At 37.5% G+C, this 72,089-nt stretch overlaps 2 protein-coding genes and 1 long non-coding RNA gene across 3 annotated transcripts; 1 reads left to right on the forward strand and 2 right to left on the reverse strand.

Moving 5' to 3' along the window:
- Nucleotides 1-3,202: 3,202 nt before the first annotated feature.
- On the forward strand, nucleotides 3,203-7,202 carry LOC109166048 (adagio protein 3). Its single transcript, XM_019314934.1, has 2 exons — nucleotides 3,203-3,542; nucleotides 5,374-7,202. Exons 1-2 carry the CDS (start codon nucleotides 3,262-3,264, stop codon nucleotides 6,968-6,970), a joined length of 1,878 nt encoding a protein of 625 aa, XP_019170479.1. The 5' UTR covers nucleotides 3,203-3,261; the 3' UTR covers nucleotides 6,971-7,202.
- Nucleotides 7,203-16,117: 8,915 nt separating this feature from the next.
- LOC109166043 lies at nucleotides 16,118-26,922 on the reverse strand. Its single transcript, XR_002051606.1, has 3 exons — nucleotides 26,826-26,922; nucleotides 24,510-24,513; nucleotides 16,118-16,128 (listed from the first exon to the last, which is right to left on the reverse strand). It is a non-coding gene; the product is annotated as an uncharacterized LOC109166043 (long non-coding RNA).
- Nucleotides 26,923-47,067: 20,145 nt separating this feature from the next.
- On the reverse strand, nucleotides 47,068-49,760 carry LOC109166054 (probable inactive receptor kinase RLK902). Its single transcript, XM_019314943.1, has 2 exons — nucleotides 48,448-49,760; nucleotides 47,068-47,836 (listed from the first exon to the last, which is right to left on the reverse strand). Exons 1-2 carry the CDS (start codon nucleotides 49,622-49,624, stop codon nucleotides 47,274-47,276), a joined length of 1,740 nt encoding a protein of 579 aa, XP_019170488.1. The 5' UTR covers nucleotides 49,625-49,760; the 3' UTR covers nucleotides 47,068-47,273.
- Between the last annotated feature and the right edge of the window lie 22,329 nt (nucleotides 49,761-72,089).

Here is a 72,089-nt window from a genome sequence, read left to right on the forward strand (position 1 = left end):
GCTGGCCGCTGAGCCTGGTCGCCCATCCAAGTCCTCATGGAGAACCCGGTCGAGGACACGCCGCCTTCTAAGCCTGGTCGCCCATCCAAAGCCCGAGAAGGGACCTGGTCGGGGACACGCTGGCTACTGAGACCGGTCGCCCATTCGAGCCCGCTGAGTGAACACGGTCGAGGACGCACCGGCTGTAGGGCCTGGCCACTTTACCTGAGCCAGCCAACTTCCGTCCGGGTACTCGCTCATCTGCTGGTCTGGTCTCCCGAGTGCTTCGCGTGGTAAGCGGGGACAGTGGATGTAGCCCTTTTCCTTGAGTTTTCCAAGTGTTATGTCGTGCTCGAACCTGACTGCCCTTTCATTCTTACTAGACCGGGTGCCCGATTTAGGGTATCTATCAGTGATGATAATTGTGGTGGTTTAGTTGTTGTGGGGGTGACAATAATAATAATCCGGAAACTAACTTATAAAAGAAATAGGGAAGAGATATGAAAAATAAAGAATTTAGAAAATATGTTCGGACTAAAAAACTAGGAAGACATTGTACTTCAAATTAATATTTTTTTTCAATCTATTTAAAATAAATATTTTTTTTACTTCATTTTTCTTGAGTACCCAAAACAACAGACGTTATGCCATGGAACCGTGTTCACCATTCATGGTGAACACGGTTCCAACGGTGTTAGTACACCGTTATCTTTTTTTTTTTTTCTTAATTAATTGTGTGACTTTTCTTCTTTATTTTCACATTTTGCGGTTTCACTTTAATTTGATGTGAACAAAGATTTCGAACATTTGTAAATTATGAATTCATGCCTGCACATTCACTTTGGAACCATGCCTACACATTCTTGTCCGAAATCACGGACATTCATAAATTATGAATCCATGCTTGCACATTCACTTTGGAACCATGCCTACACATTCACTTTGGAACCATGAGATTATGAATTTTCTGTTATAAGATTATGAATTTTCTGTTATGAGATTATGAATTTTCAGTTGTGAGATTATGAATTTTCTGTTATGCGATTATGAATTTTCTGTTATGAGATTATGAATTTTCATAAAATTCATAATCTCATAACAGAAAATTCATAATTTGATCAAACGCGCGCCGTTAACTCCACATCCGCGAATTTTTTTTTTTTTACCTAAAAACGACGTCGTTTTGCCTTGTGTTCACCATTCTCGGTGAACAGGATTCCATGGCATAATTTGCGCCCAAAACAACCCTTAGTAAATAAAAAACTCGGGACAAAATGTATTTTTGGTATTATAAGAGTTGAAAAAGTCCTTGTTATTTAAAGGACCACTGAAGCATATCCAAATTTGTGTGCGGGGAATGGTGGGGATAAAATCAATGGATCAAAGCTGGGGATTCCGGCCACATCCTTTCTCTTGGCAGCAAAAAAATAAAAATCTTCTTCAACGAGGTGATGACGTGGACGACCCCCGGTGGTAAGTTAGTTCTAGATATTTTCTCACAAAATATCCTTCCACCATGTGGCGTCCACCGCCTATCTGCCCGAGGCAAATACTTGCTATCCTTTTCTTTGCCCAAGAGCTTCCTCTATTTTACGATATTGCCACTCCACTTTATAATGTCTAAGGACAAAATATCTCAACAACTTTCTAATTTTTTTTTTTTTTAATTTCAAAATAATTAATACTCCGTATTTATAGTGATATTTTAGTCAAAGATTGTAAGTCATGTATTTTGTATACGAAAAATATTATGTCCTCTTATTTTTTACTCTTAATTTTTATTTATACATACAAAATTTTGATATAGACATTTGTATTGGGACCTACATGAAAAAATTAGCTTATTAATATCCTCCACATTAGGGAGTAATATTTGGGAGTCCATGTAGTAAAACTCATTGTATACATCAAGATAGTTTTCTAGTCCTAAAAATATTGGAGGTGTTTGGTACATAACTATTAATTGATAGTCGTTAGCTAATTGGGTTAGTAAATTTGAGTAGTTGATAGCATTAGCTGATTGTAAAAAGATGTTTGGTAAATTAGTTGTTAGCGGATAACTAATTACATGCAAAATGACCTTTGAGAGTATAATTTATTTTCTAAAAAATCTGATCAAAAAAACTAATTTGAATAGCTTTTTGAATTTTAACGTTTTGGAACAATAAGCTATTACAAAAAACTAATTAACCAAACACTCATATTAATTGTTTAACCAGGTCAAACAGCTAATAGTGATCAAACAAGTCAAAATTAGCCGATAAGTTAATTATTTTACCAAACAGGGCCATTAAAATTTATCAAATTATGGAAATTCAATAATTATAGGAAGCAAAGAAGATCAAAGTTTTCCTATTCACATTTTGAGAAGAAATCTTCAAATTTTATTATTCAATGAAATATTGTAAAAATCGCGCTAAACGTTGTACTTAAATAAAAGGAATAAGGTTCAAATTGGTCACTCAACGTAACCTGAAAATGCAATTAGGTCATTGAACGAAAAAAAAGTGCAATTAGGCCACTGAACACTCCAAATGTATGCAATTTCACCGGATAGCAGGTTACCATCAATTTTAACAGGTTACCTGCTTACGTGGCAGCTAAGTTGACATTTTAAATAATTTTTAAATAATCTTTAATAAATTTTAACAAAATAAATAAGAAAATAAAAAATAAAACGACGGGGTGGCCATGGTTTTTTTTTTTTTTGTTAATTTTTTTTTTTTAAAAATTATTATTAAAATTTATTAAAAATTATTTAAAAAAAATTATACGTATATACATACATACATACATACATATACACACACACACACATATATACTTGTCATAATAAAAAATGTTAAATAAGGGATTTACTTGCCCTCTGGACGTGTCTTGTGCGCTCAAACATACAACGAAGGGTAAAGCTCTTTCTCTTTTTTCTTTTCTCTTGGGTCTCACAACAAATCATTTCTCCTACAAATATAATTTCCTATCTCTCCTCTCTCATGTCTCATCCAAATCATCATCTTTTCACCTCTAATTCATCAAAAAAATTAAGAAAAATTTTCTAATGTAGATGGTCTTACGTGTGGGAATATATGTTGCTTGAGCACAGTGCAGCCGCGCACCCATAAAAATATCTACCCTGTAATTTAACATTTATGGCATATTCGTTATTTAGTCCTCTAGTTGGTCTCTTTTCGTGGCCTTTCCTTCAACATATCTTGTTACCAACACTTGAACACTTAACAGGAGAGAGAGAGAGAGAGAGAGAGAGAGAGAGAGAGAGAGAGAGAGATGGAAGAAAGCGAAGAAGAGGAGGAGCTTTGGAACCGAGGGAAGAGGCTGAAATTCGCTGGGAATGACAGGATGGTAGAAGACGAAGCGGAAGGGGAAAAAGAAGATAGGCAGAAACTGAGAGAGCATGGTGGTGGGTTTTTCTTATACCCGATGCTTGCCACGCCGTCTTCGATCGTCGTCTCCGACGCCTTGGATCCCGACCTACCCATCATCTACGTCAACACCGTCTTCGAAATCTCCACCGGCTATCGCGCTGACGAAATCCTCGGCCGCAATTGGTAATTCATCTCTCTCCATCATACTGAATGATTTCTCTTCTCTTTCTCCAATTCTACTCTTACTCATTTGATTCTTTCTCTGGTGTTTTTGGAGATCCGATCTTACTTTTATTACATGGTGTTCGTTTGATGCAACTTTTGATATGATGAGTAATACTATTGATGAAGGCTACTAAAATTTATACTTCTAATTCCTTGCTTTGCTAAGTGATAACTTTTACCTCGTAATACTGTTTGCATTTTTTCCCCTTTAAGATTTGTTTTTAATGCAGATTGTGTTGTATTTGGTGTAATTTGGTTTACTCTCTGAAATAACTTCAGTTCCATCATTACTTGATTTCGTCTGGTAAAGTTGTTATTTATTGTGTTATTTAAGGGCTTCATTTTATATTAACTAGTTTGAGTCTAATGGAAGAGGCATCAAATAATTTCATGAGAGAGCCATTGAGTTTCAAATTTTCCTTGAATGCTAACTGTCTAGGTTATTGATGGGTTGTAGCAAAGGATGCTGGTTGTACTTGTAGATCGACTTTTTGTCTGTTGGTAGAACTGTAGAAGATATTTGTTTGAAATGATATTTATAGGCCGAGGAAAAGCCGAAAAGGTACATACATTCTTATAGAAAGAAGGGATAGTTATGAAGAATCAGAATGCCATATTCTAGATGCCAGATGGATTGTGAATGCTAGTACTAAACACATTATACATGAAAATTTGGACAAACCTACCCTAACTCCCTGCATATCAATCTTAATGTGATGCTTTTGTAGACTCTGCCTCTGGTTTTTTTCTCCATGCTTCTATTTAGATCAAATACTTCTTCAAGTCCTTATTTTTCAACAAGTGAAGCATTTTCTTTAGGAAGTGGGAGTCTTTTACGTGCATGTAGCTGACATTGTTGATGCAATGTGGCCTACTTTTTATGCTATTTCCATTTCTATATCTGATTTGGTGAAAGATATCAAGTGACCATGAATTTTTAATTAAGTTGTATGTTCAGCACATAACACGTATGTGCTAAAGCAAGTACCCTTTGGTGCAGATTAGTCCCATATGGCACAAGTTAGAAGTACTATATTTTGAAGTCTTTCCTGGTTTATCAAGTTGTTTTCGCACCAAAGTGAGTAACTTGTGATTAGCTAGATGTAGTATTTGTGGTAATAATTATTTTAAGGTACTCCTGGCTTTAATATGGGCATATGGCTTTGAATTTGCCATTTAGTTCTTGAAACTTTGGAAAAAGAATCAAATGAGATGAAACAAAGTAAAATTCAGATAAATAACAAAAAGGGTGCAGTTGAGGAAAGAATCCTGACTATTTAGTAACTTTTTAGTCTAGGTAAATTGACTTTAAAAAAAAGATTAATTTATTTAAATATGGGGGCAAAATATACTTTCAGAGAACAAGGCATTTTCTGTAAGTTGTATACTGTAGCTATTTCGTTATAACTAGATGGTCTAATGTCTATGACCTCCCAGTCACTAAAAACTTACCAGATAAATTGAGCTTTTGGATATAATTGATCAATCCAGTGATGCTACCTTGGTAATTTTCGGAATACTATGAATTTGCCTGGTTAAGCTTTGTTTTATTGTTAAAAATGCCTTATCATTGTTCTCTGTAATACTTTAGAATCTGACCAGTGACAACTTAACTTCAGAGAAAACTTGTCAACGTGATGGATGGAGCACAGATAAGCTTTGTCTATACTGTCATTTATTCCCAAACAAATGCCGTTTTTTTTTTTTTTTGCCTTGATGCTCTGTTGCACACATCCTTTTTTGCTGACTTGATGTCCATTTTTACGCTCTTTTGAATCCTTTGCATCAGTCGGTTTTTACAATATAGAGATCCCCGGGCTCAAAGACGGCATCCTCTGGTAGATCCTGTTGTTGTTTCTGAGATCAGAAGATGTATTGAACAAGGTGTGGAGTTCCAAGGTGAGCTTCTCAACTTTAGGAAGGACGGTACCCCATTAGTGAACAAGTTAAGACTTGCACCTATACACAGTGATGATGGCACAGTTACACATATCATTGGGATTCAGATGTTTTCTGAAGCAAAAATAGATCTAAATACTGTGTCATATCCTGTTTACAAAGAAACATGCTTGCTGCAATCTGATGAAGCTACCAAATACTCGATTGATAGTGGGCAGTTGCAGCATTGTCAGCACAAGGAAATGTGTGGGATTCTTCTGCTATCTGATGAAGTTCTAGCTCACAACATCCTATCACGCTTAACTCCAAGGGATGTAGCATCCATTGGATCTGTTTGCAGAAGGATTCGGCAATTAACCAAAAATGAGCATGTCAGGAAAATGGTATGCCAAAATGCATGGGGAAGAGATGTCACAGGAGCCCTTGAACTCATGACTAAAAAGTTAGGTTGGGGTCGTCTGGCTAGGGAGCTAACTACACTTGAAGCTGTTTGTTGGAAGAAACTTACAGTTAGAGGTGCAGTTGAGCCATCACGCTGCAATTTCAGTGCATGTGCTGCAGGTAATCGGCTTGTCTTGTTTGGAGGGGAAGGTGTCAATATGCAGCCAATGGATGACACATTTGTTCTCAATCTTGATGCTGCCAATCCAGAGTGGCGCAGGGTAAGTGTGAAATCTTCTCCACCTGGACGCTGGGGCCATACTCTTTCATGCCTTAATGGTTCTTGGTTGGTTGTCTTTGGTGGCTGTGGGAGGCAAGGGTTGCTCAACGATGTCTTTGTTCTTGATTTGGATGCCAAACAACCAACATGGAAAGAAGTCTCAGGAGGAACTCCCCCCCTTCCTAGGTCGTGGCACAGTTCTTGCACAATAGAAGGCTCAAAATTAGTTGTTTCAGGTGGATGCACAGATGCCGGAGTACTCCTTAGTGATACGTATCTGTTGGATCTCACTACAGACAAACCAAAGTGGAGAGAGATTCCAACGTCTTGGGCTCCTCCTTCAAGATTGGGGCATTCGCTCTCTGTCTATGGAAGGACAAAGATTCTAATGTTTGGTGGGCTTGCCAAAAGTGGGCACTTGCGCTTAAGGTCTGGTGAGGCATACAGCATTGATTTGGAGGATGAAGAGCCACGTTGGAGGCAGCTCGAGTGTGGTGCGTTCACTGGGCTAGGAAGCCAGAATGTGGTAGTGCCTCCGCCTAGACTTGATCATGTTGCTGTAACCATGCCTTGTGGGCGGATAATAATCTTTGGGGGTTCAATTGCCGGGCTTCATTCTCCATCACAGCTGTTTTTGCTGGATCCTTCCGAGGAGAAACCTTCATGGAGGACTCTGAATGTTCCTGGGCAACCTCCAAAATTTGCGTGGGGGCATAGCACGTGTGTAGTTGGTGGAACGAGGGTGTTGGTCCTTGGGGGTCATACCGGGGAAGAATGGATTCTTAACGAACTGCATGAACTCTGCTTAGCCAGCAGGCAAGACTGATCCATGATCTGTTTGGTTGTAGTTGTTGCTGCACATCTCAGAAGAATTTTTCTGTGCATATCTCAAGGAGTCATTACACGATGCAATGTCCTATTTATGGTATGAGGATTTGTATTATCACCGTATTATGTATTTTTGGGGTGGTTTCTTTTATGTATGAATGGTCTTTGCTTTGTACATAAGCTTTTTTGCTTTTCTTACTCTTTGCACCCTACTCTGCTATTCTTTTTTCATAATGTATCCTCTTGCTAGATGGATATACGGAGTAGTTAGTTTTACTTTTTAGGGACAAATGCGTTTTTGTCCTCACTTTAACGGTGGTTGGAAGGGATTTGTAACGGAAGATCACATTGGGTATAGTTTAAAAAGTAAGAGGACTAAATTGAGTATGTTTAATACTTTGGGACAAAATCGAGTATTAGCTAGCTAATAGTCGGAGGATCATTTTGGGTATTAACTCTAAAGAATAATTGAAGAACTAAAAATACATTTTTTTTTTCATTAGAATTAAACATTTGTTTTGCATGTTATAAACATTTCAGTTTATGACTATTATCCACTGTTTCATATATTTAAGTTTACATGTATGGTTGAACTCAGTTATATATATATATATATATATATATATATATATATATATATATAGGAATAATTATTAATGAAAAAGGGTTCTCTCCCAGTTCTCTCCACTCATTGTAAACTGTGAAAGATGGGCCTGCACATGCCAACGTTTTTTGAATAATACTGGGCAAACAAGCTTCTGGAATTACAAGACAAAGATCAATGTTGTTCTATCCTTGTAGTTTGTTGGGAAATTTGGCAACAGAGGAACAATATACTTGCCCTATTTGGTAAAATAGTTGGCCTATAGGCTAATTTTAGTTTATTTGATTATTATTAGATGTTTGACTTGATTAAAAAAATTAAGGAATAAGTGTTATATAGGTCATTCAACGCAAATTATGTTGTGGACTCGTGTTCATTATGTATTATGGATACGAGTCCAAAACATCATCGTTTTAAGGGAAAATGGCGGCATTCTAATTAAAAAAAATTGATTTTGTTTAGCCGTTAACGGCGTTATTCGTTTGTTTGACAGGCAGTTTCTATTCTTTCATTCATTCATTTTGGTAATTTCCGCTTGCAATTTCTTCTAAATCGCAATCGTATATTTTCGCAAGCTTCATCTATTTTTTCCTTTCATTTTTTTGTTTGTTGTTGTTCGTCTGATTTGGAATATTGAATTCGTTGATGGATGAGGCAACAAATCAAAGAGATTTCAATGTTGATGGATCTTCTACGATGCAGGTTCCAGGTATTTTGCGATTTCCGATCTATTTGATATTTTGTGTTTTTGAGATTTATGAGGTTAAAATTGGATTCGATTTTATATTTGTGTTTGTTATTGCGATCAATTTTGGTGTTAGCGTTATGATTTATTCATGTGTCTTTTTGAATTTGTGGTTTATGTTGATTACATACAATGTCTGCGATTTTGGTGAGGTTTTACTAGTGATTGCAAACAATGTCTGCGATTTTAGTGAGATTTTACTGGTGATTTCAGATTTTGGGGTGTTTACTCTGTTCAGAAATCTTGGTAGTTCGCATGTTCATAATCTTGCAACTATACATTCATAATGATTGAGTTGTACATTCATATTTTTGTGAACTATATATTCATAACATTTATTGGTACTCTGTATCTGTTTGTACAGTCAATGTTCGTAAATTGCATGTTATATGTTCAAAATTTTACACTTGTATGTTTCTATATTTGACTGCTCTGTGTCCACTGTTTCTGTATTTTCAGTGAATGAAGGTTTGGTGGGTGATTCATTAAGTACAAATCAAGGAGATTTAAACATTGATGGATCTTCTTCGATTCCAGATTTTTTACTAGTGTTTATGGTCAATTAAAATGTTTTTGATGGAATAATTACAGATCAAGTTTTAGTAGTTTTTTGTGTGTGTGTGTGTGTGTGTGTGTGTGTGTGTGTGTGTGTGTGTTTTATTGCAATCATTGAATGAATTGAAGATTTGGTGGGTGCATGATTCATTAAGTACAGATCAAGGAGATTTAAACATTGATGGATCTTCTTCGATTCCAAGTTTTTTTACTAATGTTTACTGTCAATTAGAATGTTTTTGATTCAATAAGTATAGATCAAGTTTTAGTAGTTTTTTTTTTTTTTTTTTTTTTTTTTTTTTTTTTTTTTTTTTTTTTTTTTTTTTTTTTTTTGTGCTATGTGATGGTTTTTACTGGTAGAATTGTGTTTTTGATCATATATGTATTGTGCTTCTGTGAATATAGATGTATGAAATTATGAATATACAGTATAAAAATATGAGTATGTATTTTTGAAATTATGAATGAACAACTATGTAGTTATGAATATAGTTATGAAATTATGGATTTATAGTTTTGAAATTATGAATTTACAGTTTTGAAATTATGAATATACAGTTATGGAATTATGAATTTACATTCATAATGTTCAGCCCTGTTATATTTTATATCATTGGATAGAAATTTTATTCTTATGTAGAGCATGACTGGATTTATTCGACATTCCCCTTTCCCCCTCTCCGTTGGAATTATATTTCCATCAAATGTTATTATTTGTTATACTTGAGGTTATATTTTCTAATTGTAGTTGATGAAGATTTGGTTGGTGTTGTAGTAAGAAATGGTGATGAAGCTTTTGAGTTGTATAATGAACATGCATACAGAGTTGGTTTTAGTGTGAGGAAGGGTAAACAACGTTACAAGGCATATACCAAGACAATTCAAATGAAGAGATTTTACTGTTCTAAGGCTGGTTATAAGTTTAAGGCAGATAGTGGTGTCAAGCTTTATTCAAAAATTGATACAAGGACGGGGTGTGGTGCATTTGCTCAGTTTGATGTGGGTGGGGATGGCTCATGGACAGTTACAAAACATATGAAGGTACACAATCATGAATTATGTGATTTAGACAAGAGTCATCTACTTCGTTCACATAGAAGAGTTGAAAGTAATCAGTTTTTATGTTTAAAAGATTTGAAGGAGAGTGGAGTTGGATTGGCGGATGGTATTAGGTTTTTGAAACATCAATCGGGTGGGTCTCCATTGGTTGGTTTCACCAATCGCGGGATGCTTATAATTCGCTGGTTTGTGACACAATTAAGAGTTTGGATGGAACTGATTCCAATTCTTTAATTGAAATATTTAGGAGGAGGCAGTCTAATGAGTCTGACTTTTTTATTTTGTTTTTTGTTTTTTTATTTTATTTTGAAGTTGATTCCGATGCAAGATTGTGTAATTTTTTTTTTTTTTTGAGGGATGGTCAAATGAGACGAGATTGTGAATTGTTTGGAGATTTGTTAGTGCATGATACAACATATTGCACTAACAAATATGACATGATATGTGGGTCTTTTGTAGGGATGAATCATCATTGCATGAATGTAATGTTTGGTTGTGGGTTTTTGAAGAACGAGAGGATATAATCCTTTGTGTGGTTGTTCATAGCTTTTTTAAGATCTATGGCTGGCAAGTGTCCACAATCTATCATGACGGATCAATGTACAGCTATGACTGCTGCTATTTCTATAGTTTTTCCAACATCACGCCATCGTCTTTGCATATGGCATATTGGTGAGAATTCGAAGAAGCATATCAAGACTTTAAGGAATAATAAGGATTTCATGGATATCTTTAACTATTTATTGAAATACACAGACACTGAAGCTGAGTTTGAATTTTATTGGACTAGATATGTTACTATTTACTGGTTTTTATTTATGAATCTACAGTTTAGAAGTTTTGAATTTACAGTATAGCAGTTATGGATCTACAGTGTACCAGTTATGAACATACAATATAAAAATTATGAATATACAATATAGCAATTATGAATCTACAGTATATCAACTATGAATCTACAATATTGCAATTATGAATCTGCAGTATATGAATTATGAATGTTACAGTCTAAAAATTATGGATATGGAGTATAGCAATTATGAATCTACAATATAGCAATTATGATTCTAAAGTATATCAGTTATTAATATATAGTGTTTTGGTTTGTGGGGCATCTCTTAGTGATTTGGTTATCTTATTGTTTTCTTTTCACGAATTTTTAGTGAATGTGTCTTGTAAATTTCAAGATGGTGACTGAATATAAGTGTCACAAGAATTTGTGGCTAGGGAAGCTTTATGATTGTAGGGAGAAATTGTGTCCAGCATTTAACAAGGATTATTTTTCTTGGGGAATTTTATCTTCACAAAGGAGTGAAACTACAAATCATTCCATTTCTAGAAGGCTATCTAAGACTGCTGGTCTTTGTGATTCTATTCCTCTTTTGTTAGCGTTATTTCTGAGTGGAGAAGTAAAGAAAATGGTGAAGATTTTTGTTGTGCTCAAGGGGTACCTGCTATGATGATTGACCATGTGAAACTTCTTTCACATGCTAGAGATGTATATACTATTGAGATCTATTTTTTGTTTGAGGAACAATTAATGAAAGCCAGTGCTTGTCATCAAGAAATTGTTTTGAATGATGGGTGTCAATACAAGTATCATGTGTGGCGACCAGATATAGACATTATAAGGCATGAAGTTAGTTTTAAGCCTATCAATCTTGACATTTCTTGCAGTTGCAAACTGTTTTCTGAAATGGGAATTCTTTGCTGTCATTGTTTACGCATTCTTAATGTAAATTGTGTTCCTAGTATTCCTGATAAATACATTAAGAAAAGATGGACTAAAAAGGTTGCGGTTGGTAGGAATGTGAACACTGATTCATTGTCTTATAATGTTGGTGTTCCTCCTTCAATTTGGGTTGTTGAGATTAGTAGGAATTTCAAAGATTGGTTTTTTCTAGTCAAGACAATAGTGTAGCTATACAGTTTTGTGATGAAGCTGTTGAGAATGCAAGAAAATGATTGAAGCTGAGATTGGGCAAGTGAATATTGAAGAGTGTGGTGTTTCATCTTTAAGTGGTATTGTTTAAGATCCTTCAAGCCGGAGATTGAAAGGTGTGCATAATAAAATGAGGAGTAGTGTTATTGAAAAGAAGTACACTATAGCAAGGGGAAGAAGGAGTGCTGCAAATAAGGTTTCTTCAAATACAAAGGGTGCCGTTCAATCATTGGTTTTGGAAAATATATTTGAGATTGATTGTGATGGATATCTTGTACATCCAACTTCTAGTAGCTCACAGTTTGTTCATTTTAATAAGAGTTTAGATGACAATGTAGTTGTAGATTGAGATTGTGCTATTACAATTGGTTAGCTTTGAACCTTATATTCACAACTTTTGATATATACATTTACAAGTTTTGCAGTCTATAGTCTTAATATTTGTTCCTTATTTTTTTAAGAGGTTTAAACATCTATGTTGACAATTATAGGTTTAAACATCTACGTTTAGGACACATCCCTTGCTGCTTTCATAATTTTGTGCTTTTCTTTGTTCTCATCCCACGTCATGATGGTAGCAGCATACTTAGCTCGCAACTCAGAAATGAAGTCAGCCTACAAATAAAGAACATTAAATAATCAGTTTCATGCAATGGAAAAAAAATGTAATTTGAAAGTAATATATTTTTCTCTTACATTTACACTGACATTTCTTTTGAATCCTGGGTTCCAATTCATTAGAGTTCCTTTATATGTTTCATATGTTTAATTACATATATTCCACAGTCAATGGAATTTTCAGTCTCTCTCCAGTTCATAGCAAGAACTCTATAGCAATGTCTTCTATTTTCCAGTACAAGGATGAACTTTGTGCTGTCAAGTATTCTTGGAATGCAGTTAGCTGCACAAAAAATATATCAGTGCTCATTATGCATCATACTCCATATATATCAAATCATAAGAAGCTCAAGTTTTTTATTAAGTTACCAATAATTGAGGGCAATCTCCATATTTATCTTCTTCCGAACATCAGGGGGCAGGGCTTTGTTGTCTATTACTTCAACCTTAGATGAAATTGTGTTGATGCAAACAACAAAATAGTGGCATTATGAATATATTGTGCATTCCGTGTCCAATAAGGAGGCCGTAGATGCAGTGGGACATTCTTGAATTTTCTTTTTGGCCTCTTTCGGACTGTGACATCCTCAATATCAGGCTCACTATCATTCAATGCACTGTATTTATACAAAATGCATGTAGGTAGTTATAATAATGCAATATAATATTTACAATTTAATAAGTATATGTTTATAATTTACATACTGTACATTCATAATTCATAAAATGTAGATTCATAATTATTATACTGTAGTTTCATAATTATTTTCTATGGGCAAGGACAAATCCCCGGGTCCGGATGACATGAATCCGGGCTTCTATCAGTCTTTCTTGGATGTCATTGGTAAGGATGTCACTGATTTTGTTCTTAATTGTCTATCTTAGTCGTCTTTTCCTACAAATTTGAATGATGCCAATATAGTTTAATCCCTAAGAAATGTGCTCCAGAGTATGTGTCTGATTTGAGACCAATTGCGTTATCTAATGTACTGTATAAGATTATGGCTAAAATGATTGCTAATCGCATGAAGCCGCTTCTTGAGAGTGTTATTTCAGATTCCCAGAATGCCTTCCTACCTGGCAGGTTGATCTCAGATAATATCCTTATTGCGTCTGAGGTTGGCCACTATTTGAGAAGAAGTAGTTGGGGTAGGTTGGCTGGGCGGCTCTAAAACTTGATATGGCGAAGGCGTAGGATAGGATGGAATGACCGTTCGTAAGACAGATGTTGCTAAGGTTGGGTTTTGATGAGAGATGGCTCCAGCTTATTATGTTGTGTGTTCAGACGGTGCGCTATAGGGTGCGGGTCAATGGTAAGCCAAGCGAGGAGATTATACCAACCAGAGGGCTTAGGCAAGGAGACCCATTGTCTCCTTACCTTTTTATTATCTGTGCGGAGGGTTTGTCTCTGCTCTTACAGGATTCTCAAGCGAAGGGGCTTGTGCATGGTTTTAGAGTGGCCCGGGGGGCACCAGCTATCTCACATTTGTTTTTTGATGACAGTCTGCTTTTCTTTAAAGCTAATCTGCATGAGACATTGGAGGTGAAGAAGTGTCTGAGTATCTATGAAGCTTTCTCTGGCCAGGCGGTCAACTTTCATAAGTCTAGTATTACATTCAATCGTAATACTCTCGTGGAGGTTAGGGAGCTCGTGGCTGGAGCGTTGGGGGTTGGCCAAGCCGATGATTTTGGCAAGTACCTTGGCTTGCCGTCTGTTGTTGGTAGGAATAAGAAGGTGGTCTTTGCCTATGTTGAGCAGAAGTTGAAGTAGAGATTTGGTTCGTAGAATAAGAGGTTGTTATCCAGGGCTGGGAAGGAATTTCTTTTGAAGAGTGTGGCTCAAGCTATGCCAACCTACACGATGAGTATTTTCTTGCTTCCTAAAACTCTATGCGCTTCTTTGGAAAGATTAATGAACAGGTATTGGTGGGGGATGAATGGCTCTGGAGGTAGTATTTATTGGCTGGCCTGGGATAGAATGTGTATTCCTAAGAAGTTTGGTGGTTTGGGTTTCAAACGGCTGCACGAGTTTAATCTGGCCCTGTTGGGCAAACAGGGATGGCGTCTGCTTACTAGCCTGGGTTCTCTCATGGCGCGGGTTTTTAAGGCAAGATACTATCCTACATCTTTTTTTTTTTTTTGAAGCTACTATGGGTGGAAATCCAAGCTATGTCTGGAGGAGCATTATGGCAAGTCAGGAGTTAGTCAGGTCGGGATGCAGGCGCAGAATTGGAAACGGTAGGTTGACTAGCATTTGGTCTCACCCTTGGCTGCCTAATCCACAGGATCCTTATGTGGGGCTAAACTAGGTTGGTACTAACCAGGATCTTTTGATCTCTGATTTGATTGATTCCTCTACAAGCAAGTGGAAAGTTGATATTGTTCATCAGCTTTTTGCCTATCAGGAAGCATCTCTTATTTTGCAGTTGCCTATCAATGTTGATTTTGATGATATGTGGTATTGGGATGGAGACTTAAGGGGAAGTTACTCTGTCAAGGATGGGTATAGAAGATTGGGAGAAATTGTGGCAACATGCTCTCATGTTTGGAATAATATCTGGAAGCTGCAGGTTCCCCCAAAATGGAAGCATTTCTATGGAAAACACTTTCGAAAATTCTACCTAGTTTAGATAATTTGATAAAGAGAAGGGAAGAGCTCTTAAATGTTTGTCCGTCATGCGGGATGGATGAGGAAAATGTCATGCATATTTTATGTTCATGTCCATATGCTTCTCATGTTTTGTTTACTGCTCAGCTGCCTATTCCCTCAATTAATGGCGTGAGTTTTGTGCAATGGATAGAGTTATGGCTTGGTGGTGCGTCGGGCTTCAATGGTGATACACAAGGGAAGATCTACGGTTTGCTACATGACATTTGGGCTGCTAGAAATACGGCAGTGTGGGATTGCCGCCTGCCAGCTCCTCGCTCTCTGATAGGCAGTCTCATGGCGTGTTGGACGGCCTGGAAGAACACTAGCCAGCAGCCACGCTCAAATCCCATGTAGTACGCCACCCTCTCTGGTGCACCGGTCCCCCAGTCTGCAGCTGCTGTCTATTGTTGCATCGACGCCGGTTTTCATGGACCGCACCATGCTGCGGCTTTCGGCTTTATTGTGCGGGAGGCGGATGACACCTTTGTGGCCACGGGAAATGGCCCGTTGAATTGCCCATACAACCCTCTTCAGGCAGAAGCAATGGCAATGTGTGAAGCGCTCTCGTGGTTGAAGGATAACGGCTACTCTACGGTCAGAGGTTACACAGATAGCTCAGTTTTGGTTTCAAGTCTTGAACATGCTAGTTTTTTTCGTACTTATGTTGGTTTTGTTTTACTCTCTTGTAAACGTTTAATTTCTGCCATGTCGGTTCCGTTGGTTAGTCACGTTAGTAGAGACGCTAACCGAGCGGCACACTCCCTAGCTAAGCATGTAAGTGCCACTACGACACGTTCTTTTTGGAGGGATGTTCCCCCGTCCTTTATTGAGCCTGATATGGCGAATGCAATCTGATTCTTTTTGGCTTTAAAAAAAAACTGTAGATTCATAATCAATAAACTGTAGATTCATAATTACTTAATTGTAGATTCATAATTAATAAACTGTAGATTCATAAACAATAAACTGTAGATTCATAATTACTAAACTGTAGATTCATAACTACTAAACTGTAGGTTCATAATTTTAAGAACACTATATGCAATGTGTTTTAAAATTCAGAACACTACATTGCTTAACATTCAGAATTTAAAAATTCACAAGTTATATGCAATAGGTATCATTTTCTTGGTATTCAAAATATAATGTTTTCAGTTTAAGAGTATTATTGAACTGATTTCAAAAATATTGAACCTAAGCATACATTTACCTATCAATATCATCAAGCTCAACAGCAGGGGAAGCAACAGCAGTAGGGGTGGCAGGGGAATCTCTGGTGAATGGCACCTTAATCAAAGGAGTTATTCCCTTGTTGCCGGAGGTTTAAACAACATCAGTTGGTTTTTCTTTAGACTTGTTGGAGTTTGTCACACCAGTTCCACATCCAATGCTGTCAACAAGGGCATCCAATTGTCTTCTCTCTTATGTGCTCTGCCCTGATGGTTTCTTATGTAATGGTGTTGGGGTTAGGGAAATTCCTAGATCAAAGGATGGAGCTTCTATTTCCATTTGCTTTGTTGTTTTCTAAAAGGCCTCTACCAAAGCGTCCACTGCAGCTGTGAAACTTTCTTGACCAAAGAACATATCATCTAGTTGGGATGCTGTTGGGTTTGGAGCTGCTTCCATTGTGCTTGCCACAGTAAGCATATTTGAAATTCCAGAAAAAGTTGTCTTTATCAACTCCGCAGGTGCCCCTCCTTTCCAATTTTAGCCATTGCATCTCCAAATTCAATGACATCAGCAGCAAGCTTTTGCAGTACTCGTGGCACTCTATCAGCATTGGATGGCGGCACAGAAATCGTTGGAACCCCTTGTTCAGCAGCAGGGGCAGTGTTTTGGCCTGACGTAGCAGAAGCAGCAATAGCGTGAACAGTAGCAGGATTCTCGATTCGGGGGATAACTTTTCCCTTTCCAAATCCCCCAGCCTTCTTCTCCGCATCCACTCTTCTCCTCAAAAGTTTAGTTGTCCATGCAAGAATTGTAGGGTATGTTCTAATGACTTTCATTGCCTTGAATTGGACTCTATCAACATAGAATAGCTACAATTTTCCCAAAGAAAAAAAAAAAAACAAGGGGTAAAATAAATCAGAACTAGATATTCACAATTCCATAACTATACATTCATAATTTTACTACTGTATATTCATAAATGGATTTTACATTCATAAATTCAGAAGTGTATATTAATAATTCAAAAACTGTACATTTATAATGCAACTATTGTATAGTCATAAATCTATAACTGTACATTCATCAGTTCAAAAATGTATATTCATAATTCCATAACTGTACATTCATAATTTCACTATTGTATATTCATAAATCTACCACTGTACATTCATAATTATCAAAACTGTATAGTAATAATTGCATAGTTCTATTTTCACAACAACATATTTATCCATAATTTAATAACTCTATATTAAAAGTTTCATAATTATATATGCACAATATCACAGCAAACACATTAAATGAAGTAGAGACATAACAAGAACTCACAAGGATGTATGTGGCTGCCCCATTAAACAAACTTTCAGGTTTTTTCAAGTGCTTATCAATTGATTTAATAAGAAACTTGTAGGTATAGCTACACCAATTGTACTCCTTGATCTCCCCAACATTGATCAAGGAGTTAAAGATTATGTTATTGCAGTTCCTTGACTGGAATCCTTGGAGCATTGAAGAAACGATCAAGACCATGAATCTCTCTTAAATTCATCTCTGTAATCTCCCCTGCTAACAATCGCATCTCCCATTCTTGCTGTGATTGGTGATCCAGTTTGAATTCCCCACCTTTGCCTCCAAGCATGTAATAGAGCTCTGTACTCAGCTGTCCCATTCTCTTCAAATTTTGGGGCCTCTTCCACCTCCTTTATGCCTCGCGGAATGCCTAAAGTGCACTCAATGCCCTCCTCATCAACATGTAGCCTATCGCCCTCCAATACGAAGTCACAGTTGAAAATGTCAAAGTTATAAACCAGATACTTCACCAATTGAGACTCACTTGTGTTCAGCTGAAGATTCAAGATTGCTCCAAATCCAATATCAGTGACAGTTTGTTTTTGCTGTGCCGATAGTCTCTTCACAAGTTGATGCATTACTCTTGGCCCCATTCGAGTGCTAAAGTATGCACTATCAGACTTATTTTCAGCAGCTTGTGATTTTGAGATTGCTCTTGTTCTTTTTTTTTTTTTTTTTTTTTTTTTTTTGATTGCTTTGATTTTCTGGCTGTGGCTGCAATGGCTCAGCAGCTTGTGATTTTGAGATTGCTCTTGTTCTTTTTATTTGATTGCTTTGACTTTCTGGCTGTGGATGCGATGGCTCAGCAGCTTGTGAGTTCAAGACTGCTCTTGTTGTTTTTCTTCGCTTGCTTTGCTTTTCTGGTGGTGGCTGTGATGTCTCAGCATCTTGTGCTGTTCTACTTCGCGTCATTTTTCGTTGAATTTATTTTACCACTTCATTCATAGTAGGTTCAGATTCCCTTACTGCCATTGAAAACATTAGAAATGCATGACTTTATGTATGATAAAGTATAACACACGATAAAATTAAAATGAGTTTGATGGACATATAATCCTTAAGTAGAGGGGGGATGGGGAGTGCCGAATAAATCCAGTCATGCTCTACAAAATGAATAATATGGCCATCAAATTACAAAGTGTTGTATTCACAATGTGCAAATTACAAAGTCTCACATTCATAATGTTTGAGTTGTATGTTCATAATGTTATAACTATACATTCATAATCTTATATATCTATTTTCACAAATGGAAAATTACACAGTACCACATTCATAATGTCTGAACTGTATGTTCATAATGTTATAACTGTACATTCATAAGCGTATAACTCTATATTAACAATTTGCAAATTACAGAGTACCACATTCATAATGTCTAAATTGTATATTCATAATATTATAACTCTACATTCATAATCTTATAACTCTATATTCACAAAATTTACGAACATTCATAATCTTTTGAAAACTATGTTCGTAATATTTGAAGTCTTTATACTAATATACACAACATTCGAGAATATACAAAATGTACAGAGTTTATGTTATACAAACCCTAGTTCAAAATCACAAAATGTATACAGAATGTACATGTTTATGCTCTCTAAACCCTTGTTTAAGAGTGTCAGACACATAATACCTGTATGGCGACGAAGTAAAGTAGAGTAAACTACGGGGGGCTTGGCGTGCGAACGACAGTGAAGCTTTGGCGATGGAGTCTGTGTTGATGAAAAACAGAGAGAATGGTGAAAATGGGGAGAATGAGCGTTGAAGAGAGGTTTTTGCGAAGAAGAAATGGAAGCTTGATCGACAGGAAATCGCAAAAATGGAGGCTTGATCGTGACGAGTCGGGTACTGATATTAATTTTTTTTTTTTAAAAGATGATTGGCTGAAAATAACGATGCCACTTAATGCACCGTTAATGCGCTACAATGAAACGTTGTCGTTTCAATCCGTGTCCACAGTGCATTGTGGACACGGGTCCATAGCATAACGATTGGACATTCAACTGCACACCAAAATGTAATAGGGCCATCGAACTAAAAAAGAATGCAATTGGGTAAAAAATGACTTGTTCTCTAGGTTAAGTGCTGATGTGGCGGTTAACCTCTAATAAACTATTTTACTTATTTATTTTAAATATTAAAAATTTTATGAAAATTAAAAAAACTAAAAACCACAACCCCACCCGGCCCCTTCCCTCTCCTCCCCTCGCTCCGTCTTCGCCGGCGGCGAATTTGCAGATTGATGGTACGCTGACCATTCCACCCCAGTTTCTTAATGTTGGGAGGCCACACCTATGATAACAATGAATAGAGAGGAGTATATGTCCAAAGAAATCATCAAACTTTTGTATTCATCACTCTCTCTATCTATTATCATGGTTACTGCTTTCATCCTCACCTTTTCTTCTTTATGCTATCTCCTCAACATGCTTTAGTTGTACTCTTTGCCAAGTGCGTCGCCGCCACCTTTGTCAAGACTTTCGAGAAGTGCACTCCTCCGCTTAAAGGCTACTACCTCACCATCAACGAGATTGCCTCCGTCTTCACCATCTACGTCAGCTCCGGTACCTCTGATGAATTCCACAGCAGCAATTGCAGATGCATTTTGTCTCCAGTTCAGCTGGCGAAGACGGAGGGGAGAGGAAGGGGTGGGGTTGGGGTTTTTTTTTTTTTTTTTTTTTTTTTTTTTTTTTTTTTAATTTCTTAAAAACTTTTAATATTTAAAATAAATAAATAAAATAATTTATTAGAGGTTAACCGCCACATCAACACTTAACTTGGAGAACAAGTCATTTTTGAGCCAATTGCATGATTTTAGTTTGTTCAAGGACCCAATTGCATTCTTTTTTAGTTCGATGACCCAATTGCATTTTAGTGTATAGTTGAGTGGCCTATTTGACCCTTATTCCAAAACTTTTTAGATCAAAAGGAATGGGGTGACCCAGGTTTGAAAATGAAGGTTACAAGTCCATCTGGCGCTATATTGGCACACCAAGTTGGTCATCATCAACGAGTTTACTAAGTTCCTCATTCGGAAAATCAACAATAAGCGTTTTGAATTATCTGGTGTGCGCCTTAGCCATGAAGCCCGCGATATGATTATGATCTCTGGCTATAAGAGAAAGATGCCTAACACCTGCATTTTGTAACTCCTTTCTGCAAGCAACAAGGATGTTGTCAACGATACCTCCCCTCCTGATGCCCTTGTTAATCGCCTCCACAATGTTTAGAGAATCACTCTTAAAGCAAGTGTATCTGCTGCCAATCATCTTGGCAAGTTGCACCCCTTTCAGCAATGCCCAGGCATCCGTCATTTCTATAGTGCATGAACTAATATCATGTGTAAATCCTTTGATCCAAGCTCCGTGATAGTCTCTGGCAACACCTCCACACTTTGCTCTGGCTGTTACAGGATTGAAGCTTCCATCAATATTTATCTTTATCCAGCTGGGGAGGTTTGTTCCACCTAATAAGATTCCAAGTTCTGGTTGTGGGGTGGCTAAAAGGCTTGCAAGCTTTGTTGAATGCATTATTGATTTCTGTAACTTGTGAGTGAATCTTTACGGGGCACTCGCCTTGAAGAAATTCACCGAGTTTATGCTTACAAATTGGCCCAAAAGGATCCCAGGAAAGGAAAGGCTCCAGCTATTGTCATCGATGTAAAGAAATCCACTCTCTATGCAGCTACAAAGGCAAAATTAAAGGATCTTAGAGACGCCATGAGATTATCAAGAATCAAGGCCGAGCTTGAGAGAATAGATCCTAGGGCAAGAACAAGTCATGCCAATCTGACCAAGCCCGAAACAACCCCATCAAAACATGATGAAGATGCTGATGAAGATGATAATGATGATGGTGATCAAGATGAACCAAGACAAAGTGATCATGATGATGATAACAACGATGCCATGATTACCGATACTACTCAGAGAAAGAGTGCATCTAGCCCGAAAGAAAGAGATTCACCTCACACCATGAAACATCATGAGGACGAAATTCGACATAGATGCACAGAAAGATCACCCATCAAAGACTGAATCTTTTGCTGAACCGAGTCTGAGATTAGCTAACGGTGGAAGCATGGATGCACCGCTTGGTGCGAGACAAGACGACCCTGGTCATGCACAAGAGCAAGTAAGTGTACCTCATTTAACACCAAAAGTGTTGTATGATACATCGGCCATACTCTCTATCTTGAGAAAAATGAGCGAAGAGAACAACACAAACTTCAAGCAGTTACGTAAGACTCTTCATCATACAAAGAGAACATCTCAAGAGACAAAAGATTGTGTATCCCAGGAAGGCCAATAAACCCGAAATCTGATTGAGGTACAGGCTTATGACAAGTCATTTCAAGAGGTAGTGCTGAAATCTCTAGAGTGCAACACCTCTCTGGTAAATGGCCTAGTCAAAGCAATGGACAATGTCCCTGAGGGTCTATCCAATCTCCATTTTGGCCAATACAAGATTGAAAGTGGTCAAGAAAAGATTCTCAAAGAATAGCACAGTATGAAGCATGCGAACTTCTCTCTCAAAGAACGAGTTAATCTATCCTGTATGAAGAGTGACATGGTCCATGATGATATGATGACTGTTGGAGCAAATCAGATGTAAACGATGAATGACATCAAAGAGATCAAGATAATTCTTCAAAATCTCACTCAACTATTATCCTCGGCTCCTGATGATGCCAAAAAGGGGGAAAGAAGAGACATAGATGATAGAGATGGTCATGGGAGCAATTCAAGCAACAGGCCAATGCATCCTCCCTCAGGACCATATAGGAACACGAAAGCAGATAATGACTTTGGATGCAGAAAGAAAAGAAGTTCCCTATGTACCTTATAAAGAAGGTAGCGAGAAACGTTTTGAAGGTTGCAACATGCCTCTATGGCTCAAGAGGAGAGACAATTTGGCAAGAGAGGATCATCAAAGAGACATGAACGTTGCAATCAAGATGGAGAATGAAAGACGACGAATTGTGGATGAAGAAATTAGAAAGAAGAAAGAACAGGATCTCATTCACCTCCAATGATGATCTTGACATTAAAAGGATGCTCAAGGAACAGAAGGCTCAAGAGGAAGAAGCCGGAAAGGCCATAAAAGAAGAAACTCGAAAGAAAGTGTAATAGCTAGAAAATCCTTTGTAATGCAACATCTTTGATAAATGAATACAAACCTTTTGTGTGGGTTACGTTGAGTTCTTATTTTTAATTCGTGACTTATCTAGAATCTCTTGTAAGACTCAACTATTTGGCTGCTTTGTAATGAAAATCCATTCATGGATAATTTCAGCCTTATAGCGAGAGTATAGGTTTTGACATCATCAAAAAGGGGGAAATTGTTAGGGGAACACTTGTATTTAGATTTTGATGATACCAAACTACTTAGGAATTTAGACCCCTCTTTTTTACTCTCGTTGCTTTAGGTTCTTCTGGCAGGACGAATCATCCTCAGTGATGATATTACTCACAAACTGATTCGTATTCAGTTCACGCACCAACCCGGTCAGCGCATCCTCAGTTAGTCAGCGTCAAGGTCAAGTGAACAAAAGACCGAGAGATCTCACAAGCCGAAAGATGGGAAGGTCTATCTCTCAAGCAATTTATTGACAAATGATAAAGAAAGATCATTTGATTCGTGAAGACAACGAATGATAAGGTCAATCATTCATTATCAGAGCTCGAGAACACGAGTCACAAGTCTGACTCAATTGGACAAATCAATATTCTCTCAGAAGCATAAATGTCCAAGTTTCAATTCTGGGAAATCATCCTAGACAAATGGTGTAATGAGATTTCAAATTTCAATGAGCATTAAATGATTGATACTTTTTGACAGTACTAAAATACAAAAAGGTTGTTGACTTTTTGAAGCCAATGGCTACATAGTACAAGCCGCATTTAAAGCTCCTCACCCAGCGGACAATACACACTAGTCAATAGGCTTTGAATTTTCATCTCCCTCCAACGAATGGATTTTCTCACCTATAAATACCATTCTTCTACACTTGAAGAAGGTGCTGGTCATCACTCATTACTAACAAAAGCTTTCAAAATCTCTCTAAAGCTACAAGTTTATTTTCGACCAGTGTGTTTGTGAAGATTCCTTTTAAAGCTCTCATCAAGTATTAAAACATCTTCACAGCCTCAAGAAATCTTGCAATAGTTGATACGAAGATCAAGACTTCAAGTCAAGATTTCAGTTGGAGAAACATCAATCTTTTTCCCAACACCACACTCAACTCGGAGAAGTTGATAGAGGCGGAGTAAACTCGGAGGAGTTGAAAAACCTTAGCAAGTTGCTGTCCGGCTTAGTGATCAAGGAAACAAGTTTGGCTGAGTAGTTTGTACAAAGAAGTGATTAGTGCAAACCCCTTCATAAGTTGTGAAGGAAGAGTGGACTAGGCTTCGTTAATAGCCGAACCACTATAAAATCTCTCTCTCTCTGTTTACTTACTGCCATTTAAAATTGCGTGCATTGCATTCTTATCAAACCTAAGTCAAGATCTTTAAACTTACAAGTGTCCAAAGAAAACTAAAAGATATAAACATTTCTGTTGTGCATATCTCTCATTACTCTTTTTGGTAAAGTTTCAAAAATCGCTAGTGAGTCTATTCAGCCCCCCCCACCCCCACCCCCCCCCCTCTATACTCACTCCTTTCGGTATCGAGACCAACACTAGCCAATAATGATTGTTTTAAAGCAAGCTAGACAGAGGAAAGTAAAGAAAGCAAGAATATAAATCCTTACCTTGACACCTTGATTGCCGACGAACTCACTTGGAAAGGAAGAAAAAAATAGTGGAAGTTTAGGCCGGAAGAAAAAGAACAACGGAACTCACTTGGAATGGAAGGAATTTTAGGAGGTATAAATATGAAGAGAAATTGAATTCTACACTTTCCTCCTTCGTGTGGGAAATCAAGTCGGAAAGGTGATATTTTTTTCGCAGGTTCCCAAGAACGCCAGATAATATCACTGCTTCCGGCCACTTAATTTTTCCTTTAATATTGGATTTTTAAGACACGTATCAACTACGTCGGTAAATACTTACCAACAAAATTACCGACGCATAATAAAGAATATCGAAAAAAACAAAGTTATTGTTTAGTTGATCGTTTTAGAGTCGAAAGAACTGACGTAACCATATTCTTTGGCAGTAAGGTACGTCATAAATCAACAAACTTTTTCTAGGAAAATATAATATTTACAATAAAAAAATTCCTATAAATTACCGAACATACCCTTAGTAAATAAAAGAAAGCTCATTAAAATGAAAAAAAATGAAAAAACACAACCATCAAATCATGGAAATAAATGGTCCAGATTAGTTATCACGTTCTTATTTAAATAGCTGTTCTCATTTGAATGTGTGCGTGTATATTTTTTTTTGAAAGCATGTGTCTGTGTGTGTGTGTGTGTGTGTATGTATATAGAAGAAAGTTCAAATACGACGGGGTCTTCCCATGCGGCGGTGCGGCGAAATTTCAGAATACACCAACAGTGTAATGGAAACACACCACAATGAAATGCCAAAAAAACACCAAAAAATAAACAACAGACCCAAAAAAATAAACCATATAACTCACCACCCCCAATGGTGTATTTCCGAACACTGTTTTATGTTTTTAATCACACCTAATGGTGTGTTTTTGGTGATGCGTACCTAATTTGTGTGTGTTTTGTGGTGTATTTTCTTAATGTTGATGGTGTATATTTGATGAACTATTGGTGACGCCGCACCACCGCACTTGAACCTTCCTCTATATATATATATATATTATATATATATTATATATATATATATATATATATATATATATATATATATATATATATATATATATATATATATATATATATATATATATATATATATATATATATATATATATATATATATATAGAGAGAGAGAGAGAGAGAGTAAGGTTCCAATGAGAACACTTGCTTAGGTGTGAACGTGATAACAAATCATGTGCATCTATCTCATATTTTTTTAATGGTCTAGATTAGATTAAGTGTGTGCGAATGCGAATTAAATGTGTGCAAATACACTTAATCGAGTTTGCACACATTTAATTCGCCTTCGCACACACTTAATATAATCTAGACCATTAAAAATATTGGATTGATGCACACGGCTTGTTCTCACGTTCTCAACTAAGCAAATGTTCTCATATGATCCTATATATATATATATATATATATATATATATATATATATATATATATATATATATATATATATATATATATATATATATATATATATATATTAAAATTCTATATTTAATACATGGACAATGACTTTTTTATTTTTTATTTATTATTTTTTTTTCTTTTTTTCTTTTCATTTTTTTCCTTTTTTTTTATTCCATTATTCAAAAGTAGAGTAAAAGAGTAATGAGTTTTATAATTATCAAATAATTTGATTTCAATAGTAGAATAATAAAAATAGACAAACAAATTCATGTTAATAAATATCAAAACTCATAATAGGATATAACAGTGTCCAACCAACACACCAACTATTGTAGCACTAATATTTTTCAATTGTTATATCGTGCACCAGGGTGCATAATGCATTGTGCGCCCTAAAAATCCCATGTTTTGTATATATGTACATAATTGTATAGTAGAATACACATAAACTCTTAATATAATACACAAAATTTTAACATAATACATAATATACATAAACTCTTAACATAATACACATAATCTCTTAACATAATACACATAAATTCTTAACGTAATACATATAAACTCTAAACTCTTAACGTAATACACATAAACTCTTAGAACGCATAATGCGGTGTGCACCTTGGTGCACGATATAATTTGCCAACATTTTTCGGTCTTGTTTAATATGAGACGTGCAATTTGGGCTCTGACCTACCAAGAAGTCTTTTTTTTGTTTGTTTTTTGGTTTTGCCAAGTCAACCTAACACCAAACAATTTCCATTTATTGCGGGTTAGAAGCATCTGTACATCTCCCTATTGCATGTCAAGTAGTCAACTATTGGCCAAAAACTGTGGGTGAAAAGAGCACTATTGGCTAATCCGCCCACTCCATTGTATGGAGTGAAGCCGAACAAGTTGGTAGGTTTCAAGTTTGATTTTTAATTAAAGCACTTTATTAAGATTAACAAATTATAATTTATGTCCCTCCATAATATGCCACTTATCAATATCATCCCTGAATTATTAGTGGTGTAAATATTGTCCCTCAATTTATAAAATGGTACATATAGTATCCTCCCGTAATGTAATGTTGCCCCTTATTTTTTCAAAACGGTACATATATTGCCCCTCCCGTACGGTACAGGAGGGGCAATATATGTACCGTTTTGAAAATTAAGGAACAACATTTACACCACTAATAATTTAAGGGTGACATTGATAATTGGCTAGTATGGAAGTGCATAAATTACAATTTTCTCTTAACATTATTAGTTTAAACTTGTTAGTTATAGGTAATTTAGTTAGATTTATTGTACACATTTGGAAGACGGTTTCGTGTTTTCCTCGTCACGCATAAAAAACTAAAAGTATAACTTTCTTTTTTTTGAAAAAAAAAAGTTCTGTGTAATACACTAATACTTCTCTTATTTATTGGGGAAGTCGTTTGGCTAATATGATATTTTGATTTTTATTACATAATTTTCAAGATTAAATTGGACATATTAATCATTATAGACAATAATTTTTAATCAAAGCAACTATTCAAATATATAATGAGAGTCATTATTCTATTATTATGGTCCTGTTTGGTAAAATAATTAGCCTATAAGTTAATTTTGACTTATTTGACTATTATTAATTGTTTGACTTGGTTGAAAAATCAATAGAAGTGTTTTGTTAATTAGCTTTTTGTAACTCCAAAATGCTAAAATTCAAAAAGCTGTTCAAAGCAACTTTTTCAATTAGCTTTTTAAGAAAAACAATTATATCAAACAGCTATTAGCTAACAACTAATTTATCAAATACTTTTCTGCAATTAACAAATATTATCAACTAATTATACCCACTAATTAACCTAATCAGAGTTAACAGCTATCAACTAACAGTCATTTACCAAATAGGGCCTATATATGGTCATAAAAGCCCGTAACTTCACATGCATGAAAGATTATATGTGAATATATGATTGATAGTACTAATTCCCGCATGTGTAGGATGAAGGTACTGCATGCATGTATCTGGATTGTGTATAAACAATAAAGTATATGAACAAGGAACAAGAGATATAACAAAGCAAGGTTCTTTTATTGATAAATTGTTCTTGTCTGTTTTCTTGTAGAGAAAGGGAAGAGATTAAGCCAAATGCATAGAGAGAAAGTGGAGAAAGTGGAAGTCTCCCCCCCCCCCCCCCCCCTCCCCTCCCCTCCCCTCCCCTTTGAAGGGCCACACGCCTTTTTAAAGGCGCAAGAAGGTGGCAGGTTTGACCCGTCACCTTTGATGTAACACCCTACTTTTCTTAAACTTAATTAAAGTTCTAAAACAAAATTAAGATAAACTAAGGAGCGTAATTAAAAACAACTAGATAACATAAGAGCTGGGTCCACCTGAAAGGGGTTTTGCAAATAGACAAGTAGAAATTACCCGTTAGCACGAAGCTAAGTATAACTCCACTCAACCTTGTAAAATACTACAGTATATACTTTGGAAAAACATTTGCTCACATTCCCAAATTAAGCAATCTCAATCACTTAGACAAAACCTTTACATAAAACACAAGGCTTTCTATATGCTCACAACCTAAAATATCAAATAGGCATACTTCAACGATATCAAAGCTAACAACATGCTCATACTATCGCATACTTAACGTAGCAAATCTCAATTCTATATAACATTTCAATAACCATCTCATGCTAACACATAAAGTTATCAAGCAATTTCGTGCTATCAAACAATAAGAAATTATTCTCATGCTTTCAAGTTCTCATCATGCAAACTAGAAATATCAATATGCAACTAAGGCAATCATACACAATATACAATCTCGGTAATCATTCTCAATATGCAATCTAGTGCAAACATTCTCATTATGTAATCTCGTGCAAAACTATACTCAAATGCAATCTCGTGCAACATTCTCATTATGCAATCTCGTGCAATACTATACTCAAATTCAATCTCGTGCAAACATTCTCATTACGCAATCTCGTGCAATACTATACTCAAATGCAATAAGATGCTATAGGATAAGTATACTTATACACTTTTGTGAAAAGAATACATTTCTGTGGAGAATTCTTAGAGCCACAAGGACTCGCTTACTTTCATTTCTTAGAGTCGCAATGACTCGCTTTCTTAGAGTCGCAATGACTCACTTTCTTTACAAATGGATGAGGTAGGAACTTCACCGTAGCGTGAATGAACCTATCCCGGTACGGCCTCTAGCCGACCTATGCTCAATGTCATCCACCGAACCACTCTCTGGGTTCTAACTCATTTCTATGGAATCAGGTATCGAACTTTTAGCGTGCACACCCCCTGACCAGGATTCCAAGCCTGGCGAGCAGTTTCCAACCTCGTAACGTGGGAATACACTGCGTTACAACACATCGGATCACAATATCCGGTCAACATCATCTGAAAGGACATAGTCCCAACGGGTTCTCCAAAACCTCACATATATAGATAGATAATATATGTATCTCTCATGCACCAAACTTATGCATGTCACAACTCAACAACTTCTCAGTGCAACAAGGTAAAGACATATCACATGCTCACGATTTCTTTGGAAAATAATACTTAGGCTCACGTTGGCCATTTATGCACTTATAAAACATGATATGCTTAGAGTGCGATTTACTATACAACATGCTTCAAATCTATATATCACAGTGAAATCTCAATAATTCAATAAATCATGCTTGTAAGTCATAACTTGACAAATCTCCTCAACTAACACTTAGCAACGATTTAACATGCCATTACAACTCAAAATGCTCGATGTAACCTCATTCACAGTATAACAATACTCAAGGAAATCATGCTCAGTACATTATGGTGATTTTAAAACAAGGGCAGACAACTCAAATGAACATACTACACATTTTAGTCATGCTTCTTCTAGCAAAACTTAGCACATAGGGTTCATGCTTTTCTATTTAACAAGTCAGTAATATCATGCTCAACATATAGAGGACCAAAGCCTGGTAAACACTTAATCTCATTTACTGAACATGCTTCTGTAACATTTTCTTATACAAAAACATTCATAACTAGCTCAAAACTTAACCAAATCCAACGAAATCAAAGCCAAAACATTCTTCAAGAAGGCCCTAAGGTACCGAGCCGTGACACCTGGTTCGAAACGACACGTAGCTGAGACGCAAGGGCCCGACCACTGCACAGAGAACAACTCAACGGACCTTGGGGCGGGGCTCAACTAGGCCCGCCCCTCGAACCGCCATCTCGCCGGCTCTAGGCAACGACCCTCTCCTAGGGCCGTTCCCTAGGCCCGGCTGGCCACGGATCTAGCCAACGGTCCCCTTGTTGGGCCGTTGGCTGGGCTGGTGAACCTATTGGCGCACAATGCTTGTGCACCAGATGATTTCTTCTCATCTGCAAAACATTCTCAGGCAAATCTAGCACATCCAAAACATCAACAACACATCATAGACAAGTAATAGATCACTTAATAGCTCAAACACTTCAAAAATCTAGCATTTCTACTCCATGGGTTATACACTTTATAGATCAAAAGTTCTTAACTTAAACCTTTCTAGGGATACATAGTATTTCCCAAAATATACAATATTAATAACTAAGTAGTTTTAGGGAAAAGATAGAATAAGCTTCCAATATCTATATGATCAAATATATATTTCATACATAATTATATATGTACATATTCTCAAAATCAAGTATAACACTTCCCAAAACATATATGCTCATATGTATAATTCTAGAAATAGAGCTTTCTTGGCAAATCATAGCTTTTGGTAGTTCAAAATCCTTCTCAACATATTTAAGATTTACTATAAAAAAAATACTTTTAAGTATAAATAAAACCTTCAAGCCCAAATAATATAATATATAAACTCCAAGATAATTTCTTAAAAGTTAAAGTTGCTCATGTGGAACAGATTCTAATTAATAATCAAGAGGTTAGGGGTTCAAATCCTATCAAATAATCACTAGACTAAAACTTAAACAACACGTTTGGTTCACGGAATGAATTTTGAGGTAATAGGAATGCTATTCCATAAGGAATGGAATATAATAGGAATTGTACTCTATTGTTTGGTTCGCGGAAGGGATAGACTTTAGGAATTATATTACAGTGTTTGGGTAAATACCCTTAGACGGTGGTGAAATAGGATAAATTTATATATAGGATAAAAAAATTAGGTTAAAGAAATGGGTAAAAAAGAAAATATATTCCTGAGCGTTCAGTAATAGGCTAATACCAGGGGGACCCTAGTAATAGCTATTACCTTATTTGAAGTAATAGGCTATTACCAGGAATATTATTCCGAGTAATAGAACTGGTTACCAAACAAAGGAATAGGCCTATTACTGGGAATGTTATGCCATTCCCGGCCTATTCCATGAACCAAACGGGCCAAAAGAGAGTTGTCAATCAAGGGTTTTGAGCAAAACAACAACGAAAACATACATTTCATCATTTTAAGTATCCAATATATAAATATCTACACACATAAACCACTAAATCACATAGTTTAGGGCTAAATAATAGATTTGGGAATCCATGAGTTATACCTCAAGCTTCAACCTCAAGGATCTCCCCATCTCTAACCTCAAGCTAGGTCTTCTTCTTTACCATCTCAATTTCTCAAGCAACAACCAAAACAATACCCAAAAAAAAAAAAAACACATTTAAGCTTAGATAGTCTATGTCATCTTAGAGAACAAGTCAACAAAGGAAGATGGAGAAGAAGAGATGAAATCTTACCAAGTCTTGGACCTAGGCTTTGCTAGAAGAAGCTCAAAGATGGAGAAGATGAACTTTATAGAAAGATGGGGAGAGAGACACGAGAGAGTAATAAGAATGCTGCAGATTTTTGGAGGAATGAATAGTGAAGTAAGGGAAAAATATTATTCTTTATAGTTAGGGTTTTGGGGGTAAAAATGTGAAATAAAATTGTAGGGTTCGCCTTGCATCATGAACCATGGGGTAGAATTCAAGATTTATAATAGTTTGGGGTTAAAATGAATTTCCCAAAAATGATTCTTAGATAAACACTTGATTTAGACTTCTCAGATTTCTTTCGGTTTCACTCATATTGAATTTTGGGTCAAAATCTTGGTACACACTGTACCCGAAAATCTAGGATTTTAGATTAAAATAAATTCCGGTGTTGAATTTACTTAAAAGTGGTTTAAAATAATTTATTCAACACCGATTTCATCGCAAAAATTTTTACGGAGTGAAAAATGGCTATTTCGGAATTTCTTAAAATCGAATTTATAAAATTAAATTTTGGGTTGTCACATCCTACCCCCCTTAAAGGAAGTTTCGTCTCGAAACTTAGAAGGAAAAGATCGATTTTTTTAGAACGGAAGCTTTCGAAAAGATGGTAAGAATTTCAAGAATTGGCTTAGGAGTTTTTCTCGAAATACTTAGAAGAAATGGAATCTCTGAGTTCCTACAAGCACCCAACAACTAAGGCGCTAAGCTTAAACTAACTACTAGAACTCACTAATTCAAAGCTTCCTTGTTACTCCTCTTATTCTTATCGTTCTTACCACTTTTTCAATCTCAACACTTTGAACCTCTATATTTCTTGCATGAAACTTGAGAGAGTTTCATAAACACTTTTCTTCTTACTTCAGAAGTAACTCTCTTTCAATCCGTACATGTGTATTCTCTTTATAACGTCCTTATTAATTCCATGAACACAACTTAACCAATTAACAAGCATCTTATCCCATATTCTTGATAGTACTTAACTATCATTTACTTCATCTGTCAAGTGATTCCAGATAGAGTGCCGTGCCTCTGTTAACATAAGACTTTAACTTTCCTTGTTACTTTTGCCACTTTGTTGCTTACTCCTTCATAGTCTTGTTCACTTTCTCTACATCAAAAGAGTTCACGCACGATAAATACGTCCATACTCCTTCACTACACTTTAAATCCTTATCTAATTTAGTTGGCATTACCAACCTACAAATCTCTTTTTCCCAAATCTTTTCCAAGATTCTTCGTGGTTCAATAAACTCCGGCTTTATTTCTTTCTTTCTTAATAATCTTCACCATATCGTTTCAAACGAAATTCTTAACCATACTTTCTTTCTTGCCTTAGCCACAACACACCCTTTCAAAAGTCCTTCGATATAGAGGCTCATCGTCATTCAAAAGGTTCACTGTCTGGACTAATCTTTTAGATTTACTTCTACTGAACTTAGTCTTTCAATCACCTCATTCATTCTATCATAAGCTCAACTAGCTCTTGTTTCATTCTCATTTCTATAATCCTTCTTTAAGTTCTCACATAACTCATCATCCCTAACTCTACATTCTTTTACTTGTCCCTTCTTACTTAACTCATTCCTTAGTTTCTTCGCACCTCATAGGATCACACAACTTTCTTACAATGTTTCTTCCTATCTTCATAAATCTCAAGGTCCAATGTTACTATCCATCGTTTTGGACTGTACTCTTTCGGTGTTTACAACTCCCAGCTCATCTCTTTCATATCTCTTTAAAGTCAAAGGGAACTGTCTTACTTTTGTGTAACTCAAACTCAAGTTCCAAATCTTTATACCTGAAGTTTAACTTTTACTCTTTGGGTGTAATCTTTGAAGATCTCTTCATTATCGATCCAAAGGCATAAAAATCCCATTAATAGGATACAAGTATAACTCTTATACTTATCACATTAACAAGTTCCACCTAACTTTCAACTTTCAACTTTCAAGATAAAACATACTGAACGTTAAACACGTTAAACATACACATAACCAAGATTCAAGTGTAACTCTTATCCTTCTGACACATAACTTTCACTTTTAACTTTTAACTTCTAACTTTCAACCTTTAACTCTTCTTTTCTCAAAGGTAAGGCTCACAACAAGTAAAGCACATAAACAAACATACATAAGCATAAACTCGTTTACTTCTTTCTTTTAACAACCTCACGCGGTTTTTATTTTCACATTCTAACTTCTAGCTTTCTTAGCTTTCACTTTCAGCTTTCACTTCTACTTTCAACTTTCAAACTCTTGGTTTTTCTCTTTCAACTTCTCACTTTTAACTTTTCTACTTTACTTTCAAAAGATAAGCAAAAGCACTTTAAACACATTGATAAATCACATAAGCAATTAGACAACGCAAGGAACTCACAACCTCACAGCGTTCCTAATTGATACTTAGAGTCCTTCTTAACCCTAATTCACCTACTAGTCACTGAACTTAGAGTTTTCCTCATCTTAATTTTCACAACTTAGGGTTCTTTCCCTAATCTTATCCTTCCAAGGATTTCCTTTAAGGGTGTGTTTGGAAACCCGGAAAATGATTTTTGGAAATCATTTTCCGGGTTTCTAGTGTTTGGCTAAGCAAGGAAAATGAAAGTCAACGGAAAAGAAGTTGTTGTCAACGGAAAATAGGTGCTCTTTTCCGGAAAATGAATTCCCCTTTTTTTAGGGGGAAGTCATTTTCCAGACTTTGTTTCGCGTATTCACCACCTTCGCCTATGGTTTCTCCGCTGCAATTCACCCCCTAATTTCCCCATTCGACATTCCTTCAAGAAATGCCCAAATCTACAACATTCAAAACAAAATCGGGGCACCAAATCATACTTCAATCTCTACCAAAATCCATTCTTCGCACCATACTCTCTCTCTAGCAAAGGGCTTCATCAGATTGATTTCTACCAGAATAAATGGCGAGTCCGTCCACGATCTCCATTCCGGTGAGCATCGTGCAAACCAAACTTGCACTCTGTCCACCACTGTCCGAAAACCCACTGCCGGCAACGTATTGATTTCGGACTTAGAAACCCACAAATCTGGTTTTTCAAGTCGGAGCCAAATCACGATTTCTCAGTTCACGTAAAATATTTGGGGTGGGGCTAAAGCTCTAAATTCTGGGTAAAGATGGTGGAAGAATGAATGATGGAAGAAGAATTGAGGTTGGAGTCGGCAGAGAAGGCAAAAATTGTGGAGGAATTGAGGTTGGAGTTGGGAGAGAAGGTGAAGAAGATCGAAAAATTGAAGTCGGAAGGGTTAAAGGGTTTGATAAAGTTGAGTAGGATGATAATGCTTGCAATCCTTTGTTATTATCCCTTAGAAGAAAAAAAAATGCACAAAGAGTGTTGTGCACCTAACAAAAAGTGTAGGTACTGCAAGTTCATACAACAATGGTTGCAGGTTTTTGATAGTTTAATGGGATTATATTGCATAGATTTGGACTTAACATTCTGTTTCACTTGAAGCTCATTGTTTGTGAATTTTGTTGTATCTTATGCTCATTTTCCTGCTCATTTTCTGGAAAATGAACCAAACACACAAAGACAGTTTTCTGTTGTGCAGCCAAACACCGGAAAGGAAAATGTTTTCTGGAAAATGAGTCATTTTCCAGAAGTCATTTTCCTGCTTTCCAAACGGACCCTAAGTTCATTTTCTTAACTTATCCCACTTAGGATTTCAATTTAGAGGTCATTTCCTAATCGGTCTTTCCTAGGATTTCCACTTAGAGTTTCTATACTCAATCCTAAGAGTCAAACTTCCTAAGTATCCCGCGGTTCGTACGGCTCTGATACCAACTTGTAACACCCCACTTTTCTTAAACTTAATTAAAGTTCTAAAACCAAATTACGATAAACTAAGCAACGGAATTAAAAATAACTAGATAACATAAGAGGTGTCACCGCCACAATCACCGTACCCGGTGACTGCACAAGCTAAAAGGGTACTAACTATCCAGAACTTACTACATTAAAGTAACTTTGGGAAAAAAAAATACTCCGGTGTCTATCACCAACAAAACAACAGGTGTCTAACAACCCACTTTTCTTAAACTTAATTAAAGTTCTAAAACCAAATTAAGATAAACTAAGCACCGGAATTAAAAACAACTAGGAAACATAAGAGGTCTCACCGTCACAATCACCGTACCCAGTGACTGCACAGGCTAAAAAGGTACTAACTATCCAGAACTTACTACATTAAAGTAACTTTGGGAAAAAAAATACCCTGGTGCCTATCACCAACAAAACAACAGGTGTCTACATCTAAATCTCAAAAACATCAATAATAGATCAAGAGTTTAGACTACATAGCAACTAACTACACTAGTCTAACTCGAGCACTCTCAAGAGCTGGGCCCACCTGAAAGGGGTTTTGCAAATAGACAAGTAGAAAACACCCGTTAGCACGAAGCTAAGTATAACTCCACTCAACCTTGTAAAATACTACAGTATATACTTTGGAAAAACATTTGCTCACATTCCCAAATTAAGCAATCTCAATCACTTAGACAAAACCTTAACATAAAACACAAGGATTTCTATATGTTGACAACCTAAAATATCAAATAGACATACTTCAACGATATCAAAACTAACAACATGCTCATACTATCACATACTTAACATACAAAATCTCAATTCTATATAACATTTCAATAACCATCTCATGCTAACACATAAAGTTATCAAGCAATTTTGTGCTATCAAACAATAAGAAATAATTCCCATGCTTTCAAGTTCTCATCATGCAAACTAGAAATATCAATATGCAACTAAGGCAATCATACACAATATACAATCTCGGTAATCATTCTCAATATGCAATCTAGTGCAAATATTCTCATTATGCAATCTCGTGCAAAACTATACTCAAATGCAAGCTCGTGCAAACATTCTCATTATGCAATCTCGTGCAAAACTATACTCAAATGCAATCTCGTACAAACATTCTCATTATGCAATCTCGTGCAATACTATACACAAATGCAATCTCATGCAAACATTCTCATTATGCAATCTTGTGCAACACTATACTCAAATTGGCGATTTATGCACTTATAAAACATGATATGCTTAGAGTGCGATTTACTATACAACATGCTTCAAATCTATATATCACAGTGAAATCTCAATAATTCAATAATTCATGCTTGTAAGTCATAACTTGACAAATCTCCTCAACTAACACTTAGCAACTATTTAACATGCCATTGCAACTCAAAATGCTCGATGTAACCTCATTCACAGTATAACAATACTCAAGGAAATCATGCTCAGTACATCATGGTGATTCTAAAACAAGGGCAGACAACTCAAATGAACATACTACACATTTTAGTCATGCTTCTTCCAGCAAAACTTAGCACATAGGGCGCATGCTTTTCTATTTAACAAGTCAGTAATATCATGCTCAACATATAGAGGACCAAAGCCTGGTAAACACTTAACCTCATTTACTGAACATGCTTCTGTAACATTTTCTTATACAAAAATAATCATAACTAGCTCAAAACTTAACCAAATCCAACGAAATCAAAGCCAAAACGTGCGTCAAGACGGCCCCGAGGTACCGAGCCGCAAGGGCCCGTGACACCTTGTCTGAAACGACACGTTGTTGAGCCGCAAGGGCCCGACCACTGCACAGGGAACAACTCAACGGACCTTGGGGCGGGGCTCAACTAGGCCCGCCCCTTGAACCGCCATCTCGCCGGCTCTAGGCAACAACCCTCTCCTAGGGCCGTTCCCTAGGCCTGGCTGGCCACAGCTCTAGCCAACGGTCCCCTTGTTGGGCCGTTGGCTGGGCTGGTGAACCTATTGGCGCACAATGCCTTTGCACCAGATGATTTCTTCTCATCTGCAAAACATTCTCAGGCAAATCTAGCACATCCAAAACATCAACAACACATCATAGACAAGTAATAGATCACTTAATAGCTCAAACACTTCAAAAATCTAGCATTTCTACTCCATGGGTTATACACTTTATAGATCAAAAGTGCTTAACTTAAACCTTTCTAGGGATACATAGTATTTCCCAAAATATACAATATTAATAACTAAGTAGTTTTAGGGAAAAGATAGAATAAGCTTCCAATATCTATATGATCAAATATATATTTCATACATAATTATATATGTACATATTCTCAAAATCAAGTATAACACTTCCCAAAACATATATGCTCATATGTATAATTCTAGAAATAGAGCTTTCTTGGCAAATCATAGCTTTTGGTAGTTCAAAACCCTTCTCAACATATTTATGATTTTCTATAAAAAATACTTTCAAGTATAAATTAAACCTTCAAGCCCAAATAATATAATATATAAACTCGAAGATAATTTCTCAAAAGTTAAAGTTAGTCAAGTGGAAGGGATTCTAATTAATAATCAAGAGGTTAGGGCATTAAATCCCACTTAAAAAAACAATTTTCCAAATCAAATAATCACTAGACTAAAACTTAAAGAGAGTTGTTAGCCAAGGGATTCAATCCCAAGCATATTACAAACCTTACTAGTACTTAAACTAGTGAGCTACGGCGAATAAACTAGTGAGCTACGGCGAATCTTGGTAACAGAAGTTGTATAATTCCTAACAAAAACATATTACAAACCTCACTGGTACGTTGTATAATTCCTAACAAAAGCATATTACAAACCTCACTGGTACTTAAACTAGTGAGCTACGGCGGATCTTGGTAACAGAAGTTGTATAATTCCTAACAAGGGATTCAATCCCAGGCATATTACAAACCTCACTAGTACTTAAAATAGGCATATTACAAACCTCACTGGTACTTAAACTAGGCATATTACAAACCTCACAGGTACTTAAACTAAACTAGTGAGCTACGGCGAATCTTGGTAATAGAAGTTGTATAATTCCTAACAAGGGATTCAATCCCAGGCATATTACAAACCTCACTGGTATTTAAACTAGTGAGCTACGGTTAATCTTGGTAACAGAAGTTGTATAATTCCGTTACCAAGGTCCGTTGATAACAGCAACGAAGCTCTGTTTACTGCCTTCCTCTACTCAGCACGAAAATAATCAAATTCCTCAAAATCACTTAGCAAAACAACAACAAATAACATATATTTCATCATTTTAAGTACCCAATATATAAATATCTACAAACATGAACTAATAAATCACATAGTTTAGGGCTAAGTAATAGATTTGGGGACCATGAGTTATACCTCAAGCTTCAACCTCAAGAATCCTCCCATCTCCAACCTCAAGCTAGGTCTTCTTCTTTACCATCTCAATTTATCAAGCAATAACCAAAATAATACCCAAAAAAAAAAAAAAAAAAAAAACACATTTAAACTTAGATAGTCTATCTCATCTTAGAGAACAAGCCAACAAAGGAAGATGGAGAAGAAGAGATGAAATCTTACCAAGTCTTGGACCTAGGCTCTGCTAGAAGAAGCTCAAAGATGGAGAAGATGAAATTTATAGAAAGATGGGGAGAGAGACACGAGAGAGTAATAAGAATGCTGCAGATTTTTGGAGGAATGAATAATGAAGTAAGGGAAAAATATTATTCTTTATAGTTAGGGTTTTGGGGGTAAAAATGTGAAATAAAATTGTAGGGTTCGCCTTGCATCATGAACCATGGGGTAGAATTCAAGATTTATAATAGTTTGGGGTTAAAATGAATTTCCCAAAAATGATTCTTAGATAAACACTTGATTTAGACTTCTCAGATTTCTTCCGGTTTCACTCAGATTGAATTTTGGGTCAAAAACTTGGTACGCACTGTACCCGAAAATATAGGTTTTTAGATTTAAAATAAATTCCGGTGTTGAATTTACTTAAAAGTGGCTTAAAATAATTTATTCAACATCGATTTCATCGCAAAAATTTTTACGGAGTGAAAAATGGCTATTTCGGAATTTCTTTAAACTGAATTTATAAAATCAAATTTTGGGTTGTCACATTTAACCCCGGCCCGCAGACCGGGACCTGAACCGTCCGACCCCGACCCGACTATAAACGGGAACATGGACTCAGGGTATATATCCTATCAAGAAGCCCCCCCCCCCCCCCCCTCCCGTCCGTGCCATGACGACGAGTTAGCGAGGAAGGGTTCGGGCTGGAAAAACTAGTTACACGGTCCTTGACTTGCGCCAGTTGCCTCGTTAAAAACCTTTGGGCTAATTAAAAACCCAGTGGAAAAGAATTTCAGCCAAGGGAAAATAGTAAAACACTAAACACATTTTTAGGACTAAGAGGGGACGACTTAAGCTCTACCGGTCTAGGGTTCGAATTTGCAATGCGATTCGAAAGGTAAAACACTGTCGGTCCAACGACCGGGCTGTTGAACGCGACCGGTCGGTAAAAGTCACTTAAACTTTTACCGACCGCAATGTCGCTTAAACTTTTTCCGGTCCAAGATCGAACCAGGCCTGAGACAAAGGCAGGGGTGGGGATGGGTTTTTTTCTTTTTTTTTTTTTATTAAACAAAAATTTTAAATAAGGGAAATTTGTTAAAAAAAAAATGCCCCTCTATAATATGTCAATTATCAATGTCACCCTTGAATTATGAGTAGTGTAAATGTTTCCCCTCAATTTTTAAAACGATGTACATATAGCCCCTCCAGTAACGGACCTGTAGTTCCCTATTAGTGTACACTGTTAAGTTGGGGTTGTGACAACTCAAAATTTAATTTTCTAAATTCTATTTTACAATATTCCAAAATAATCATTTCTCATTCTTCAAAAATTTTATTTTGAAAACGGTGTTTAAATTAATTATTTTGAGTTACGTTTTTAAATAAATTCAACACCGAGATTTATTCTATTTCAAAAATCCTAAATTCTCGGGTTCATTATGTATCAAGTTTTGACCCAAAAGTCAATCTGGGTGAAACCGGAAGAAATTTGAGAAACCTGAACTAAGTTTTATCTAGAAAACATTTTTGGAAAAATCTATTTTTGACCCCAAACTATTTTGAAATCACATTTCTAGACTTGGTCCATGTTGTAAGATGGACCATAAGCTTGCCTAATCTTTTTGAGAACCAACCAAAAGACCACTTTGCCCTTCACCAATCATTGAGTATCCTTCTAGAGTTTTGAACCCATATAAAAGCAATAGAAAGCCAACCTTTCCTCCTGATTCCATTCTTTGTTTTCCCACCCAAGAGCTCTGCAAGAAAGAAAGAAGAAACACAGTAAGTTTCTTAGGTTCATTTCATCCTTTGTTCATCTAGCTTCCCCTCTTTAGCTTCAAAGCTCTGAGGTTCTCCTCTTAAGTGTTGTTGTCTGGCTTGTTTGAGGTAGTTAGGTGGTGAAGGGGGTAGTGGTTGAGTTGGGAAGAAGAAGGAATCCATACAAGGTAGAAGAGGCAACAAAGGTATAACCCATGGACTCCCATCTATTATTTGACTCTGTGAATGGCTAGTTTGAGGCACAAATGCTTAGAAATGTTGGATTATTGTTGTTGTTGAGCTATTGATGAGTTATTATTGATCTATGTTTGAGTTGCTGAGGTTTTGGGAGTGTTGGATTGCACTGAAAATGTCTACAGGTGAAGAGAAGGCCTGTGGTGCACACTGTCTGGTGCACCAGATAGCCTCACGGTACTAGCCAACGAACCTCGAGGAGGTCCGCCGGCTAGCACCGTGGAGCAACGGCTCCAGGGCGCGGACCATGGCGTGATCCGCCGCCCAGGGCTGCCGCTTGGCAGAGCCAAGGGGCGGGGCTTCTCAAGCCCCGCCACCAAGCTCCGCCAGGCCAAAATGGTTACTGCTCGGGCCCTCTGCGGCTCAGCTACGTGTCGTTCGGACCGGGACTCGTGGGCCCTTGAGGCTCGGACATTTGGGTTCGTTATGACGCACTAGTAGAAGTTAGTTTCGTTAAATTTGGAGTAGAAATGCTTGTCTTACAATAGAATTTGTGGTGAGAATTATTCTTGTTGTTTGCTGTAAATGGTTTACAATGAATATTGAGCTTAGTTATTTGAGAAGAGAAGAATGATCATCATATGATTGTTTTGATTGAAAAGCATGTCTAAGTATTTATTGTTATTTATTGAGAAGTTTTGCAAAGATTATGAGAATTTGATAAGTCCAGTACTTGAATTCCATAGTTTACAGTTTAGAGAATTTGCTAGAATTTGAAGTATATTTTGAGCTTAAAGAGCATGATCAATACTTGCTAAGTATTTGCTAAGAAGTTTTTCTAAGTGTTGAGTTATAAGCATGAATTAGTACCTTATTTCCTTGATTCATAGGGAAAGAGAAATTGAGATTACTTTTACAGTAAAAGAGCATGCTTAGTATTTCATGATTTAAAGTGCACCATTGTCTCTATGTAAGCATAAGTATTCTTTCAAAAACCTCTATCTATTTTGGAAAATCATTATCTAGTTGCATTGAGAAGTTGCATGATATATGATTTTCAATTTGTGAGAAATGAGAAGTTGTTGAGAAACTATGTGCATGAGCTTGCATATGATAAATTGTTGCATGAGAAAGAAATGCATGAGATATATCTACTATCTACTATACTAATAAGAGCCCAAGAGAGTTAAGCCTATAATGGGTAGAAAAAATGGCGGTCAAATTTTTTAATCAAATGAATGGCTCAGATTTTAATTTTTCCTTAAGATTTCCTAATTTATCCTTAATGAATATATCCGTTAAATTTTCCGTTAAATATTATCTTTTCCGTTAATTTCTTACTCATTGATTTCAATAAGAAAGGTCTTAGGTTCGAACCTCATCCCAATCAAAGTTGGCATAATTAGTACTCTATTTTGTCTACTATCTACTATACTAATAAGAGCCCAAGAGAGTTAGGCCTATAATGGGTAGAAAAAAACCTATAATGGGTAGAAAAAAATGGCGGTCAAATTTTTTAATCAAATGAATGACTCAGATTGATCAGATTTTAATTTTTCCTTAAGATTTCCTAATGAATATGATTATCCGTTAACTTTTCCGTTAAATATTATCTTTTCCGTTAATTTCTGTTAGTTCACTGTTAACTTACTCATTGATTTCAATAAGAAAGGTCTTAGGTTTGAACCTCATCCCAATCAAAGTTGGCATAATTAGTACTCTATTTTACTCTTATCAAATTAAATACGGAGTAATAATTTAGTAGCTACAACAAAAAATAATACATATGCATTTCTTTAATTTAGAATTATGTGTCTACAATGTCTTTATTCAAAAAAAAATATTCATTATCAATAAATTAAATAAGAGAAATAATTTCATTAGTTATATTGTATATATTTTTCTCCAATATAAAAAATTTTTACATTCAAATTCATCAATTGATTATATTTGCTACATTGTCCCTACAATGTCTTTATTAAAAAAATTATTCATTATCAATAAATTAATTAAGAGAAATAATTTTATTAGTTATATTGTCTTTATATTTCTCGAATGTAATTAATCAATTTATTATATTCACTACATTGTCTATTACTCCGTATCTTTTTTTGTGCACTATTTTTTAATTAAAATCAAAGTTATAATACAAAATAATGCTATATATTTATTTACCAAGTATTTTTATTAATACCATGAAAAAATTAAAAATATATAATTAATAAAATCAATCATATTAACTACTTGAGGGATTTGTTGACAAAGACAGTATTCAAATCACACAACAAATTGAAGTGAGAACTACCTCGCAATGTCCTTGTTTGACAATCAGTAGTTAGTGGTTAGCGTTAGCATATTATATTAGCGAATTTGACCAGCGAATTATATCAACGGTTAGTAAAAAGATATTTGAAAAAATTAGCTGTTTAGATTAACATGTAAAATGACATATGGGTATTTAATAATAATAATAATAATAATAATAATAATAATAATAATAATAATAATAATAATAATAATAATAATAATAATAATAATAATAATAATAATAATAATTGTTTAAAAAAAAATTTTAAGACAATCATATTAACTACTTGTGGGATTTATTGACAAAAAGAGTATTCAAATCACACAACAAATTGAAGTGAGAAACTATCTCGCAATGTCCTTGTTTGGCAATCAGCAATTAGCTCTTCAATATTAGTATATATTTAATATTTTATGCCCTAATTTTTATTTTTTCTCCCTTATGTCCCGTATTTGGTTTCAACCATACCTATACAATTATTTTATTGACAATTATAATCAATCTTGACTATATTATCTTGCATTTGTAAACTTAGAATTGCCTATTTAAATATGCAAATATAATATTTAATTATCTATGCATGAACAATTCCAATATAATCTTGCCTTGATATATTTTAAAGTACTTATTTAAAAAAAAAAAACATTGGGCATTATCCCAAACGCGCAATGCGCGTAAAAAACTAGTCTATATATAAGTATTATGAGAAGTTTGAGGTTTGGAGGCCCGTTAGGACTCTGTCCTTTCGGAAGAAAAGAGAAAGATAGAGAGTTGAGAAAGAAACGGACATTGCGATCCGATATGAAGTAACAAGGTCGATATTCCCGAGTTACTAGGTTGGATACTACCCTTCGGGCTTGGAATCTCGGTCATGGGGTGTGCACACTGACAAGTATGATACCTGATTCTACAGAGTTTGAGAAAAGAACTAAGAGAGTGGTTCTGTGGGCGAGATGAGTATTAGGTCGGCTAGATGCCGAGCCCAAATAGGTCCGTTCACATTATGGTGAAGTTCCTACCTTGCCTACGAGTAAAGGAGGTAAGAAACAAAGAAAGAAAGCGAGTGAAGAGACTCAAGTGAAAGAAGAGAAAAACGAGTCATTTTGACTCAACAAGAAACCTCCACAGAATAAGTGTTTCTTGATACGAAAGAACGAGTGTATATGTATATCCATCTATATACTTATACTCAAAGCATCATGATCATCTTACTGCATGGTTTACATGACTTGCATGTTTAGCTTGAAAGTTTGAAGAGAAGTATGACTTTGTATTGTTGTTTACTGATCAACTTGATAGCATGAGTTTACTTGTTAAAGCTTAAGTATCTCTTACCTATCAGTATGAGTTATGTTTAGAAATATTTGTGAAAGCATGAGATTTATGATAAGTGGAGTACTCAAGAAAGCATGCCTATTTGTTAATTAGGTTGCAAGCATATAGAACTTATTCTTAAGTATGATATGAGTTATGGTTTAAGTATGTGGAAATATTTGATTTAAGTGTGATTGCCAAATGTTTTCCAAAAGTATATCTATAGTACTTTACAGGGTTGAGTGGCGTTATACTTAGCATTCGTGTTAACGAGTTGTTTTCTATTTGCTTGTTTGTTAACCCCTTTCAGGTGGGCCCCGTGTTTGAGCGCCATCAAGATAGATTAGCGCGTAGCTTAGAGTTGCTAGATGTTAGTCTAAACTCTGTTTTGTTGATGGATTTTAAAACTCAGTTGTTTAGATGTTTTGTAGACTGATGAGCTTGACTCTAGACAATACTTTCCTAGCCTGTGCAGTCATCATGTGTGGTGACTGTGACACCTCTTTTGGGATTTGTTTAAGTTATTAATCGTATCTTTGCCTTGTTTAGTTATCTTTTAAGTTAAGTATTCGGGAATTTAGATTAAGAAAAGTGGGGTGTTACAGGGGTAAATATGTAATTTAGTTGTTTTTTCCTTTTTTCTTTCTCGGCCTCAACAAACAACAGTCTGGTGGCGAGCAACGATGGAGGTGGACTAGACTGGTGGCGTCTAGTAGCGGCGGCGACGGATGAGCTACGGCGAGATCCTCCATCGATTCGAAGTACCGGCGATGGACAACAGCGAAGTCTAGCGATGTTCTCTGTTTTCGGCGTGAACAGCAGTTACTGCGACACCAAGCTCGGACCTTGGTTCGTCTTCTTCCGGCGTGAACAAGACGAGGCAGCACGACAGAGCCTCCCTCCCTCTCATTCGACGTGGGCAGTATTTCCCGGTTAACGGCTCCCTCTTCCCCGACGGCGTCCCCTATTTCCGACAGAGCAGCGACAACAAACAACCATGGCGGAACTCCGGCGACTTCGTACTATCCTGGCAAGGCAACGTGGAGCTGGGATGACGGCAGTTGTGATGAGCTTCCAGCGGAGCAACGTCGAGTTGTGGATGTGGCGGCTGTGGGCAGTGTGGGGAGCTACGACGGTGGGGTTTGGAATGGCGCAGTGGTGGCAGGGCAGAGGTCCTCTCCCTCTCTTATGTTTTTGGGGGCCCCTCGACGAACAACAGTTAAAGGTAAAATAACTGAAGTTAGGGTCTCGTTGAACTTAAGTGGGAAAAGGTAAAATATGCTTAATGCTTAATTATTTCTTGAAATTGAGGGGAAAAGGGGAAATTCGAAGCTTTTGTCGAAAGGGTAAAAGGAAACAAAGGGAAAATATTTAAAAAAAAAAAAAAAAAAAAAAAAAAAAAAGGAAAAAACAACTAAATTACATATTTATCCCGACTTAACAGTGTACACTGATGGGGAATCACAAGTCTATTACGGGGGGGTCTATATGTACGTGCACCGTTTTGATAATTGAGAGGCAACATTTACACCACTCATAATTCAGGGGTGACATTGATAATTGGAATATTGTAGATGGACATTTTTACAATTTTCTCTTTAAATAATTATTTTATTTAAATTTAATAAAATAGAAATAAAAATATTTTTAAATTCGGTAACCGTCATGTCAACATATTACCAGGTCAACATGTTATTTTAGGTTGAATTGTGTGAATTTGCCTTGTTCGGAGACCTAATTGTAGTTTTTTGAGTCCAATGGCCTTATTGCAGTTTATTGTGTAGTTCGATGGTCTGTTTGACCCTTATTCCTATAATATATTATGTTAAGGAGTACTTTTTATTATTCATCATTAGTTGTGATGGATACCCGGCAAGGGTTTCTAGTCCGCGTATTGAGTTAGTCAGGCGGAAAAGGTAGTCAGCCCGTCGATCAGATGCGAGACAAAGATTTAAATAGATGCCCCCAAAGATATTGGAAGATCTATCACCATAATTAATTTGTTGAACATATAATATATCAATAAAAATGTAATCAGCTTGCACAAGTGAGGAAAAAACTTTTGGGAAAATCACTTCGTGCCATTAGACTACAAGAGAAGCTATCGTTAAATTTGTAAACCTGCCTATGTATAAATACCTTTGGGCATATTGTAGAGGGTTCAATTTGTAAACCTGCCTATTTTCACATCGTTTACCATAGTGTTGACCTACCGACGGATATGGTAACTCATAGTCGCAAAGCCAACAAGTTGGTTATTTTGGTGTATATTTAATCCCTTAATTATTCATGCTATATATTGTGTTTCTAAGTTAGTAATGAATTGATGGATTTTGTTGCTAAACTTTTTATAAACTCTATTGTCAATAAGCAAATTGAATTAAATCTATGACTTCCCTAAAGTAGTAAGATAAATTAAGTAATCATTTTCAGCATTGAAACAGAAGTTAATGATGAGATGGATATAAGATAAGCAATGAGCCTATAAAGATATAGTTTATCGATAATTCCAGTGTTGTTTCAATTTACAAAATAAAATATAATGCATGCATGCTAGCTAAAATGATATTTAATTTGAAGTATTGAATGAAAATCAAAATATATACTACATACACATACACAAATATCAATATGTCTGGACTTGATGGGAGCTGATGAGAATGAAAGAAATTAGGTATTGAGAATGTGTTGGATGCGCTGCGTAACCTGGAGCATGGAAGGGCGAGTGTTTGGGTGGTGAGCGGTGCAAGAAATGGCAAGCTGCAAAAGCAGAATCATTTGGTCCCCAGAGTTTTGGCCTTGAACCATTATCTGGGGATCAAACACTTCAATCATCCACCTCTCCTCACCCACGGATTGCACCCATTGTGGCAACTCAATTCCCTCTTCGCTGGCCTCTTTTCCGGTCACAAGTTGGAGCAGTACAACTCCGAAGCTGTAGACGTCGGCTTTCTGCGAGGCAGAGGGTTTCCGTTCGCCTGCAATTTCCGGTGCACAGTAGCCGCCGCCGTTCGTTTTGGAGGATGGCGGCGTAGACGCGGCGAGTTGAAGCAGGCCGAAGTCGGAGAGGCGAGCAACGTTGGAGTTTGTGAGTAGGATGTTGGAGGCGTGGAGGTTGCCGTGGGCGACTTTGGGCCCGCGGGAGTGGAGGTATTCAATTCCTCGAGCAGCGGTTAGGGCGATCTTCCCCCTGGCTGCCCATGTTAGCGCTTTCCTGTACCCACCTTTGCTCCCTACACATAACACAATAATATATATTCAATTCCCAGAAAACTGAGTCGGGTAAAAAGCTAAGTTCATCAATTAATATATAGCTAAGGGATTATTAAGCAGATGTCAATGAACGAAGTCTAAAAAATGTGATGATGGTCTATTATAAGGAAATAAAGTTGTGTAAGTGTTTGATCTTAACAAATGATGTCAGAGTCAGGTCACTGCACTTAAGATGGATAGGTGTTGAGAGAAGGAATGATTGAGCAAGGTCGATGAAGGGCCAAGTCCAACACCTGCCTAGTATAGTTGTTGGCCTAATGAAATTGTTGGGCAGGAGTTGGTGAAGAGCCAAGTTCAGCACTTTGCCTCTTAAAAATGTATGACGGTCTATAAAGAAATAAAGTTGTGCATTTACTACTAACTATATAACTTTTAGTGTAATGACAAGCGTTAAAAAACAAGTGCTTCGAGGAGGAATGGTTGGACGGAGGCTGGTGAAAGACCAAGTCCAATATCCTACTAACTATAGCTTTTGGAGCCGTGGAACAAAAACCAACTCAAATACCACACTATAACTTGTAGTGTGTATCATGATGGTTAATGTTCAATTATACAATATGCAAAGACTTACCATGCAATGCCTCAGACAGGCTGATGGGCATTGGATCATAAACCACAAGTCTCTCATGTATGCCATAAAAATATCCCAAAAGATGCACCAAATTCTCATGCCTATAACTCCCCAAAACCTCAATCTTTTCCCTAAATTCCTTTTCACTTAAACCAACATTTTTCAATCTCTTCACAATCACCTCACCCCCTCCATCCAAATATGCTCTGTAAGTAGTCCCACCACTCCCCTTCCCCAACACCTCAGCTGAGGCCTTCAACAGCTCCTCCAAACTGAAATCATTTTCATTATTTTCTTCGAAGAACACAATGCCTTCATTCTCTTCTTTCTTGACCACTCCCCTACCGGAAAACCCGTTATCTAATTCGCGGTTATCTGTGGCCAAAACGGGATATAGCTTCGCCGGCGAGGGCTGCTCCGGCGACATCGGCACCTGAGCGGAAATTCTCCTACCTCTGCGATTTCTCCACAGCATCCAGAGAACTAAAACGACTAGCAGTGCTCCGATAACGGTGCCGATCGCAATTCCGGCGATTGCCCCGGCGGAGAGTTTATCTCCGTCGCCGTTATCGTTAGGGCAAGAATCAAGTGGGCCCCCGCAGAGTGAATTTCCCGCATACGATGACTCATTCGGCAATCTTTGGTAACTCGCCGGTACCGGACCTGTTAATCTGTTGAAAGAGACGTTGAAATCGCGAAGATGGGAAAGGCTTTCCAAATCAGGAAGTGTTCCGTTGAACTGATTTTCCTCCAACCGCAAAACTCTCAGTTTTGTCAACTTGTTAAAATTCACCGGAATCTCGCCGGAAAACTTGTTTCCGTCTAAATGAAGCTTAAGCAGCTCAGTGCACGAATCCAAATCAGAAGGTAGAGGCCCCGAGAGAGAATTACGACGGAGGCTAAGTGCACGGAGCTCCGTTAGGTTTCCGATAGTATTTAGCGGGATTTGACCGGAGAGGCCATCCCCGGGAAGGCGGAGCTCGATCACACTGCTGTTTGCGCTATCGCACTTGATCCCTTCCCATGAACATGGGTTAGGACTAGAGGTGTTCCACCGGAGTGTACGGCCTCTCACAGCGGCTTGGAGGCGGAGCAGGGCGGCAGTGTTGGCCGCGAGGTCGGAGAAAACGGTAGGGAATAAAAGTAAGAGGAAAAACAGAGCACCGCGGGAGCCCATTGGGATTGGGCAATTTTGTGTGTGAAAGCAAAATTATATTTCTGTGCATATTTAGAAGAATGAAGGGCAAGTTGAGAGTCAATGGTCACATTTTTGTGGTCATTCTTCCCCCAACTTATAAGTGGACTGACTCATTCCTGGATGAAGCACGTATTGACCGAATGGCGTCTATGAGATGTTTTGTTTTGTTTTTTTTTTTTTGGAAAAAATGTCAAAGTTGCCCCCAAAGTCGAGTGCATAGTGCAATTGAGTTCCCTAAGTAAAAAAAAACTTCATCCCCTAAATTGGTAAAATTGTTCAATTAAGTCCAAATTGACTTGTTTATCATGTTAAATGCATACGGTGTTGACACGTATCCTTATTTTATTTTTTATTAAAAATATTATTTATTATAAATTAATTAAAATAATAATAATTAAAAAAATTTAAAAAACTTAAAAAAAAAATAGCCACCTATTGTCCACGCCGGACAGTTGGTGGCTGTCTTCCTTCTTCCAGGACAGCCACGGCCGTCTAAGGTCCAGTCCCCTCCGTCTAGAATGAGGGCGGCGGCGAAGGCCGTAGCTCTCGTCCAGATCTAGAAGACGGCCATGACCATCTTCCTTTGTCGGTCATGGCCGTCTTTCTTAGACGCCCGTGACTGTTCGTTTTTCTTTTTTAATTCTTTTTAATAATTATTATTATTATCTTAATTAATTTATAATAAATAATATTTTTAATTAAAAAAATAAAATAAGGACACGTGTCAACATCGTATGCATTCAAACTGATAAACAAGTCAATTTGGACTTAATTGAACAATTTTATAGGTTTAGGAGACCTGAATGAAACTTTTTTCTCTTAGGTGACCCAATTGCACTATCCACTCGACTTAGGGGGCCAATTTAACACTTTCTCCCTTTTTTTTTGAGATGTTTCTTTTGAAGCACAAAGACTCGGGTACTTCAAAGTTGTTACCTTCCTATGACTTCCCATTTGAGAGAGCCATTTCATGTCACAAGACCTAATTATATTCAAACTTTTGACAAATTAATATCAAATATTTATATTTTATAATGATTATAATTTTCAATCCAAGATAATTTATAATTTAACCCGATTTTTCTAAATTGGCACACAAATTATTTTAAAAAATTATATAATATACTCTCTCTGTCTCATTTTATTTGTCTGGTTCAGTTAACGTGACTTGACTGAAGTTATTTTTAATTCAATTTTTCGTAATATTAGTATATAAAATTTATATATTTAGAAACTAAATTAAAATTTCTATAAAAAATTAAATTAAAAATTACTAAAGGAAATAAGCAATGAAGAAATGGTTAGTTTGATCAATGAAGAGTAAAATATGATAGGTAAAATGGGATAGAGAGAGTATCAATCTATTTACTTTATACGACTAAACATTCAAAATTAAACTCTGAAAAAAATGCTATACATATATATAATTGTGTTTTAACATTATAGCCATTGATTAATATTTAAATCGAGAGATTTAAATTATTCTTTAGATTAGATATTGTCGGGTTTTGATCTGCATGTGCGTAACACCCACTTTTCTTAAACTTAATTAAAGTACTAAAACCAAATTAAAATAAACTAAGTAGCGGAAATAAACTTAATTGACAACTTAAAGGAGTGTCACCGCCACAATCACCCTCCACAGTGATTGCACAGACTAAGGGTAAAAACTAAAACATTTAAGTCAAACTAACAACCGATAAACTAGGGGAATGAAACCCCGGTGTCCAGCACCAACAAAAGGGATAGTCTACTACAACCATAAGATAAAAGAGAGTTTAGACTACAAGCTATCTAGTTAAACTAGTATAACTCGTACTCTCGTTTCTACGAACTGGGCCCACCTGAAAGGGGTTAACAAACAACAAGTAGGAAACAAAACTCGCTAGCACGAAACTAAGTATAACGTCACTCAACCCTGTAAAGTAATACAGTATATACTTTAGAAAAAAAAAGTTTCACATTCTTTGGTCAAACAAGTCTATACAGTTAAACATACTTGGCATTAACTTCCAGATGCTTGCAACCTAATACTCATATAAGCATATTTATCCCTTAAACAACTCATCACATTCTCATCTTATGATTAGTCTAAAGTTTCAAAAATGTTCAAGTATCTCATGCTTTCTCATATAACTCAAATAAGCATTCTTATGCTATCATATACTTATCATGCATTCACTTGCAAGACATATAACTCACGAACAAGATCATACATTCAATCATGCAATCTAGTGCAAGGCGTATAACTCATAAACAACTCATACTATCATTTACTACTCATGCAATCTTGTGCAAGACATATCTCATCAACAAACTCATACTACTACTCATGTAATCTAGTGCAAGACATATCTCATAAGCCAACTCATGCTATCATATATTACTCATGCAATCTTGTGCAAGACATATCTCATGCTACTACTCATGCAATCTAGTGCAAGATATATATAAGCAATCTCGCGCTACTACTCATGCAATCTAGTGCAAGATATATAACTTATAAGATGGGCTATAATAAGTATAGATATACATACACACTCGTTCAAAAAGAATACTTTTTCTGTGGAGGTTTCTTGTTGCCATAAATGACTTGCTTTGCTTTCTTTTCTTTGAGTCTCAATGACTCACTTTCTTTCTCTCGAGTCTCTTGACTCACTTTCTCTTTACTCGTGGGCGAGGCCGGGCTTCACCATAATGTGAATTAACCCATTGGGCACGGCGTCTAGCCGGCCAATCTCTCATCCAGCCCACAGAACCAATCTAGTGATTCCAATACTCATACTCTGTGGAATCAGGTATCGAACTATCAGTGTGCACACCCCCTGGCCAGGATTCCAAGCCTGGCGGACAGTTTCCAACCTCGTAACGTGAGAATACGCCACGTTACATGATATCGGATAGCAATGTCCGTTGCTTTCTCTTTTACTCCGAAAGGACATAGTCCCAACGGGTCCTCCAAAACAAGGTTTCCTCACACAATATATATATATATATATATATATATATATATATATATATATATATATATATATATATATATATATAATATCACTTATTCATCTCAATTATGCAACACTTTTTTTTATGCAAATAAGCACATAACTTTTCAACTCATTCTCAAATGACAAGATAAAGACTCTCCAAAAATGGATATGAGTTTTTAGGAAAATAATACTTAGGCTCACATTGGTCAATTATGCACTTTTAAAACATGATACGCTCAATAATGCCATTTACTATAAAATATGCCTCTAACTTCTATTCACTGTGAAACTCAAACAATTCAATAATTCATGCTTAAATTTGTAACTTAACAAATCTTCTCAATAAACACTTAGCAGGTAGTTAACATGCTATTGGAACTCAAAATGCTCAAAGAACTCATTTATTGTAAGATGCTTTCAAGATAGGCAAACTTTGCTCATTACATCAACTAACAACTTGGCAATAATCTGAGTAATTCATGGTATACATTTTAGGCATGATTTGCTAACTAAACTCAACTATTAAAGATCATGCTTCTCTATGTATCAAACAAACATTTACATGCTTAGCAATTAAAATAGTCAAGGCTGATACACTTAATCTCATTCACAGAGAACTTCTCCAACCAAACTTCTGCAACAATTATTTCTACAAAAACTAGCATAAAAGGATCAAATCTTCTCCAAACTCAACGAAATCAAAGCCAAAATGTGTGTCAAGACGGTCCCTAGGTACCGAGCCACAAAGGCCCGCGACACCCCGTCCAAAACGACACGTAGCTGAACCACAAGGGCTCGGCCACTGCACAGGAGCCATCAACGGAGCTTGGTGCGGGGCTCAACTAGGCCCGCTCCTCAGACCGCCTAAAAGCCGGCTCTAGGCAACGACCCTCTACTAGGGTCGTTCCCTAAGCCCGGTTGGCCACGGTCCAAGCCAACAGTCCCCCTAGTGGGCCGTTGGCTGGAGCTGTTAGGCCTACTAGTGCACACCGTCTGTGCACCAGATGCCTTCTTCTCATCTGCAAAATAACTCAGGTAATTCTAACTCATCCCAAATCATCAACAGCACATCATAGAAAAATAATAGATCACTTATTAACTCAAATACTTCAAATATCTAGCATTTCTACTCATCAAAAGACTTCACAGAGTCTTGAAAATAGCTTTGGGAGTCCATGGGTTATACCTTTGAAGCTTTCTTCTTCTTCTAGCTTGGATTCCCCCTCCTTCCTTAGCTAGCTACAACCTCCTTCACATCCTAACAAGTCAACAACACTCTAACTACTAAGTTCTCAGAGAATAAGGATAAAAGCTAAGAGGAAATGGAAGGCTAGGATTGAATGGAGGAAGGTTAGAAAACTTACTGTGAATCTCCTTTGGTTTTGCAAAGCTATAGTTTGGCAGCCAAGGGTGGGAATCAGGAGAAAAATGAGGAGATACTATTGCTTTTATATGGGTTAACCCTAGGAGGATTCCATATGATTGGTGGATGGCAAAGATGTAAAAAGGGTTTGGCTAAAAGATGCATCAGACAACATTTGGAGTAAAGTGGTCCACCATGCTCCATGAACCAAGGTTAGAATTGCTATTTAAAATAGTTTGGGGTTGAAAATGGAATTTTCCCAAAAATGATTTCTAGATGAACACTTGGTTTAAGCTTCTCAGAATTCTCCCGGTTTCACTCAGATAGGTTTCTCAATTTAAAACTTGGCACGCAATGTACCTGAAATTTTAGGCTATTGGAATTTAAATCCATTCTTGGTGTCGAATCTAATTTAAAGAGGCTCAAAATAATTTATTCAACACCTTTTTCATCGCAAAAATTTTTATGGAGTGAAAATTGGCTATTTTCTTAAAAACGGATTTATAAAATAAATTTTGGTTTGTCACAATGTGCTACAGTTAAACATTTACTTAACAACAATGATTAAGGTGATTAAGAAAATCGGTGTAAAAGACGATAAAGATTTGTTGGCTGACTAAGGGGGGTTGTTCTCTAGGTGTATTATGTATCAAAGGATGGAGAATCCAAATTTTAACAAGTATTGAAAAGCTAAATGGATAACATAATGGTGACAACCTAGTCCGATCATACTAGTGATTGGTAAATACCATAATCCTAGTTCTTGATGGTCACTTGAGCAAAATGGTAAAGGTAATTCAGATTATCTCGCCGGTGCATGCAAATATTTGGTATATCATTGGCTACTTTACTCAAAGTGGTAATGATGGTCCATACTCCCTACTATCCAAATGGCACTAATGGTTATTTGGTGCCTTGCTGGCCACTAGATCAAACTGGTATTAGTGGTCCAAATCACCCCGCAATTATTGGTGGTTTGCAATAACCTAGTTCGGGCACACTGATGGCTGATAAAGACCATAATCTCCGTACATGTTGACCACTTGTTAAAAGTAGTGATGGCGATTCAAATCGTCCCGTTCATGGTAGTGGTTAATTGGTATAGTGCTGGCCATTGGCTCATAGTGGCATTGATGATACAAACCATTATCTTTCATGGTTTTGAATTATGTTACTTCTACCCTAGTGGTTTTGGCCTATGCGCTTCTTACTATATTTCTTTCTTTCTTCTTGGTTTGGGCCTGTGTGCCGTTGGTTTTACCTAAGGTATGTGTGTCGCTCTCTTCTCCATTGCTCTTGTGCGAGCGTTTGTGTTTACTTGTTTTTTGGCCTTTGTGCCTTCTTTTGTTATGGAATGTGTGTTGCCTTACAGCTTGCTTGAACTTTGGTTCGCTTTTTGAAAATTTGGATAACTCCAAAAACAATCATTATGCTGCCAAATTTTTGGCAGGGTGGGGGCTTCTTGGGACAATTTGTCAGGCATCTTTTGTAGCCTGGTGTTCGCGTTTTTGGCTATTCAATGGTTACGACGTTGGCGGCACCTTGAGTTTTGTCTTTTTGCTTGTTGCTTAGGATATGTGTATATTAGACCTAATAGCTCATTCGTATTTTGCTTAAGTGTTGGCCACCATTTGCGTTCCTTACTTAGACACTTCGATGGTTTGGGTGGGCTTATCTTGGACTTGAGGGATACCCTCATTGACTTTGTATTTCTTAGTTTTTGATTAATAAAGTGATGTTTTTTTGTTAAAAAAAAAATATACAACATAATGGTACAAAATCTAGCTTCCTTCTCAAATCCTCTCCCACTCCATTTATACTTGTTGGTGGTTGCTACCATTTTCCTTCAACGAATGGGATTTGACAAGTTGAAGTTTAGCGGTGGATGGAAAGAAGGTTGAGCAACATGAAATCTTACTCAGGTTATTGTTCACAAAGGATGGCACGTGGTAATCGAACAATGTGTTGTTAATCACAAGCGTATAAGGGCCACAATAATCTAGATCTCAAAGCTTGGGGAAAGAACATGAGTGAAGTAGGGAGCAATAGTAACAAACAAGTAAAAGGAAGCAATGTAAAAGAGAGCAAGGTAAGCAATCAAACAAATAGACAATCAAAGGGGAAAAGGGACTTAGGTTAAGCTTTCCTTGCTTAGGTGTAATGTAGAGTCTTAGGTAGGAAGTAGATTATGCATTAATTGTGATTCTTGGAAGATGTTATCCATTGCCAATGCCGAATACCAGACTCCTTAGCCTATCAAATAGTAGATGTGCACTCTTTGGTGTCGTACGGTCCTCCACAAGTGTCACAATTTAAAGCAAGGGCCATACACGGATTCATACCTTGAGATTGCTTGCCTATCTTTTCAATTTTAGCTTACAACCTCTTGATCTCAAGTCCAATTGCTTCAACCTTAACATCACTTGCCGCACTATCGTGGACTTCATACATACCGGCCCTATGGCCCCTCTTCTTGTAACAAAATGATGTATTGGCCGATATGGTTTCAATCAACTCTTCGGCTTCATCCGGGGGGTGAGGAAACAAATGCATATTTTGAGAAGGAATCTAACAACATCTTGCTTTCATCATTAAGCCCTCCATAGAAATAGTTTCTAATATCCCAAGGTGTAGAAGATCAGGGGCCATTATTGTCTCTTCAAACTCTTGAACTTGTTTGCGAATCTTCAAAGTCTTCGTCAAAAGAAAGAATTCATTCATAAATTCTTTGTGGAGTTGATTCCATGACTGAAAGTGGTTATTATTGTGTGAATCCAACCACTAGCTGCCTCACCAATAACCGAGAACGGAAATAGCTTAAGACACACCACCTCATCAAAAACTCTGTTTTGGCGGTAATCCCACAAGACTGGATGAATCTAGTGATATGCACATGGAAATCCTCCAATGGTGATCCACTAAAGGGTGAGTTTTGCACCAATGTAATGACCACAGACCATATCTCAATGTTGTTGGCTTTGATAGGTGGAATGAAGATGGAATTGTGCATTGAAAATTCCGAAGTCATGTATTCTGCAATAGTCCTTCACCAGTTCTCCCTTCCTTGAGCATAAGTTTCCCCACCCTTCGGGGCATCATAGAAATTGCCCCTTCTTGGTTGAGGTGGTTGCATTGGTGGTCCATTAAAGTGTCCTTCTTCCTTAAAGGGGACATATGTAACACCCCTTAAAAACAAGCTATTTAAAAGCCTTAAACATGCAGATAACCGAGCTAAACAACAAACACAGCGGAAGACTAAAAGATAACTTAGATAAACATAAATCCAAGTCACGGGGTGTTATGCCACGTTCACCAACAAGGATGAACGCTACGACAATATCTACATTGTTTACAACTAATCCATAGACTCAAAAGTCTACAACTAAACCGGCACACAGGCCATAAAACAAGCGGGAGAAGCTATGCTAACAGGCACTAGACTGCGCACTCGCCTATACATCACCTGAAAGAACACAATAAAACATGGGACGACGCCCGGTCAGCGAATAATGCTGGTAACCCACCAATACATGTGAAATATCATACATAGATAAGATATAAGTTGTAAAGCCATTTTCGAAACGGAATACATAAGTATATAAGTACAAAACCAAGAGCAATATTCAACGCAAGACTCAACACTCTCAGCAAGGATACGGGAACACATCCCAAACCACAAAGGATAACCACAACACAAAGGATAAAGATAAGACCGATGGCAACACATGCCTAGGCAACACATGCCTTTGTGACTACACACGTCACAATAAGAGAACACACAACCACGGCTACACAAGCCCTCGTGACATCACCCATCACGAGTTGATATGCCTTCCTTATACCCTGTTCCAACCTTATGGCTACCCCCAACCTTATATCTAGTTCCAACATTTACCTCCAGGACCCCTGTACACCAAGTCCAACCTTATTCCTTCGGGAACCGTCGTTCCCCCTCCAACAGTCCCTCCAACAAAACCACCGATTTCATAGTACACGAGGGTACCGTACACACACACGGCAACACATGCCACCCAAGAAATACGTGAACCTTACACAAAGGTCACAACTCCATAATCACGTCACGGCCACCACGAGGACCGCTGCAATACCTTGGTGACTAGTGTCCCATTCCACTAATCGTGCAATCCAGGTAAAGTCACACACACATCACACCACAACAGGAATCAATCAACGGATCACAACGAAGATATGAAACCATACTCAATCAAGGAATGGATCACAGTCCAACAACACAACGATGAATAACACAAGTTATCATCAACCAATCGGAAGGTACAAACAACACACACGCTAGCATTTAAACACCAAACTAGCATGCTCATCAAACGGGTAAACAAAGGTAGTTCCGAAGAACACACAAGACTCATCACGGTTCAACGAAACACAATGTTGAACACTTAGCACAATTCAAGACACCAAAGACCTACATGGATACCTACCACATAGTTCTAGACATAGGAAACATCAAGAAGACACTCAAATAGTTCCACAAAAGAACAACGGGAAGTCAAAAGACCAAATACCGAGTCAAAAGGATCACGGGGAATAAATCCCCAAACAACCAACGTAGTGTACCCGCGGGTGGGCCCACGGGTGGTGCCCCGCCAGTGGTTCCGCCCGCGAGAACACACTCCCACAAGCCTAGTACCCCGCGGGTGGGGCGACGGGTGGTGCCCCGCCCGCCGTTCCGCCCGCGGGTACACGTCCTGTACCACAATACAATACTTCGCAGATTTTCAACTCCAAGCTCAATTTCAAGTCTAAAACATGCCAAATCTCACCAAACACAACAAAATGACTTGAATCAAAGGAAATACCAAGCAATGGCACACAAGAACCCTAAACACAAGCTCTAGATATGCATTTTCACAAGATAATGCATAAACCCTCACATTTCATAGCAAAAACACATGTAGAATCCAAGAAATCACATATAGGTAAGCAAAATAGGTTTTGTAGAGCATGCGTTACCTCTTGTAGACTAAAGACTTCACTTTACACCTCAACAAGCTCCTCACAAGGCTCACCTTCCAAACCCACTTCAAGAACATACCAAAAGATCATAAAGATCCTATCTTTAAGAAAAGACACCTTAGATAAAACCAAAAACACAAGATGAACTTAGATCTTACCCTCCTAGATGCCCAAATATAAGAAAGGTTGAATCTTGAAAGCAACTCTTGAAATTTTGGCAAGGTTTCAACTTGGCTTGGAAGAAAAGCTACTCACCTTTTTAGAGAGAGGTGGAGCTATGTAACACCCCCGAAATTTTTAAAATTTTGAAGCTTATATAATAAAGGTAAGTTCTCATTAAATCCCAAAACATAATATAAATAGTACAGGGTGCTATGCCACACGTGAGCTAGAGAACTCAGGTGCACAGGCTAACTAACTAATATCCTCAACAAAGTAAATGCATAAGCATGACACGTAGGCCGAAAGGGAAACTATCTACTTCTACGCTCCACGGTTCTAGCGCGTTCCAGTGTCTACTCTTCTGTGCCTGAAAGCCAAATATATCTGTTCAGCGAGAGATGCTGGTAACCCACTCCAACGCGTTGAAATACAATACATATAGATATATGCATAGATATACGAAAACCATTTCGAAGCATGAAGATATATCCTAAGAGACTCTAGCTTTCAAAACAGGGAATAGACTCGACAGATAGGGATAAGCACAACCACCAGTCATAACCAAGCATGCATAATTCTCAGGTATAGGGAACAGATATGACAGATAGAGATAAGCACAGCCAATAGTCATAATCAAGCATATACAGTTTACTAGCATGTATCCTATGGTCACGTTTTCATAACAACCATAACAATCAAACCATCCCTATCTCATCACATAGCACACTTTGTTGGCGCCACAGGACCAATCGCATGCCCATACATGAGGGTCAGCGTATATAGCTCTGACACGGCCCCGCAGCACCCTGCCCGTATCGCAACACGGAGGGGTCGATCGCAACCGACCGATGAACCGTAGCTCATCATAATGTTTGATCGCAACCAAACAGTGGACCGCAGCCCAAGAGTAGTCATCTGACCGCAGCCAGGAATATGAACCGCAGCTCATGTAAAACGTTTGATCGCAACCAAACGGTGGACCGCAGCCAGCTTCTGAACCGCAGCTCAGGAATAACCAATTTGATCGGAACCAAATTGGGGTATCATGCACACATAACACATAGCAAGCACATGCAACCCACATTAACACATTGGGAAGGGGAGAAAACGTATAATGAAACCTATGCGTGGTCATCCACAAACTAGGAATAATCCTAAGGGGTTCATACTTCTTTCACCTAGGCCAACGGGATACCAATTCAACTAGCATGCGATATATAAGACTCATTTATCCTACGAACGGTACCCGAAACATCAAACTAGACTTAGGAACGATAGACGGAGTCCGTTGGGACACCACGGGGGTCAGGGGAACATCAAACGGGGAAGCCGAAATTCCAAAGTGGGGTAAAATCCAGCGGGTAGCCGGTGGGTGAGGGGTCACCCGCCGGCGTCGTAGTTCCGGGCAGCGGGTGCCCGGCGGGCAGTCGCCTGCCCGCTGCCGGCGACTTCAATGTTAGCCGCGGGTAGGTGGCGGGTCCCCTACCCCACCTACCCCCCACTGACTCTTTCATCACAAAAACGCCCTGGGAACCTTAGTGGAACCCGGAACCCTGCTTAGACACTTTCAAACGCAATTGATTACAACACGTAGACAATTAACGGACCAAAAGCGGGAAACATACGGCACATATCCTATCATGCTTTTCTAAACAAATTTAATACCCGAACATGCGAATTCCCACCCAATACATCAAGAATAACACCATACGAATTTCACGATACGACCTAGGGCTCTAGACACATTCAATTTAACAAGAACACGATTCCTCTTTAAACATCAAGAACAATCAAGAATGGCACATAATCATCAAGAAACTAGGTTCCATCAAGAATCACACAATCATCAAGAATCCCTTTTTCATCAACAAGATTATCAAGATCGCCCATGGAATTATAACACCAATCGTCAAGAACAATATACGAATCATCAATACACAAGAATATGGGGAAATCTTAAGAGGGGAATCATAGCTATGAAAATAGGTTTTGTTGAGACATGGGTTACCTCTTAGCCTTAATTAATTCCTTGGCTATGAAGGGTCTTTCTTTAAGCTTTCTTCTTTCTTGATTTCTCCTAAGGGAATTCTTAGAACTTCTTGTGTGGTGAGAGATTATTGTGGTGTAAGATCTAGGTGCCTCCTATAACCTTATTTATATATTTAAGAGTCCTAATTAGGGTCTAAGTGGTATGGGTTTACTAATCCTATTCCTTATAGGACTAAGGACTTGTTTTAGGGATAAGGGTCCATGGTCCATAGTGGACCATATTAATTAATTAAAGAGAATCCTAATCATAATCTGAATAGTAAAAGGCCTACTTCCTTTTATCTTTAATAGATAAATAGGTCTAGGATTCCAAATTAGAATCTGACTAGTAAAAGGTTTACTCTCTTTATTCCTAATAGGCTTAAGACTCTAGTTTAGGCAATGGTCCGCAATCCATGGTGGACCACATTAATTAATTAAAGGGAATCCTAACCAAATTAAATCCTTTTTAATTATCATTAACTGAATTAATTAAATAATTAATCCGGAATTGGAGGCCGTAACACGGGGTGTTACAAGCTAGATTTTTAGAAAAGTGTAAGGAGAGAATGAAAGTGGTCTACTAGGTTAGGTTACATTACCAACAAGTGAAAGGTCAAGAATACCCTTACTAACATAAGGAAGTGTAAGGAACAATGGAACTCCTTACAAAGCTCAATGTACAACTTTGACTTTGGGGTTGACTAGTCAATTTCTAGTCCCCAACTATTAAATTTCAGGAATTTAAGGAATTAAATTACAAATTGAAATAGGATTAATTACTCAATTAATCCCTTAATTGAATTTGGATTTCAGGGTGTCACAACATATCTTGGGGAGAGGGGTGGTTCTTCATAAGCATCTTTGTACCCTCCTTGTTGATTCATGGGCGGTGTTGGAGGTTTAGAGTTGGCTCTCTTTGATATCTCTTCTTGGCAATTTGCACCAGTGGATGCCATTTCTTCTTGCCCTTCTTGGTGTGGCGGGGCTTGTTCTCTTCTTCTCACTATATGAGCATTGATCTCCAAACCGAGTGGGGTTAAGCCTTGAGAACCTTTACACCTTGCGTGCATTCAACCTACAAACTTCAAAAGACAGGAAAGTGTTGTGCAATTAAAAATTGTTGCCTCACAAGTATGCAATGGTTCATAATCAAAGTAACAAAACCAAATTGAAAAAGTAAGCAAAGTAAAACAATTGACAAAACAATGCAATTCGCAATGCTAAGCAAATGGCAAAGTAAATGAAATCACAAGCAAGTAAAGTAAAGGCAATGTAAAGTAAATTGAGAGTAAAGGAAAGAAATGACTAGTCTCCCAAGCACTTGCACAAACTCATGTCGACCAATTACAGTCACATCATCCAATATCATTTGCCATTCCCGGCAACAGCGCCATTTGACAAGTTGAAGTCTAGCGGTGGATGGAAATGATGAAGTATGAAGCAAACACATCAGCAGCTCATGTAGTACAAGGCTTAGCTTAATAAGCAATAGGGACTTTATTGTCTTTTCTCCCTCTTCTGGCAGTTATAACTGCCATCTTCCTTCTCTGTATAAAAACTAGAGTTTTCCCTCCTTGTTAGTTAGTTTTTGTATAATCAGTTCAGGCCCTCTATTCAATAAGATCCTTGTTCCTTTAAGCATGAGTTGAACCAGTTTATCATGGTATCAAAGCGTCGGAGCTACGCCGCAACTCTGATGACGGAAAACCAAACCGGTGACGGAAATTCAACTAGACAAGTCGGAAACTCCTCGAACCAAAGCCCGATGAATTCAAATCTTGCTCAGCATGCTGATGAGTTCGACGATCCTTGGTATCTCCACATTATGGAGAATCCTAATCTGACTTTGGTTTCTTAGCCACTATCTGAGGTCAATTACGCTTCCTGGAGCAGATCGATGAAGATCGCTCTTGAAGTCAAAAATAAATTCGGATTCGTTGACGGATCCATTGCGAAGCTTACAGAAACTGATCCAAAATACGCCATATGGAAGAGATGTAACTATATAGTTTGTTCGTGGATCTTTAAGTCACTCAGTTCCACAATCGCAGAAGGAGTTCTGTACTTTGAAGTTGCATCAGATGTCTGGAGTGTTCTAAAAAAGAGATACTCTGAAGTTGATTCTCGCCGGATTGCAGAATTGAAGAACGAGATTTACAAATGTTCTCAAGGTAATCTCTCAATTAATGAATATTTCACTAAGAGTAATGCTTTGTGGTTGCAAATGAATGCCATGCGGCCTGTTCCTGTCTGTGATGTGTACTTAAGTGTTCGTGTACTCTGTTAAGTAAGATCTAGAAGGAAAAAGAAGAGAATCAGATAATTAGGTTCTTAGAATGGCTAAATAGAGAGTATGAAAACATCAAATCCGGATTTCTTGTTATGGAACCTATTCCGGTTATAGAGAAGGTTCTCAACATGGCCTTAAAATGGAGAGGAAAATTAAAAACTCTTTTAATCAAAAGAGTAATGACTTAGTCCAAACTAATGCTATCCAGAATGGCCAAGATCAATGTGCAGAAGACCATCATATAGTGGCAGTTTCAGCTCTAAACAATAAGAAGAAATTCAGTAATGCAAGTGGTAATGGATCAGTGAAAAATGTGCCTAAATGCACATGTTGTGGGATGCTAGGCCACACCATTGAAAAATATTATAAGAAGCATGGCTACCCTCCCGGTTGGGTAGCAGGTTACAAATCCAAGAATAATCAATCTCAGGATGCTCAACAGACTCACTATGCCTTTGTGAATCAAGTTGGTGATGTAGGTCTTACTAATGAGCAATTAGAGGTTGTTGTCCTTGTTGCAGAATCAAAACCAAGGAAGCCAAGCCTCAACTAGTGCAGCTGTGACTGTCTGCAATACTGGACTTAGGCCAGACTTCAAAGGTCCTATGGAGAAACACCATGAAGGTAGGTTCATCTCTAATCTCCATGTTAATAGTGCCTTAATTTCATCCAATATTTGGATCTTTGACTCAGGTGCAACAAACCATATTACTTGCTCCTTACAGGGCGTTTGGTTGAAGGGAATTTAAATTCCCTTCCCACTTAATTCCCACCTAATTCCAAAGGCCACAAAATTCCCTTGTTTGGTTGAAAGGAATTGCAATTCCATGGAATTGCAATTCCCCCATTTTCATGGAATTAAAATCCCATGTCCCCCCCTAGGATTTTAATTCTTGGGATTTTAGGAAGAAAAAAAGATAGTGACGAGTCAAAATTACCCCTTCCTTTTTAACCTAAAATTAATGCCTAACAACAACAATGGACATTTTTGACTTTATACTACTTATTCCCTTTCAATTCCCATGTATACCAAACATTGAGTGTCTCTCACATAAGACAAGTCAGGTTGCATATGAATATATTGTTGCAGAATGTTTTGTATATTCCATCCTTCAATTTCAACATTATATCTGCAAGCAAGCTAATAAGGCAGTCAGGTTATGAAATTGTTATGAAAACTAATTCTTGCACATTTCAAGGGGCATCTTGGGATAATGGATGGTTTTGTTAAAGAAAGAGATGGATTGTACCTGATTACTAATCCCCCTGTGAAGAAGAAGATTTGTGTTGCAAATGAGTCTTCTGATACTTTTTGTAATAGTCTTTCTTTATAGTTGTGGCATGATAGATTATTCCATTTCCCTATGAATAAAGTGCAATTGTTGAAAGGAATCAAATTTGCACCTTCTCTCAAACTCCCTGAATTTGTCTGTGATGGTATGTCATTTTGCAAGGCAAAAAAGATCCACTTTCCCTGTTAGTGTCACTAGGGCTGAGAAATGCTTTGACTTATTGAACATGGATGTTTGGGGCCTCCTTGTTGTGCCATCTCTCAAAGGGGAACACTATTTCTTGACCATGGTAGATGATCACAGTAGATTTACCTAGCTACACCTAATGAGACATAAGTCAGAAGTAAAGGCCATATTCCAGAATTTTTATAACCTTGTTTGCACTCAATTTTCAACAAGAATCAAAATGGTCAGAACAGATAATGGAAGTGAATTCATGATGAACAATTTCTTTGATGAAAAGGGAATAATCCATCAGAGATCATGTGTATACACACCCCAACAGAATGGGGTGGCAGAGAGAAAGCATCAATACATTTTGAATATGGCCAGGGCTCTAAAGTTCCAGTTTGGAGTGCCTAGTGACTTCTGGGCCATTGTGTCCTACATTCCTCCTACTTGATCAACAAATTGCCTACTGATGTGCTTAATGGATGCACTCATTTTCAGATTTTTTTTGGAAAAGATGTGTATTATAATCAACTCAGATCTTTTGGTTGCCTGTACTTTGCTGCAACTGTTTCACAAGGGAGAAATAAGATGGAATCAAGGGCTAAAAAGTGTATATTCCTGGGATTCCCATCTAATGTCAAGGGCTACATCTTATATGACATTGATAACAAAATTACTTTTGTGTTTAAGGATGTCAAGTTTCATGAACATGCATATCCTTTTAAAGAAGAGAATTCAGGGGCCACTGCATCAAAAATGTTCAATCCCACCTTACCATTGATTCCCATTTCTGTTGAGGCAGGTGCTACTGCATTAGAGCCAACAAGGGGGCATGCCATCCCTAGAGCCATACCCCATAGTGAAGAAATAAACCAAAATTGGTGACAATAATCATGTTGAGATAGTCAATGATGCTTTGATGAATGACCAATCACCAGCTGTTCATATTGAACTGCCACATCGACACTATCTGATAGCCATCCACCAAGTGATCATAACAGCTATCCACAGCCCAGGAGATCAACTATGGTAAAGAATATTCCTTCCAGATTACAAGATTACCTCTGTCACTCTACCATGGCAAACAAGAACATCAGAACATCACCTCATTCTATGGATAAATTTATCTCTTTTGACAGTTTGCCTCCTAGTCACAGAGTTTGTGCTTTTTCCATTACTTCAGCACATGAACCCTAGTCCTACAAGGAGGCAGTGAAAAGTGAGGAATGGAGAAGAGCAATGCAAAAGGAGATTGAAGCTTTGATTCAGAATGATACTTGGGTGCTAACAGATTTACCTGCAGGAAAGTCTCCCATTGGCTGTAGGTGGGTATACAAAGTGAAACATAAGTCAGATGGCTTTATTGAAAGATATAAGTCTAGACTAGTTGCCAAGGGATACACTCAGCAACTAGGTGTTGATTATATTGAAACATTCTCTCCTGTGGCTAGAATGACAATAATTAAAACCTTATTGACATCAACAATGCATTTCTTCATGGAGATTTGGAGGAGGAAGTATACATGGTCATGCCACCAGGTTTTCAAAGTGACAAGCCCAATCAAGTTTGTAAATTGATGAGGTCCTTATATGGATTAAAACAAGCCAGTAGGCAATGGAATGCCAAATTGACTAGAGCTCTACAAGATAATGGTTTCCAGCAATCCTCAGCAGATCCTTCATTGTTTACCAAGCAGTCAGATGGTTCTTTTATTGCTCTATTAGTGTGTATGGATGATATTTTAGTTGCAGGCACAAATTCTGCCCAAATTGAATAACTAAAGCAATTTCTGGACAGATCATTCAAAATCAAAGATCTTGGCCACTTAAACTACTTCTTTGGCATTGAAGCTTTCAGGAACCCCAAGGGCATCACCATTTGTCAGAGGAAATATACTCTAGAAATCTTTGAAAAGAATGGCTTCTTGGAAGCCAAGCCTGCAAATACCCCTTTCAATATAGGTCAGAGACTTAACAGCCTGGAAGGACTTCTACTTGAGCAGCCTGAAGTCTATAGAAGATTGGTTGGTAAACTCTTATACTTAACAAATACTAGACTAGATATATCTTATGCAGTGCAACAACTGAGCCAATTTGTTGACAAGCCAAGGGACACTCACCTGACTGCAGCTCATAGAGTGTTAAGATACTTGAAAGGTTCCCCTAGAAAAGGTCTCTTCTACTCATCAGATCCTAACATCAAATTACATGGGTTTTCTGATTCAGATTGGACAACATGCACAGAGAGCAGGAAGTCCATAACTGGTTATTGCATTTATGTTGGGAATTCTTTGTTTATTGGAAGACAGAGAAGCAGACTACTATGTCTAGGTCATCATCTGAGGCTGAGTATAGGGCCTTAGCTTCAAGAGTTTGTGAGATACATTGGTTATTATATCTACTAGCAGATTTAAGGGCAAATATTAACAATCATGTGGCTTTATTTTGTGACAACAGTTCAGCCATTGCAATAGGGGAAAATCATGTGTTTCATGAATGCACAAAACACATAGAAATCGATTGCCATGTGGTCAGGCAAAAGGTCTATGAAGGGGTGATCAAATTGCTAGCTATTTCCTCACAAAATCAGAATGCAGATAGATTCACCAAAGCCCTACCTAAACCAGCTTTTGATCTTTTTCATTCTAAGTCGGGCCTTCAAAATCTTCATGCTCCAGCTTAAGGGGGTGATGAAGTATGAAGCAGACGCAGCAACAACTCATGCAGTACAAGCCTTAGCTTAATAAGCAATAGGGACTTTATTGTCTTTTCTCCCTCTTCTGGCAGTTATAACTGCCATCTTCTTTCTCTGTATAAAAACTAGAGTTTTCCCTCCTTGTTAGTTAGTTTTTGTATCATCAGTTTAGACCTTCCATTCAATAAGATCTTTGTTCCTTTAAGCATTAGCTGAACTAGTTTATCAAGAAAGAAGGTTGATCAAAATGAAATCTTCCTCGGGTTGTCGTTCTCAAAGGATAGCACATACGTGGGAATCGAACAATGTGTGATTAATCACAAGTTTACAAGGGCCACAATAAGCTAGATCTATAAGCTTGGGAAATGAACATGAGTGAAGTAGAGAGCAATAACAACAACAAAAAAAAAAAAGTAAAAGGATGTAATGTAAAAGAGAGAAAAGTAACCAATCAAACAAGTAGACAATCAAAGAGGAAAGGGGACTTGGATTAAGCTTTCAATTCCTTGCTTAGGTGCAACGTAGAGTCCTAGATAGGAAGTATGTGATGGAGAACATAAATAAGGAATTCAAATAATCATAAGCATGCATGCAGGAAACTCAATGGTTGGCGGCTGGAAGACTTGGAAACTTGGACTATCTTTAATTACTCTTGGTTCATGTGTTTTGTTTTAATTTTCTGTCTCTTCATTTACCAGCTTTTAATTCCAGTAGCTTCTCTTATTTTCCTTTGTATCCTATTTAAACATGCTTTGTCTGATGAGAAAGGACCGAAATACTATTTTGAACTTTTGAGATTGAGTTACAGTGTGTTTTATTTCCCTGGCAATTACCTTTTCATTTGTTGTTCTGTATCAGTTGGTATCAGAGCCTTACGTTCCTAGGCAACAATGAGGCAGCGACTTGATCCCCTCTATTGTTACGACCCAAGATGGATCAAGGCAATAATAACAACGCAGGAAACAACCCACCCACTGGCAGTGACCGTGGTATTGACGCACTTTGGGCAGCTTTGCAAACACAAGGCAACCGTATCCAAGAAATCCATAATATCCTTGCTAATATTAGCTTGAGACTTGATGGACAGAGAGTTCTCCCAGCAGTAAACCATGCTAGACATCAACCAGTTGGTGAACAGGTGCAAGGTTACCAACCGCAAGCTAACCCTCCTGCTTACAGGAGCAGTAGCGACTCTGAGGAAGATATCCGAGTACCAGCTCACAGGCAAAACTATCATCGACCAAAAATTTATCCCCACCTTCGATGGAAATCTTAACATTGAAGCTTTTTTAGATTGGTGCTATGAAGTTGAAAAATGCTTTGACATGTTAGATACGCCAGAAGAACGAAAAGCGAAGTATGTAGCCCATAAGTTATGAGGAGGAGCTGCAGCATGGTGGGAAGTCACCCAAAATAATAGGAGGAGACAAGGAAAACGAGTAATTACCTCCTGGAGGAAGATGAAGAAATTAATGACAGCAAGGTTCTTACCCCAAGACTATCAACAACAACTATTTCAGAGGTATCAAAATTGTGCTCAAGGATCTCGGAATGTCAATGAATATACTGAGGCATTCTACCAGGTAGGAGCACGCTGTAATCTCTCTGAGACCCCGGAGCAACAAACGGCTCGTTACATCAACAGGCTGAGATTTAACATTCGGGAAAGAATGACGTTAGCACCTATCTGGTCTGTCGATGAAGCTTACAACATGGCTATAAAAGCAGAAAACATCTTGACACAATCCAGCCAAAGGATATCCTATGCTACAGCAACATCACGCCCTATAAACAACTCTCCTGCGCAACACTCCACTCCCGGACAGTCTGGTACCCATTCTTCTCAACCTGTAGCACCTTCCGAGTCTGGATTCTCAGAGGCTCAGCGACAAAGACAGAATAATGAGGTACCTACTCGAAACACTAATCCTTATGCCAAGTCTATGACCGGAAAATGTTTTAAGTGTGGAGAACCAGGCCACCGTTCAAATGAGTGTCGAGCCCGTCGTTCTGTTAATTTAATAGAGGAAAAGAAGAAGATGAGGATGGAAAAGAAGGGAGTTACATTGAAGAGATTGTTGAGGAAGATGGGGAGCATGTGAGTTGTGTTGTTCAACGCCTCTTATACACTACAGAAGATAAGAGTCCTAATCAACGCAACAATATCTTTAGGGCGTATTGCAGTGTCCGAGGAAAAGTGTGCAAACTTATTATTGATAATGGCAGTTGCGACAATATTGTTTCAAAAACTCTGGTGCAGCATCTCGGTCTACAAACACATCCTCACCCTCGGCCATACAAAATGGGGTCGATAAAGGAGGGACCGTCTGTCTCTGTTACAGAAATCTGCCATGTCCCTATTTCAATCGGCAAGAGTTATGAAGATACGGTAAGATGCGAGGTCATTGACATGGATGCTTGTCACATTTTACTCGGTAGACCCTGGCAGTTTGATGTTGATGCCACTCACCACGGAAGGCAGAACAACTACTCCTTTGTTTGGAGTAAAAAGAAAATTGTCATCCCACTAGCGTCATGGGAAACTTCAATGAAAAAGAAAACTTGTGCTGTCACAATCTCACAGAATTGGAAAGAATTTATGGTAGAAGCCAATGAACTCCAGACCATAGTCATGGTGGTAATGAAAGAGTGTAAACAGGGAACCTACCAGCTGCCAGCAGAGCTATTTGATTTATTGTCTGAATTTTCTGATGTAGCCCCTGATGATCTACTGGGAGGACTACCACCATTACGCGATATACAACATCAAATAGATTTGCACCTAGGGGCTAGTTTCCCCAACCTCCCGCACTATCGAATGAGTCCAGAAGAGCACGATATACTGATTGAACAAGTGACAGACCTCCTTCAAAAGGGACTCATCAGAGAGAGTAAGAGTCCTTGTGCGGTTCCTGCTTTGCTAGTTCCAAAAAAAGATGGGAGTATGCGAATGTGCATCGGTAGCCGAGCTATCAATAAAATAACAGTGCGTTATCGGTTTCCCATCCCTCGTCTTGACGACATGCTCGACCAACTTCATGGGGCTTTTATTTTCTCTAAAATAGACCTTCGAAGTGGTTATCATCAAGTTCGAGTTAGGCCAGGAGATGAGTGGAAAACCACGTTTAAAACAAGAGATGGACTCTATGAATGGCTGGTGATGCCTTTTGGGTTGTCAAATGCACCAAGCACGTTTATGAGACTCATGAATCAAGTCCTTCGGCCTTTTATCAGCAAATTTGTTGTCGTATATTTTGACGACATCTTAATTTACAGCAAAAATCATGATGAGCATTTGGACCACCTGCGTCAAGTCTTCATGACCTTACGAGAAAGTAAGTTATTTATCAACTTGAAGAAATGTTCTTTTCCAACCAATGAGCTGGTGTTTTTGGGTTATGTGGTGAGCAATGATGGAATACGAGTTGACAAGGCCAAAACAAATGCCATCCAAGAATGGCCAACCCCTCAGACAGTTGGAGAAGTCCGGAGCTTCCATGGTTTGGCTTCCTTATACAGAAGATTTATTCGGGACTTTAGTGCAATTGCGGCACCACTCACTAATTGCATGAAGCAGGGGAGGTTCAAATGGGATAAAGATGCAGAATTCAGCTTCAATTCACTTAAAGAAAAACTCATCAATGCCCCTGTCTTGGCTTTACCGGATTTTTCAAAGCCATTCGAATTACAATGTGATGCAAGTGGCGTGGGCATAGGAGCAGTACTCTCACAAGGTGGAAGGCCGGTCGCTTTTTATAGCGAGAAATTAAGCTCAGCACGCGAAAAGTGGTCCACTTATGAGCAAGAATTGTATGCTGTTGTTCGGGCTCTTCACACTTGGAGGCACTACTTACTCTCTCAAGACTTTGTCATATATACAGACCATGAAACACTTAAATACTTTTGGAATCAAAAACACATCAACCGTATGCATGCCAGGTGGTCTTCCTTCTTAGAACAATTTTCTTTTGTTATCAAACATAAGTCCGGAGCCTTAAACCGGGCAGCAGATGCTCTTAGTCGCAGGAAAATTTATTGGTCATCATGCAAGGGGAGGTTATTGGGTTTGACCAACTCAAGGAACTATATGTTGAGGATGAGGATTTCATGCAAATTTGGGAGCAAGTTCAATGTCATGCTCCATTTCTAGACTTCCATGTGTCTGAAGGATTAAAGGAACAAAGTTGTGTATTCCTAGAACGTCTCTAAGAGAAAAATTGATTAGGGACTTGCATGCAGGCGGTTTAGCAGGTCATTTTGGTCGAGATAAGACAATTGCCAGTCTTGAAGAGAGATTTTACTGGCCTCAGTTAAAGAGAGACGTAGGACTATTTGTGAAACGTTGCATTGTTTGTCAAAGAGCAAAAGGACATTCCCAAAATACAGGATTGTACATGCCTCTACCAGTTCCGGTAGATATATGGGAAGATTTATCTATGGACTTTGTGCTCAGGCTTC

This window comes from Ipomoea nil, unplaced genomic scaffold, assembly GCF_001879475.1.
Source record: "Ipomoea nil cultivar Tokyo-kokei standard unplaced genomic scaffold, Asagao_1.1 scaffold3084, whole genome shotgun sequence".
NCBI classification, from domain to species: Eukaryota; Viridiplantae; Streptophyta; class Magnoliopsida; order Solanales; family Convolvulaceae; genus Ipomoea; species Ipomoea nil.

What these genes read in the sequence shown, in the direction of transcription:
- LOC109166048 (XM_019314934.1), top strand. Translation starts at nt 3,262, where the DNA reads ATGGAAGAAAGCGAAGAAGAGGAGGAGCTTTGGAACCGAGGGAAGAGG. An exon ending in GAAATCCTCGGCCGCAATTG is followed by an intron (nt 3,543 to 5,373) that starts GTAATTCATCTC and finishes CCTTTGCATCAG; the next exon opens with TCGGTTTTTACAATATAGAG.
- LOC109166054 (XM_019314943.1), bottom strand. Translation starts at nt 49,624, where the DNA reads ATGGGCTCCCGCGGTGCTCTGTTTTTCCTCTTACTTTTATTCCCTACC. An exon ending in CCTGTCTGAGGCATTGCATG is followed by an intron (nt 47,837 to 48,447) that starts GTAAGTCTTTGC and finishes TGTTATGTGTAG; the next exon opens with GGAGCAAAGGTGGGTACAGG.